We start from the raw sequence: 71,927 nt of genomic DNA, 5'->3' as shown, positions 1-71,927 counted from the left end.
ATTCTGACTGCCCTTACCTTTGGAACTAGAAATCAGCATATAAAGGAACGCTTTGAGAGCTAGATCTCAGGTGTATTAGGAGGTGTGAAAATGGTTAAAACAAGGCTGTGAGCCCCTTGCCACCCCATGTCCTCCTCCAATACCTCCATGGACTCTGCTATGGATCCTGTCTGATAGCATGATGGCAACGGGGCAGAGAGCTCATTCATCAAGCCTTCTTCCCATCCCCAGGGAATAGGGAAGCTGAGCAGCTCTGGCAGAAGCCCATAGACAAGATCCATCAGCATGTAGGTTGCTGAGAACTGGGAGGCCCAAGGAACACTTGACCTGTCCTTTCCTCTCTGCCTCCTCAGCAAGGAGCTGTGGTGCCAAAGGTCACCTGAGAAGAAAGCGTCATAGCAACCATCCCAATGTTTAAATACATAGTTGATGTTTGAACAAAATGGGTTTGAACTGTGCAGGGCCATGTATAAGTGAATTTTTTCAATAAATATATTGGAAAAACTTTTTGGAGATTTGTGACAATTTGAGAAAACGTTCTTTTCTCTAGCTTACTTTATTGTAAGAATACATTGTATAATATATGTAACATACAAAATACATGTTAATTGACTGTTTATGTTATTGGTAAGGCTTTTGGTCAACAGTAAGTTAGCAGTAGTTGTTAAGTTCTGGTGAGTTAACACAGTTTCTGACTGTGAGGGTTGGTATCCCTAAACCCAGAGATGCTCAAGCATCAGCTGTAGTCCCTGCTGTGAACTACTTTGGAGCAGAAGCCAGGTAAAGATTAAACTTATGTGTGTGTGTTTCCAGCAAGGGAAGGGGCTTCAGAAAACCACTTTGTAGTGTGGGGACACTTTAGCCCTGAGAAGACAGTTTGTCAGAGAGAGTTAAATTGTCTGAGAGGGTGGACTCAAAGTCACATGGTTGGGAGTAGGAGGGAGAAGAAAATGTGTTTGGGGAAGGATGCATTTCTGTGAGGTTGCAACTGCCTGAGTCCACAGTGACTTCAAATCTCTGGGATCATTCTCTAGGCAGGATGGTAGAGAGAAGAAAGAGCTGTAGTCGGGGGGACAGTGCCCTGGACAGTAGCTGGAAGAGGGGACCTGTCCAGGACCAAGTTCTGGGCCTCTCACCCAGACAAGGTTCCATTTCAGACTGGGCCCCCATCCATGTTTTGAGCCTTGGGCTAGCTTCTCCAAAGGCAGCCCACAAAAGCTCCTGGACAACTTACAGCCTCAGAGGACATTTAATGGGGTGCGGAGGAGGCTGTATGAGACTAGGTTACCTAATCTTTCTGGGCCCAATTTTCATCATTTGTAAAATGGAATAATGATAATAATTTCTAATAATCTGTGGGTGGAAAGGTCAAATAAAATGTGGACAGCATCTAGCACAGTGTCGCACATGTATAAGGGTTCCACAAATGTTGGTTATTATTTCACATGATATTTACATTAGAATTATTTGCTTATATACAAGTTGATATCCCATTTGATTGTAAATCCCTTGGGGGCAGACCGAGCATATTTGTCTTTGTACTCAGAGCTCCTTGAAGACCGGGAATGTTTCTCATTTTCTTAGATATTTCTAACAAAGGGCCTGACATATGTAGAAACTATGTTGAGTGGGTGAATGAATGAATGAAACTCACACTAAAGCAAAGAGAAGGGAAATCTGAGAATAGAGTGTGATTCCCTGTGCCTGTTATTTTTGCTTGAAATTAATTCTCAGATCTTCTCTACTGGGATCTTGGCTGACATAGATTTGCTGGGGTTGACTGGATTATATAATTGCTGTTTTCTATCTCTAACTACTGTGATTATGACTCAAGTAGTGGCTACATTTACAGTGCTATGTAAATAATAATTATTTTAATTATGGTTTGACCTGTACAATATATTCTAACAACGTAGCTGACTGCATTTGTGTATTACATTCTCAAGAGTGGTGGAGAAATCTCCTATTATGAAGGTACAAAGGAATCTACCCTCTATGCACATGGTAATTTTAAAATTATAACATGGAAAAGCACAATACCACTGTAATTATAGCAAGTTTGAAGAAAGAAATGGCTTTGAAATGTATATAATCTAAGTATATTGTATTTAGATAATACAACATTTAATTTTATAGACAGTATGTTACTTTTGGTGCCAGGAAAATTGCATAATGGCAATTTTTCAGTTTTCCTATAAAAGTAGGAAAGTGCCTTGCAGATTTAAGTATGATTTATGCAATATTATTAGTATGACATACTTAGCCATGTGCCTGGCATGTAGTAAGTACTCAGAAAGTATTAGGTATCATAATTTGGCAACAACATATATCTAAGTAAGTACTCAGTGTAAACGATGCATTATGTACGGTAAATGTACTGCAAAATGACCTTCACAAAGAATTCAAATTTCATCGAAGTGATTCCTGACAGTCCCTTATCCATTATGAAAAATGTTGTTCTTTGTACTTGAAATGTACAAGGGACCATTTTGTACACTGGAGGGCGTGGAGAATGGATGGGGCCTATCGGTAGGACACAAAGATGAATACCTTAATACTTGCTTCTAAGGATTTACAATGAAATGAGAGACAAGACACTCATGGAACAATAAAAGAACTCTAACTGATCTCATATGATGTGACAGGCACTGTTCTAAGTGCTTTACTCAGACTAAGTCATTAAGTCGTCACCCAGAAGAGGACACCGAGGCACAGGAAAGTTAAGTAAGGGGTCCCAGATAGCAAGCAGCAGAAGGGAGTTCAATCTGGCTGTGCAATGCCACAGCCCATGCTCCTGACCCCTACATTAAATTGCCCCTACTAAGGTGTGCAAATAGCCGTCATATAAGCATAATCTTCAGAGAGGTAAGAAAACTGCTGTGCAAACATTCCAGCCAAGCGATGGGAAGGCTTCTCCAAGGACTGGCATTTGAGGTGAGTTATGAAAGACTTGGGGAAAGGTATGGCAAGCAGGAGAGAACAGCTTCCTAGAACCTTTGACAGCCTTCCTCTCCACCCTAATTCTGGGGCAAATTCCTTCTTCGAACTCCTACATCAACTACAGTACTCAGTTGTAACTCTTATGCATTTTTTCTGCAACCTCCTGTTTTATCTGTCCCTTCCCCTGTTAAATAAAAGCATTTTGAGGACAGAGACCTGTCTGGAAATCTCTGTATCCTGAGCACCTAGGACATCATCAAGGGCTTACTAATATACAAGTTTTCAAAAATCAGATATTTTATACAACAAAATGATTTAAAATACCATATGTCCAACATAAACACACATTTATATAGTGCTAGGATATGTTGAACATGCAGCTCATTATTTAAAACATTTTGTGGCTAAATCAGTAGGATTATTGGAGCCAAAGTAAACCTTTCAATGCATGTCATGAAGGATGAATGCCTTCCAATTATCTGGAAAGTTTATATAGCATTTTAAATGAAAATGACAATAAATCCTGCTCTTGTTCTCACTTGAATACTCTGCAGTTTTCTATTCTACTCACACACAGAAGATGCTTAACCCCTCTAGTCCAGTAAGAAATATAAGGTAGTAGTTGTCAGACAGGTGCTATTTAATAGAGTAGACAACAGAGGGAAATCAAGTTAGCACAAGAGATGAACATATTTAAGAAATGCACAAAATTATCAACTCATAATAATATACTCTCAAAACTCTAGCCAGGAACACTGTTTTTCACATTATCAGATTCTGTTCCCATTGTTATTGAAATGTTAGAACATTTGAAACATTCTTTCTTACACTAAAGTTACTGGCTTTAGGATCTGAGCCAGCTGATCCTTGGCACTGGCTCTGCTCCCTAGGAACCATTTAAGCCCTTAGAAAAGGGCATTCCCTCTTGGAAGACATTGGGGTGTTTCCTAGAGATATGAGGGGGCCATTTGATTTTTTTAAAAATTCAATTCCTAGAATACCCACACTTTCCCACAGGCTCTAGGTCATTTCCCTTTCTTTAGGAAACCTCTTTGGATTAGCTCCAACTCTGTTTTTTTTCTGGAGTCTCGTTGCTCATGGACAAGCTCTGGGCTGTTGGTCTAAGTGTGGCTGGTTCACCCCTAGGCCCTCTCCAAGTCCATTTCTGGCTGTGTTTTTATTCTATGCACCCAGGCAAAGACTGGATGCCAAAAACGCCACATTCAGGGATGACATTCAACATTACTTTATTCATTGTCTGGAGTAGACTGGATTCATTCATTCATTCATTCGAATAAACATGTGCTGAGTGTCCAGTATATGCCAAGCACTGTCTGCCAGGCACAGGGGCTAGAGTGTTTTTTCAAGCAGACAGGCTACCAGCCTTTGTGGGCTTTACAGTCTAATGGGAATGACACATACACACACACACACACACACACAAAGAAAGAATGAAAGAAAAAAGGAAACATAAATATGTAACAACAAATCAGTGATAAGTGCTTTGTGATTAGCTCTATGACAGGAAGAACGGGAGGGAGTGGTCAGGGGCTTCCTCAGGACAGACCTTAAAGCTGAGGTACGAAGGGTGGGAAGAAAGGCTGTGGAGAGGGTGGGACCGAGTGAAGTTTTCCAGGGTGAGGGAGAGCTGTGTGCAGGTCCAGAGGTGGGAAAGAGCTTGACAGATTTTAAGAAAGAAAAGACTAGTGTAGAAACAGTGATATGGGATGACATTGGCATGCAGGGTATCTCACCTGCGGGTTTTAGCCCCGGGGAAGCTCACTCTGGATTCAGTGATACTGAATAAAGACAATGGAATGCTGGGGGTGAAAAGGGGCTGATATGAAGCTTTGGTCTCACAACCGACCACCTCTGTTTCTGCCTCCAGCTTAGCCTCTGCCCCAGACTCTGCCCTCACTTCCAGCCTCTGCTCTACTCTCTCCTGCTCTCTTGATCTCTTCTCTAAGCTCCGCTCTTACACTGGGGGAGCTCTTTTTACAGCAATACTGGCAGTAATGGCTTATTGCTAACAGGTATGCAAGCATGTGCCTGTGCAGTTGGCTAAGTATTACCTCATTGCATGGATACAATGGGTAGATGAGATTAGGGTCAAGTGAGGATCCTGGCCATGGAACTTCTGTTTTCCCTACACATGGCCACATTTAGGAGTCTGGATTTGGTTCCGAATTCAATGAGAAGCCATTTAAGGCTATTAAGTAGGAAATAACATAGATCAGATTTATGAACAAGCACACTGCCATGAGAATGGCTAAAATTAAAAAGATAGACAAACGTCTAAAGTTGACAAGGATACAAAGTGAATGGAACACTCATACACTGTTCGTGAGAGCATAAGTTGGTACAGCTAATTGGGAAATTGGCAGTATCTACTGATGTATGCACAGCTCATGACCCAGCAGTTCCATTCCTAAGTAATTCCCAATGGAAATGCATACATAGGCTCATCCACACAGGCATGAGAATGTTCATAGCAGTATTATTCTTGATAGCTAAAAACTGGAAACCACTCAAGTGCCCAACAACAGTAGGATGGGTAAATAAATTGTGGTGGATTCATAAAGTGGAATTCTTCCCAGAAACAGGAATAAACAAACTACAACTGTAAGCAACAACATAAGTGGTGTTCATTAGCAAAATGTTCAGTGAAAGCAGCCAGACACAGTAGAGTACACACTGTATGATTCTATTTTTATAAAGTTTTAAAGCAGGCAAAACTAATCTATGGAGTTGGAAGTTAGGAGAGCGGGTACCCTTGGAAGGGGTGTTGTTTGGAAAGGGCAGGAGGGGACGTCTGGGATACTGGTCTTGAGAGTGTTCATTTCATGTAAAATCAATGTTATACATTTTATATAAATCACCGAGTCATACACTATAGTTTGTGTTGTTTTGGTATATATGCTATATTTCAACAGAGCATATTTGATTTGCAGAAAAAATAAGAGTTTACATGTTGAAAACAGCATCCTGACTGCTATAGGCAAGAGTAGGTAGAGAGCAGGAATTGGAAAGTGATTCCTTGTGAGAGGAATCTCTTGGGACTAGATGGATACAGTGGAGATAGAGAGGAATGGAAAGGTTTTAGATACTTTTGGAAGGTAAAGTCAATAATACTCCCTGGTGGCCTGAATATAGGGAGTAAAGCAGAAGGAAGAAAAAAGGTAAATGTCTTGATTTGGGGCTTGGGCAACTGAGAAGATGGTGGTGTCTTTGCTGAGATGGGAAAGGCTAGAGAAGATTCAAGGTTGGGTGAAAATCTTTAAGTTGTGAATCGAGACCTCCTACCACCTCTATTGGTACCAGGCTGATCACAGGGAAGGAGGAGGAGGCCAAAATGATTCCAAACACCTATAGACTTGCCAGCCCTGAAATGGACTCTGGACAGCAAAAGGGGGGACATTCCCATTCAGAATGAGATATTTTCTTAGGATTTTATAGTCTCTCCCCCAATTCCTCCCCACTCCCTTAGCTCTGGATCTAACAAGCAAACTCCTGTCACCAGGAGGGTGGCGAGGATATCCTTACATTTCTCTCTTGGCCAGGAAGTAGAAAATTCCCATCTCTTCCCATAGGTCAAGAGAGTGGCAATTAATGAAAAGACTTTTACTAGGAAAAGAAAGGAAAGAAACCCAAATACCAACTAGAGAACACAAAGGGTGAGGAAAAACAAGGTTGTTTTGGAGCTGTCTGGGTTCTCATGCAAACCACAGGATGCTGGGAAAGCCGCAGTACTGGGGCTGCTGGGCACTGGCAGCCTGGACCCTTTAAGGTGGGCTTTGGAGGCTGTGCCGAGGATTCTGGAACTTGATCTTACAGTCCCTTGGCGACTACTGGAGAGTCCTGAGTGACATTTTAGATGGATCTCCCTGGCAGTGTGGTGAGGAGGGATAAGGGAGGGTGGAGATTGGAGCTGGGAAAAGCAGTTCAGAGGTTGTGATCAGTCTGCAGGAGACATGCTGAGGACTTGAAATGGGGTTCTGGAGGTGAGAAGGAAGGAAAGGAAGAGACGGTGTTAAGAAAGATTTGGGTGGTAAATCTGGAGGTCTCAGGGCCTGATAGATTCATATAGAAAGGAAGAAGGTAATGTAAAGGATAACACCCAGGTTGGAGGGACCTTTGGAATTGTGGTATCAACAAATGAGGGGATACAGGTCAAGGAGCAGGTTTGGAGGAGTGGCTTGGATTGAATCAGTTGAATCCTGACCTGGAGAGAGCCTAAATCCTGCTTCCTGCAAAGTTCCTCATTGTTTAGTCTATCCCCAGGCACCTAAGGACTGACTGCCCATAGGTGTTCATATGTTAACGGTTTGTTTCTTAATGACTAGATTGTTAATTTCTGGGAAATAGCCTTCTATTTCTTGGTAATTTCCCTGGTGGCTCTTCCTGTGCACCTAGCACCTAGCCTTGTACATAGAAGGTATTCAAACTGTCTTTTGAATTTGATGGCATTTATAGCATGTGAATCATATACTATAAAAAAAGCACATGGACACGAAAGTTTATCCTGCTCAGATCAGAGGATAGAAAGTAATTTTACTTCTGAGTTTCTTCTTGATTAGCAGCTCTATTCTCATTATGTCTACATAAACTATTTCTAACTGCAAAGAGCATGACAGTGGCAGTGGGGAGACAATCGCAGAAAGCCAGGAGGGTGCCCATTCTTCCCTTGCCTGAGAAGGATGGCTTGGATAAGTCAGCAACCTCACCTGCTCAGTTCCCGGATCACCAAGTGGTGATGAATAGTTGTGAGGAGCATCAGATAAACTAGTAAATTCAGAAATGCTTTTGGAAGGTATAAAATGGCATGGGCAATTGGGGTCATGTACAGTGAAATAGCAAAACTGAAGTTGCATAAAAGTGACGTGTACTTCCAGTACTTTGTCCCAATTTGAAATCAGGATAATGAAGTATCTGTTTTCATCCATCCTTCATGTAATATGTAGATGCAGTTGGCATTTATCCTCCGGATGGTATGTGTGATTGTGATGTAAGGATGAGCTATTTGTCACATGGCTTGTAGTGAAACTTGTTATGATCATGGGGAGGGCTGTGCATTTTAACCAACCATCTTGGCAAGTCACTGTGCTCAAGAGTATTAAGCAGCACCCATCAGAGAAGCTCTTCCTCTGTCATCCAGGTGGGGTGGGGGCAGGGAATGCTTAAGGGGCCAATTCCACTTTCTTAGGTTTTACTGGTGGCTGGAGGGAAGACAAACAGCACTCAGACAGGCAGATAAGATAACCAGTATCTGAAGTGTGAGCCTGCAGTTTTCAATTGTCTTTTCATTATATTCAACCTCATTGTAAGGCCAGGGCAAAACTTAGGTAGTCAAGCACACAGCTGTAGACAGTTAATTTATTAAATGTGCAGAATAAATATGTAATATGAACTTCTACTTACAACCATAAACTAGTTTAGTAGGCTAGGTATTTGGTTAAACCATATGAATTGCTGATGTGGAACTGGTTTTGGACCTACAGAAACAACAGTTACTTATGTCAGAGTTGTCAAATCTAATCCAGATCCTGTCAAAGGCAAATTCAGGTGACCCACAGGCATTTTTGACACAATTTATTTTAATCATTCCTTACTCTTTGCATGTGTGATAGTCTGGGTTGTCTCTAATTATCTCAAGGATTAAATTTAAATCAAATTTACTTTCATGTGTTTTTATAAGTCGAATCATGCCATTGTACCCTTATTTCATAGAAGATGGGTTACTGGTAGGGAATTAAATACAAAGACTGGAGGTCATTATAATCATGCCTGAATTCCACCAGAATGGAAGTAGGTATTAGATCTGAATTATTCAGATTATTTTTAAAGATGAGTGCATGTGTCAGTCAAGTATTATTTGTATCTGTAGTAAAGTGACTTAACCACAAAAACATGAGTCTTTTAGATAAGTCACTTTGGTTCAATTAGCCTTAATGTTCCCAAGTAGACCTAATGGGGCTCACCACAGTGCAATACCAGGTTGTTCACAGGGCTGCCACACAAAATTATTTGATAAGAAATATTTTGTATGATGCCTTCTGATTTCATAGTGTTATTTCCATGGAAAAACTTCAGAAAGTTAAATCTTTCAGCTCCATAATACAGGAGTCTGTCAAAACACTGTTTTTGTGGTAACAAAGGTGAAACTTGCTATGATATTCCTTATCAGCAGCCAAGGTTTTAGTTCTAATGTTTGAGAATTCCATCAATCAGTGCAGCCTGAACATTATGAGACACTGATATTTGTTACAGGAGCCAATTTTGGACATTTAATTTGAGTTGAACTTCAGTTCAGGTCCCGAATCATCTCTTTGAAGTCCCTGGAGGCCTGTTGGATTTCAGATCTGCTTTTGAGGTGCCTCTGATGGAGCCACTCCCCTCTCCCTGCTCTGGCCTCTGTGCTTTTGCTCCAGCAAACCCCCTGCAAGGAACACACCCATCTCTCATCTTTCATCCCAGTCCCTGTCCCTGCCTGTTTCTACTTATTCTTTAAATCTTAGCTCACACACAACCCCCAGAATACTTCCCCAACCTCTGAGGTTTGGTAAGGCACCCTGCTTCTGAGCTTTTGTGGCTTTATGTTTGTACTTTTTTTTGTTGGAATTACCTGTCTATCTAGCCCAGAGTCAGACAGTTGGCAGGGGATGGAAACTTGCTGTAGTTTGACTTGCATCCTTTGCCCTGCTCCCCTCCCCCTTGCACGGACACACAGACCTTAGTGTCCTCAGGATAACTCCATCAGCCCTTCAAGTGGAACCTCAGGTTTGTTGAAGACTGGACTGGAACTTAACCAGTTTCTAGGGGTGACTGGGGAGTCTTAGAGGAGGGAGAGGCCCTGACCTGGTTTCTCTCCAGAACATTTGGGAAGGCCTGGCTTTATTTCAGGCACCAATTACGGACTCACCCATAGTGGACTTGGATTCTGAGCTGGCCTCTCGCGCCCTCTAGTGTTTAAATCACATTCGGGCAGAGCTAGAACTCAACAGACAAGTCCCGTTTTCTCCAAGCAGGAGTGGGCAATAATCATTTACAATTCTACCACAATCGCTCGGTCATTGACAGCCTGTGAAACATTAGCTCAGGGGGATGACAGCACATGTTCCTCATATCTCCCTAAGACAGCTCCATCCCCAGGATGACAGAAGAAGCTGATTTGGGATGTCACGAGTCTGTTTCATGCAAATTTCATGATAGTCCCATAGGAATGGAATTGTCTCTTTTGAACAAGGACAGTTTCTTAGTTGAATGTGTTCAGTCATTTTGTGATTCAATATTAGAAAATTGCAGTTCCTTTGAGGCACTAAAAACTGTCATTTCCAGAAACCAGAGAGTATATTTTGTTATTTTGTTAACTGACCAAAACATACATTTCTCGTGGGACCTAACCTTCTGCATGACTTAAAAATAATAGCAGAATATGGCTACTTTTGTCAGATTTGCCTGCAGCTTTAAATATCCCCTTCTCAGAGAAGATTCCCAAGGCCCCGGAGCAGCCCTGGCTTCTCCTGATCGCCTCCCACAGCACCAGATGACAGCAGAGCACTTGTCACGCCTGGTTTGTTTACCTTGTGTCTCCCCCACCAGAAGCTGAGCCCCTGAGTGCAGAGCTCTGATTTGTTTGTCTACCATAGCATCCCAGAGTCCAGCACAATGCCTGGCATGAGGGTGCTGAATAAACATTTATCAGCTGACTGACACAATCCAGTGGAGTAAATGCTGAGGAGGCTGGCCACAGAGGAAAGCTGATTTTGATTCCTACTTAGGGCTATGAGGGATCCCTTCACTCAAATTATGAGTAGAAAGGATATGTTCTTAATGCTCATTGATAGCTGGGTTGGAGAGTTGAGATTAGTGCCCAGATGCCAGTGCTCATGTATAGGTACATTAGCACAAGGAGGAGAGAAATTCATTCTCTCATTAAATTCCTGAATCAATCAGGAATCATCAGCTCCTTGCCTCATGGGGCTGCATTTCTCTGCTAAGGGCCTGCTGAGAGTTGGCCTAAACTCTGTGAGTGGTTAACTGCAGGATCGTTTTACTACCTCAAAATATAGGTGTGAAGTTTACCTTTCCGAAGGTATATTTTCAAAGCACTAGATATCAAGTGAGAATGTAAATATTGTTGCAGATCTGGAAGCGGCAAAGAGAGAAGGACAGAAGTGTGCACACTATAAGAACATAATCAAGGGTAAGAACAAGAATATAATGAAGGCTGAAAATATGAGACCAAGAGAAAGGATACGGAAAAGAAAACTAACATGTACTTTCTTTTGTTTCGTTCAGATTTCCTTTTGTGTCACTGACTATTCAAAGAGAAATTAAGTTGAACAAGCAGCATGTCTGAATTGAAGGTTGTAAAACACACACGTGTGTGTACATGCGCACTTGTGCGCGCACACACACACACACACACACACACACACTTAGAATCCCACAGGCACATCGTAAATGTGAGTACACTAGCAGGGAGACATCCAATTTCAGTAGGCTTAATGAGGATGTCACACAGCTGCGTATGTGTTTTCATCCCTCTATCTCCAGACAGTTTTCATTTTTGAGTGAGGGTGGTTGCATTTATAGGTAGAATGAGCAAACCCTTTCTGACTATTAGTTAGGATCAGGCTTGTCTGCAAGAACAAAAAAAATTCAAATAAGAGGCTCAACAAGATAGGATTTTATTTCTCCTACTTTTCCAAGAAGACAGTAGGTAGTTCATCAGTTTGTTTAAAGCTTCACAGAGGTCAGGCATCTTCCATTTTATTGCACCACAGGGCGTGCTTTCCATTTTCAAAGTTGCCTCATAGTCTAAGATGGCTGTTGAAGCTCCAGTCATACATCTGCTTTCCATCCGGCAAAAGACTGAATTGAAAAGAATGTGCCTTTTACTATTAAGGACACGTCTTGGCAGCTGCACCCACAATTTCTGCTTACATCACATTGGCCAGAATTTTTCTTCATGATGATGTCTAGCTGCAAGAGAGACTATGAAAGGAAGATTTTGTTCCAGGAAGTGAAAAAAAACAACAACAAAACCAATCAGAAGTTTAGTTACTGAGATGGAGGGAAGAATGATTACTGGAGGGACAACATGTAGCCTTTGTCACTGAAATCATATGTATTTTTTTGTCCTTGAAAGTGAGCCCTGCCTCAGTCTCTCTAGTGCATGACAAGGACTGGGAGTCAGGGACAGAGAGCTAAAACTGAATACCCTTAGGGCAAGGATCTGGCTTCAGCCCCACTTGAGTCTTTGGTTGAGAGGAAATCCAAATGTGGATACACATGTATATTCAAGAGTATAAATGAAGAAAAAAATAACCTAGTATTGCCAGTCATATAATAATTAAAGCTCTCATGTTTTCCTAGAATGTTCATAATCACTCATTAATAAAAAATCACCTCATCTGTCTGGCTACAATTTATAGTGTTGCACTTAGAGGATACATGCAGTTAACTCTTTAAGTTCAACCAACTCCCATTGTTTGGATTCCTGGCTGTTCTTTCTCAGCATTTTCTCTGCCCACTGAAAATGCTGGAGTTAACTCAAGATTCTGTCCTGAATTTTCTTCTCATTTTAATCCTTTCCTTCCTGAACTTCTTCACATGTATCGTGTTTAAGAGTGGACTCACTATTTGCCTTCTCACACTTGTGATCCTTTTCCCTGACTGAATAACTGTCTACGCCAGGGACTCCACTCCCCCTCACGGCTCACATTCAATCTTGAGTGCTGTGCATTCTACTTCCCTCTCTCTGATTCACCTTCTGCAAACCCTCTTCCATCAGTCTGGAGCCAGGGAAGCATCCACACCTTTAAATTTCAGCAGTAAGCCTCCTTGCTTCCTGGCATCATCCAGGCTGATCTTGCTTAAAATTCAACTGGTTCCAGTCTCTCCCCTCCTTAAATCAATTCTGGTGCTTCCACTAGACTTTAGCCCAGACTTTTAACATGGCTTTGAAGGCCTCTATGATCTGACCTCCTCCTTATTCCTCCACATCTGCCATTCCAAATTTCTTTTACTTCTGCTGACCTCATGCTTTCTCTCACCTGCAAGTCCAGGTACTTGAGATTCCTCCCCAGCTAGATTCTTATTCCTCTTAGGTTCGCAGAGATGTTTTTCCCTCCTAAGAAGTCCTCTCTGACTCTTAAGTTGGGATTAGGCTCCTCTTATGTGCTCTGACATCACTGTCCTCCTCTAACATTTGCTTAGAGAGTCATATTGTAATTGTACAGTTAATTGTCCATGAACGTGTTTATAAATCCCGTGCAGGTAAGGACTGTATCCTTAGCACTTGGCCCAGAGTCTTGGGCATCTTTGCAGTAAGCATTTATTGAATGGAATTGGGTTAAGAGAAGCTCCTCCAGTCTTGGATGGAGCTCCTAGGTGTACATATTGTGGAGAGTTTGGGGAGGATCTGAGACCCATGATTCAAGACTTCTTAGTCTGCCTTCTCTAGCCTTCTTGACAACTGTCTCACAAAGAATGAGTGTTATCCCAATGGGTGCTCTCTCCATACTCAGCAGTAATACTGCAATGGGGGAAATTCCGGGGGCTGGAGCAGAGTATTCTGCCAAATGCCCTGAAGTTAAGGAACATACCCATTCGGCTTACTACTGTATCCCTAATGCCTAGTATAGAGCCAGCACAAGGCACATACTCAATGGATATTTATTGATTGGCACATGCTACACATTTTTGATGAATCAAATAAATGGAAAAGAAACTCTTCCAAAACTGGGTTTAGGGGGAGGTCTGTGTGTGAGATGTGTGAACAGAATAACTCACCCTACCCAGTGCATCCTCTTGAAGTCAGGGTGTTTGGTGCCAACCCCACAGGACACCCATGGGGCTCCCTCACGGTCTGTACTCTAGATTCCGAGCTGAGGCCTCAGTGTTCTCCTTCCTGGCTTCCTTACAAACCCTTCGCTAGTGATGCCAGACTCGTCGTCTCATTTTCAGTTGCTTTTTCTGATCCTTCGTGGATACACCTCCACCTGTCTTCCTGCCCACGGACTGGTTTTTGAGCAGGCCTCAGACATTCAGGAGTAATAGCTGGGAACCAAGGTACTCCCCACCCCACCCTTAATTGGGAAAATGAAATAGAGAACTAGATTAGCCTTCACCTAGCTCTTGGGGTCAATCCAAGCGAACTGGGGATGAGGTAACAGTGCCTAACCTTGCCTGTGGAAAAGCCTGAAGAAGAAAGAGAATGGTAAAATTTATTTTGCTCCTTTCTGGGCTTCATATGCATCAACTCATTTAGTTGTCACAATAATCCAGGGACGTAATGCAGACATTATATTCATTCATACAGATGAGGAAACTGAGGCTAAGGACACAACTTGTCTTGACCATAGCATGCAGTAACGGGAAGCGGGGCATGGTTAAGCAGATCCTGGCACTGCTGTATGCAAATTGCTTAACCCTTCTGACTTTGTTTGCTCATCTATTAAATGGGGGTAATCATGTACAACCCACAGGGTTGTCTTGGGGATTAAGTAATACTCTAACTAATGTAGATCATATTAAAACTTACATACTATAATTAATGTAATTATGGAACCCAGGTTCCACTGGCTTTCCACTTTATACCACCTCCGCTGGAATTTTTTTTCTTTTTCTTTTTAAACATCACAGGGTCTTGCTGTACTCCTGAGACTTCCAGAGGACAAGGCCCTTTCTTCAGTCAGGCTGACCTAAACAGAGCCAGCCCTCCTTCCCCTCCCAAACCACAGCTGTGTGTTGGAAAGCTGGACTCTGAGGCCCCTAATAAAGAGCAGACCTCCCAATCATTCCCTCCCTCTCCCTTCACTTGGGTTTTCAAATTAAAAGTAACTAAAAGCTAAGGTCTAAAGAGGAGGTGGGGGAGTCGGAGGCACAAAAGTAGATTGAGGAAGTGGGGCTCTCTCCCTAAAATAAGGGTATCAAAAAAATCCAGCTCTAGAGGGGGTCCAGTCCTACCATGTTTCCCGACTTTGGGCCATAGGCCCACCTGGTCTGTGTGGGTCACAGACCCTGGTCCGCAGGTCAGTAGGCAGGCTATGGCCTTAGGAGCCCTAGGAGGCGGGCAGCTGTCACCGGCCATCAGCCAAAGAGAACTGTTTTCTACTTCTCTCTGGAGACAAATCTCTGGAGAGAGCGCCCCAAGGAAGCCAGAAGACACCCGGCACACGTAGGCAGCCAGCCACCAGGGAAGGAGTGTGCCAGAAGTCCTGGAGAGAAAACCGTCAGGTCCATTACACTCTCCAGTTCGGACCCCGTTAGAGAACTCTTCCTGCTGCTTTTCCAAGACTCGGGCCTCTGCATTCTGAGCGTAAGCTTCCAAGCCTCAGCTGGGGCAGATCCGAGGCAAGGGCGGAGTCCTCGCTCCTCTCCCGCGAGTCTCCACATCTGGGCGCCACATCCGCACGCCTCCTCCCTCCCCCGAGTCTTTGCGACCACGGTGCCTTCGACGGGCCCAGAGAGGCCGCTCCCCCTGGCGTAGTCAAGAATTGAAGGAGTGGGGGAAGGGGCAGTTGGCGCCGTTTTCTTTTGCAAACCACAAACCGGCCCGTCGTTTTCAAATCCTGAAGCTAGAAATGGGCCTCCACCCTATCCACTTCATTTGGAGAAAAAAAAAAAATCACAAGTTTGTTTAAATGTGATTTTCATCACTAACGGCTTTGATAGCTGCTACAACCGTAGTCTTCTACAGCAAAAGGACCTTCTGAATTCTCCAAGGACAGATTTGTGGGGGCGTGGAGCTGGAGAGCAAAGAGGCAGGGGAGAAGCAAAGAGCCAGCTAAGCCGGACACGCCCTCCAAAGCCGAAGGTGTGAGGCCCAGGGCTGCCGCCGAGGGGGAGAGCGGGCCCGGAGGGCAGGGCCGAGCAGATTGGGGTTTGCTCACACGGAACATTTTGATTTGGTTGTAGGTAAGTTTGAGGGCCTCTTTCTGATGGCTGGTTGTATTTTATCTCTATGCCTTGCACCCAACTTCCTGTCGCCTGCGGGCCTAGATGTGCGAGGCCGTGCCCCAAACACTGCGCTGCAAACCTCTTTCACCGAGCTTGCCCTTCCAGCTCAGCTCCGCAGTTGGGCCTCTTTCCTGAGGGTCAGAGCTGCCTGGACTCCGGTTTGGGGAGAAAATCCTCATTCCTAACCCCATGATGATCCCTCAAAGGAAAAGCACTAAAGGTTGAAAATCAAAGTTCGGGTTCGGCCTGGGACCCTCGCACAGCGGCCAAGGCCGGCAAAGTCCACTCCCGCAGCGCATAGGGTGGCCTGACTCCCCGCGGTGCCCCAGGCAGAAGCCAAGGAAGAGAAAAGACCCCGCAGTCTGCCTTGATCAGGCAGCGCTTCCAGCCTGCTGAGGTTCTAGGACCACCCAGGACCCCGGGCGTCGGGGGAGCAATCTGGAGAGATCTTAGAACAACACGGGAGAAGCGCTGCTGGGCAGGCCCCCGCCCCACACGCCGGCAGGCCGATGCGCGCCGACCAGACCTCTCCCGCAGCTTCTGCGGGGTGGTAGTGGGCGGGGAGCTAGATTCAAACCCGCCTAGGGGAGTGGGCGGGGCGGTGTGGCGGGGGGCTGCGCGGGCAGGGCTTCTTTTAAGGAACCAACCGCCTCTTTCCGAGGGCCTGCAGCCCCGAGGTTGCTCCTGACCACAGGGTTTATTTTGCTTTTGCAAGGAAGGCAGATGTTGACCTCTCTCCATTTTTGTTCGGCCGAACCATTTGCTTCCCTGCGCCACCCCCCACCGGTGCGCTATCCCGGGAGTCAGTTCCCCAGTCCTTTAAACCTTCTGGAATGTCACACATGGAAACCTTTAGCAAATGTTTGTTAATGATCATAACAAAGGCATCTTTCAAATTAGGCAGGTAATTACTACCAGAAGGACAACTGGGCGCTCACTTGCTCATCCATTCTCACTGCTTTAAACCTGCGAGAAGTTACGGCCCGAAGACACTCAGCGTAGCCTGCTTTTCGAGCCCCTTTATGCGTCACTGAAATGAACTGTTAAGTTACCATTTGTGGGCGGGGAGCGCTGGGGCCTTGCTTTCACGAGACCCCAGCGCGACTGGGCTGGCAGTTCCCTGGAAGCAGAGCAAGCCTTCCTGGGTAGGTCCTTGCCTCACCTCCTACTCTCCTGGGTACTTGGTATAAAAACGTAGATCTCAACTTGTTTTCATTAGTTGCAAGACAGCCAGCAAACAGCTTTTTCCTATTATTCCGTACAGATTTATTTGAGGGTCGTCAGGCCCCGTTCATTATCTACAAACATTACGGTATCCTGTTAGTATTTCGAACAAGGGGCTGTTCATAGATTTGCCTTCAGTGATTTCCTGAAGGAACATGTGGAAGTAATACTGAGCAACGCAGTCACCCTGAAGATGCACGAGAGGCGGGCGCGCAGAAGGACTGGTAGAATGGGGCCCCCAGCTCAGCAGGACTGGTAGAATGAGGCCCCCAGCTCAGCCCCAGGAGTCTTCCCGAGGCTGACACTCCCGGAGCCCGTTCCAGTTAAGTACAGCACCCCTTGGAGCACTTTTCTGTGACCCTTTCCTGCCAGCCCTTCCGCCGCCACCCTCCTGAGGAGAGGGAGGTGATGGCTGTCTGACGTTGTTGTCTGACGTTCCAGGCTCATTTTGGCCGTCCGAGCCATTCTGAGTGCGGGGAGATGCGTGTGGGGATAATGAACCCCTCCACCTTGAAAGCGAAATCAAACTTAGAGAAGGCGCGGAAGGGGACGCGTTCCCCTCCCCCACTCTAGCTCGCCGGCCCCTCTCCGCGCAGGTCTGGTTCCTGGAGCGTCAGCGCCCCCTTTCCTTCGCGAGCAAGATCGTTCTCCCCGGGCGCTGTCGCCTCACGCATTGGGCATAGGGTTTGGGGCCCCGCTGTCAACCGCAGGGCATTGGGAAGGTCGGACCCACGCGGCTGGGGGGAACGCGGGAAAGTGAAGTAACGCGGGGGTGGCATGCTTGTTGTGTGGACAATTCCCCAAACGCCCAAGCGTGGGCCTTTCTGTGTGCATGATAGAAACCAGGACAGCCTCGCCCAGATAACCCCGAAAACAAAGGCACGACAAGATAAGTGGCTGCAAAGGAGTAAAGGTCGTTCTGTCGGAGAACGTCTACGCAGACCCTCGATTCTCTGTACCCTCTTACAAACCCTTTTTGAAAGAAAAAATTCCATTATTTTCATATTGGACTCAACAGTTTGCTTTGTCTCATAAAAGGATTAGCAACCACACGACACTTTCCCTGAAAAGAGCCCAGGTTCAAAACAGCGCAACCGCTTGGAGATTTCTATTTGGGTTAGAAATTTGTACAGAAGGGGACCGTCTTGATTCCAGATTTATATCTCTCTGGGCGTGAACAGCAATTTTACGTGTTCTTTTCTTCCTTTCAAAGGGTATTCAAAGCAACACAGTAGTGTAGTTAAATATCCCCCAAATCAGGAGGCAAACTCAGTCTGGAAATGATGGGCAGTTTGTATTTTCACGAACCTCTTCCCGGCAGACCATCAACACCTCCCCTTTCCATCACCCCCACCCCATCTGGTCTGCTTCTCTCCTCCTCCTAGTTGTTGTCGAAGTCTGGGGGTTGGGGCTGGACCCCCTGATTGAGTAAGAGCGGAAAGCGGACGGCGCAATCTGGAGGCTGAGAGATTCAGAGCGCACGGAGTTGTAGGGAAACTTTTATTTTGAAGAGGCCGCGTGGGGGGGGGGGTGTCATTTCCTGACAGCTATTTACTTAGAGCAAATGATTAGTTTTAGAAGGATGGACTATAACATTGAATCAATTACAAAAAGCGGTTTTTGAGCCCATTACAGTTGGAGCTAGAGGGAGAGAAACAGAAGAAAGACTACAGAGAGGACTGGAGGCTGTGGATATACTTTTTGCTCCATATGTAGGATTTTTATTGTGAATTGACATAGGAGGAGAAGGTAAGGGAGGAGGAAAAAATGATTTCTTGTTTCTAAGAGAGGTCCTTGATCGGGCCCTTTGGGCCAGAAGAAATGAAGTAACTTTACTCAAACTTTGGGCGATGAGAAAAAAAGAATTGCAGTTGAATTCCAGTTGTGTCCATAGAGTAATCTATTTTGAATAAACTTAACTTGGAGGAAAGATAACCAGAGTTCCAAAGTCTAGGGATAAAAAAAAACAAAAAACATTTTCCAGGCCTATTTTTAAAAGTGGTGTTTTTCTAACAACTCTATGGCCTCCCAAAGAAATTGTTTAGGCTTACATATTTGAGGTTTCTTTTGGGGTTGGGGGTGGTATTCGAGCACACTGGGACAAGCACCAAGTAATGCTGGAAGCGGGGGCGGAGGTGTTTGCCCTCTCTTGGCAGTGGGTCCTGGAAGGCGACAGGTTTCTAATGAGTATTTTCATTTCTCGCCCGCGGTCTGGCGGGACAGCGCCGCAGCCAGTAGAGCGGAGCGCGGCAGGAGGATCGGGGGAGGTGGGGAGAGAGGAGCGCCGAGTCGGCGGCAGGAGTAGGAGGAGGGGAGGCGTGAAGGGCTCGGCTGGAGAAGGCTGGACTTTGCGTGCTCGCCGGGTGCACATGGCTCCGACCGAGGGCTGGTAATTACTGGCGTTTGGATGGGCGAGTCTCAACACTACGGTAGTGTCTGCAAGACCCGTAGAGCGGGCTCAGAGGGACGAGGGTTTAGGGAGTTCCCCAGCGGTCTGTGGGATCAGTGACGTGCGAGGGAGAGCGGGCACCGGCCCCGCAGTGCGCTCGGATTGCGCTCCCCAGCGCAGGGGCGAAGCGGCGCAGGCAGACGGGCAGGCGGTCTGTAGTAATGACACACCCATTTGGTCCCGAGTGAAGAAGTCGTCGTCGCCTCGCATTCCAACAACTGGGATTTGAGTAATTTCGAACTGTGCTCCAAGGGGCTCACTTTGTGCCGGTGTACCCCCCACCCCGACCCGTCCCTGCGCGCCCCCTTCCTCGGTGGACTTGTTTCTGCAAAGGCGGGGCACTCTGCTGCTGACCAGCCCCGGAGGCAGTAAGGAAAGAAGGAAGGTCGCCAAAAAAGCGGTGAACTTCTCGTGGGGAAGTTAAGGAAAACTCCAAACGGAGAAACTCGGTTCCCAGGTAAGATGCAAAGGCGGGAGGCGAACTGCCTTACTAGCTCCCTCCGGTACCCGAGACCTGAACATTTCCTCCTGTGTCCCTTTCTGCGTTGGGATGTGTGGCACTCGCCGCCTGCACTCGTGCTGCGCTGCTTCAACCTCTCCAGTGGCCTCTGTCTTTATTCCACTCTCTGCCCCGTTCTCCCTGCCCATTTCGGAGTGGTCTCCTCTCGCCTCTCCTTTCTCCACCACCTATCCCCGTGGAAATCGGCTTTTACGAGTGAGATTAACTTCTCCCGGCAGCGCCACTTGGCTCAGTTACTGCTGGGACCAGGGGTTCCGTTCTGACAGGGTCGCGTGGCCCGGCCGCAGTACGGCTGCCCGAGAGGGCCAGGAGCCTGGGTCGCCTGGCCAGGTGTGCGAGAGCTGCCAGTGGCCTGACCCAGCCTCTTAGCCGGGAAGGAAGTGCCAGGCTGTCTGTATATCCTCCGTCCGTCTCTCAGCCAGCAGCGCCCGCCCCACACTTTGCTCCCAAAGCCTTGCTAAGACCGCAGAAAGTGCAGGAGTGCCAGGGAGAACTTGCCACCCACTCCAGCTCGCTGAGAGGCAAACCGGAGTGGGAGAGGGAGCGTGGACAGCCCTTATCACGTCCGGATGCTCCGCTGCCGGCCAAGCCGCCTGGAAAAGCCCCGGGCTGTGCTGTGTGGGAAATGGCTTTTTGGCTCCGCAGCCGAATTGCTCAAGGTTTTGGACCTACTCGCCTCGCCGCGGTCGCTCCCGACCAGAACTGGGCAGCTTTTTAGAGCAAACGCGGCGAGACCATCTGCCGCACAGCTCTCTGGATTAACACCCCAGAGTCCAGCAAGCCCGGGGGCCTCTGGAGAGGAGGACGGGAAGCTCCCGGCGTGCGCACCTCCTCCGCTGCCTCGCCGGCTCTGGTTTTAACACCCCCCGACCCGCCCGATCCCCATCTGACCCACCCGGACCCTGGTGCTGCTTCATGCATTCCTTTCCCCTAGGCTTCCTTCTTTCCAGAGTCCTCAAGATAAAGGGGGTTCTTCCCCACTTTCCAACAGGCCAGGGCCCGACCATCCTCTTTGCTTCCCTAGTCAGCCCTTGCTTCGGGCTCTTCAACAGTCTTGCTTTTTGTTTGAACCAAGTGTAGCTGGACTACGGGATTGGAGTACCGAGAACGCTGTTGTGTGCAGGGAGGACGAAGAGTGGCACCGGGAAGGTAGCTGCCCCTCAGCCCTTGCGTAGATCGAGATGGACCCGAAGCAGAGCCCGGGCTCTCGGCCCCAAGTCGGCTTTCTTTCCCGGGCGCAGACTGAGGAGGGGTGCAAGGGGAGGAGCATTGGGCTGGGCTTTCCAGCTGCAAACGCGTCTGGCGCCGAGGCGGGCCCGTTTTGTGCCTCCTGAGGACCGGCCGTGGGCGGTGCGCAGCTCCAGGACGCGACCTGGGGACGTGGTGGCCAGCGCCTTGCTGCAGACCCCTGAGCTTGGGGAGCCCTGTGGCCTCCGGGATCCGCAACAGGGTTACTTATTGCTGATGGAAAAGCGGCGGTTCTGAGGGGAAAGTTAATAGCTTGCTTCGGTGACCAAAAGGTGCGACACTCAGCGTCCCTCCCTCCGGTCTCGCGGGGTCTGCGCGCAGTATCTGCTGTCGGGGTGTGAGGATGGGGAGGTCCTGAGGGCTTGCTCTTAGCGCGGCATGCAGCGCCGGGGCGACCTGTTTTTCCCCACTGCGCAGTAGTCCGCGCTCTGCCGGTGCTTGTCTTTTGCTGAAGTGGCACAGCGGCATTCCCTTTTGTTTAAAACTGAACAGTGAGACAGGGATCGGTTGGAAACGAGAATCGGAGGGGATAAAGAGGACCTCGGACTTGGGGCACTCCCTTCCCTGCCTACAGTCATCTTCCCCTTCCCGCAAAAGGGAGGCGCAGGCGGGCGCTTGCGGGTGCTGGGCAGCCGCGGCCGAGGCGAGCGTCTGGCTAGTGGGGCGCAGGGGTGGCCGGGTTTTTAGAGCCGATGGGGGCGCAGTCTCGGCGAGCTCGGCCTTCTGGCAGGCAGCTATCCCCGGCCGTGTCGGTTTCGGGCCCACAGGAGGCGCTCGCGCGCCACTGTAACCCTAAACCCCTCGGTCCCTCTCCCTCCACCCCTCCGGGCCCCTCTCCCTCCACCCCGTCCAGCCCCCTTTCAGGTCTCAGGCGAAAACAATGCAAACGCCAAACGTCGAGCCTGGGGCACAGCGTCCGCTGCAGCTCTGAGGCCAGGAGAGCGGCGGAGAGGGGCGCTAAAGCCCGGAGCGGGTGGTCGCCGCCGCCAATCCTGTGGTGACCGAGCAGCCCAGGGCGTGGAGGCGGCGGGAGGGGGAGAGGCCCGCGCCGGTGTCTGTGTGGGTGTGGCGGGTGCGGCGGGGCTGGGGGCTGGAGGCTGGAGGCCGGGCGGTGCCGGCACAGAGCCTCCCCGGCGAAGTGGTCGAGCCGCCGTCCCGGTGAGCTGTCGGGGACCCGGAGCCTGAGCGGCCGGCGGGCAGCTGCCAGGGAGCCGTGCGGGTAAGATTTGCGGGGCTGCTGCGCCCTCTAGCGAGCTTCCCGAGCGCGGTCTCGCTCGCCGCCAGCCTCGGGCGCTCGGCGTCGCAGCCGCGTCGGAGCTCTGTGCGGAGACCCAGGCGGCCCCAGGAAGACTAACCTCGGCCACCTCTCCTCCTTCTGGAGGCTCAGAGAGGCGACCCGCAGGCATTGTGTGGGCCCGGCAGGCGCCGGGTGGGCGAGAGGGGGCGGAGGGCACCGGGTTTGGGAATAGAGTAGGGGTCTCGTTAGAATTAAATGTGGGAGAAACGGAGGACGTAGGCTCTCTCAGGGACTGGTGGGGGTTTGTTGTTTTCAAGCACCTCGCACGCTCTCCGGCCGCGCAGGCGGCCTGTGGCTTGTTTGTGTTACCCTCCTGCGTTGTTGTGCCGCGGGAACAGTCGTTCCCGTTCAGCACTCGACCCCCGGGCCGAGTGGCCGTCGCGGTCCCCGCCGCGTGGGTTTACGAGGGGTGACAGCAGAACAGATTGGGCGGCGCGGGCCGGACAACGGTGTCGCGGACCCCGCCCCGGCGGCCCAGGTGGTCTGCCTGCAGCTAGTGAGTGGACTCCGAGGTGAGGAGCGCGCTGGCTAACAAAACCCCGAACCACCCAACCTCTTCTCGAGGAGCCTTTCCTGCTGTGCCTGCTGAACCTCTGCGGCCGGGCTGGCAGCGCCGCTCCTGGCCCGCGAGACCCCACTGCCGCCGCGGACCTCGCTGGGCCCTGTGCGTCAGGGCATTCCTCTGGGGCCCAGCGGGGAGTTACGCATTTTCGGCAGCAGTTTCCCAGCTCCTGCTTCTGCTCTGTGGGCTTCGAACTGAGGTCACCACGAAACCTGAAAGTATAATTAAAGAAAAGAAGATATTGGAAGTTAAGATCTGGGACATTTTAGTACAGAACTTGATGTACAGTAGCGGCATCTGCGTTCGCGCGAACCCCGAATGCAGGTCCTTGGATCAACACTTCCATCTGCTGGCCATACTTGAGAACTGCAGCTACCGTCTGCGGCAGTGGGCTCCGCGGGAGATTCTTGACATCAGAGGATGCATTTTTTGTTTGGTAGGACCAAGTGGAAGATGGTGATTGGGCTTCTTTTCTTGTAAAGCTGCAAGAATCAATGGCCTGACTACATATACTTTGTAGGCCTTTATGTAGTTTTGCACCTTAATCATTTGCATTTATGTAATGAGCAAAGGGCTGACCTACCATATCTGATTATCAGAGCAGACCCGTGAAGAAGATAGGTTGGGTGTTCGAATTTCCCTTTATGAGTGAAGCTCTAGTGTTTGGGGCCTGGTGATCTTGATCTCAAGTGTACCACAAGCTTCCAAACCCAAGGTTGTTTCATTAGGAGTCACACCAGTTTAGTGACAATCAAAAGGAAGTGCTATCTTAGTCTAACATGACTAAATATCTGGTACAGGGAGAGCAGAAAGTTTGAAGAGCTCAAAATGTCCCATAAAATGCTCCTATGTAAAACTTCTCCAATCCCGCCCATCACTGGAATGTCTAATGGAGCTCAGAGAGATCAAAACAACAAAACAGGATCTGGTGCTGTGCAGATCCTGGTAACACACCCTCTGTGAAGTTGCCGCCAGGGTGGACCATCCTTTAGATTGCCTGGGCTGCAGTTACAAGTCTGAGTAGAACATCTGTCACAGGGAAAAAGCAGGGTATGTAATTTTCACAGTTAGAGTTAACTTAGGAGAGCTGAAATTAACTGAACCTGAGACTCTGAATCTTGAAGTCGTCAGTGGCTCTTGGGACTGTGAGAGAGTCTCCTGTGGCCTTTAATCATGCCAGGGTGGAGTGAAATACAATATGCAGTGGTTCTGCAGTAGGATGCATTGTGCAGTTGGTGATGGGCAAGCTGGCTGGCAGCTTTATGAAAAGAACGCTGTGCTCTTCGGTCTGGAAACAGTGGCCCTGCATTGCTTGCTCTCCATTTCCTCCAGTTTAGCATGGTGTCTTTGCTGATAGTCACACTTAATGGCTCTTTGCATCTGTTGCAGATACAGAGACCGCAACCTGTTAAAGAATAGAGGCTGAAAACTGATGTTTCTCTGCTTCTGTGACTGTATATATTGGCTCGGTCGTCTTGATAGCTACACCAGGCCTTTGCTAAATTTGAGTTCAGATCCACTTGTCTGTGCAGGTGATGTAGGGCAAGTCAGATAGCCTTTGGGTCTGACTTTCTCAGTAAGTAGAAGTTGAAGTAGCCACTCTGATGTCTCTCTCATCTAAAATATTGTAGGAGTTCACAACAAAAGAGTCATTATGAAAACCCATAGCTGCAGTTCCCAAAGCACTTTAGATTAAACGATATAATTTAATCTTTGTAAGTAATGCAGTTAGGGAAGTCAGCAAGCCAGGTGTTACTAGTCTCAGTTTACAGAAAAAGAAACTGATTTCGAGAGATGGACTAAGTGTCAGATATAGGACCACAGCCTAGTCCACTGTGATTGCCACCATCTCTTCTGAGAGGAGGAATGAGAAGGACAAGATAATGGGGATTGGGGGGACAAGAAGTCACTGGCGTGGGTGTGACTATGGCAGAAATCTCTTTTCCCTATTTGTTTCAGTATCTTATGACAATGCATTTTAAGTTATGATCATAAAGGACTGAGACTGAAGTCCAACTTACAGTTGGCATGAGAGAAATTATTGTTTTAAAACAAAAATTTGGATTAAGTCCATTGTTCTTCCTTGCAAAGTGATTTGTTTTTTGCTGACTCATAACGTGCTATGTTTCTCTGAATTTGTAACCTCAGTTACGTACATTTGCACATCTGACTTTTGGATAAGCTCCAGGATAGGGGTTACTGATTAAGGATGAGCATTTACTCCCAGAGTAGAAAAGCACCTGAAACAGCAAGTAGGACTACCCAGCCAGGCAACAGGGAGGGAGGCCTCCATCCTCTCCCCTTGTCTTCCATTAACTCCCTGTTGGGCAAACACTACAATTATTAACGAGTAAATTGTCTGAATTATAGATGAGTAATGACATGACATTTCACAAATACGCCTGCATTTCAGGGAACCACTCTTACTAGAGAAGAGAGTTTGAAATCTTAAGCAACACATGTTGATTTCCAGTGTTCATAGCATTATCGCTTGCTCTGAGGCCCTGTTTTCATTGCCCACTTTGTATGTCAGTAAATAATCCTTTCTGGCAGCCGGTCCAGTGTGTCTGGGCTCACAGAAGGAAATCTGGGGTGAGGGGCTGGGCCCAGGCAAAACGCTCTTCAGAGTCTGCCCTGTAAAAGCAGCGAGCCTTTCCCTTAAGCTTGGGAATGCTTTAAAGATGCATCATTGGCAAGCCCTGCTGAAGAAATACAGGATATAAATGTGATAAAAACCCAAGACATCAAGCTGCTTCTGGAGCGCTGCTTTGAAGTTTGCTAAGTGGATTATCAGTGGGAGGCTGATATTTATATGTGCAAACACACAGGCCTTTACTGCTAATTGTGGTAAATCAGGCTGGCCAGCCTGACTCTGGGGCCCGCTGTGCCCATCACCGCAGCAGCGAGGAAACCCTGCTTCCCCAGGCACATTTCAGGACCCTCAGAAGCCATCAGCCAGCCAGCATTGTGCAAATTGCATTTGGGTTCACAGCACTGCAATTGTGCTTACCTCACTGTGGTGAGCAGAGAAGGAAAGCAGGGCCCGAATTTGCATTAGGAAATAGTTTCAGGGAGGTGGGGGGGGGGGTGTCGAGATACACAAGGCTGAAACATCAGTCTTCCCTTGAAAGACACCATATGGTGGGTTGGAGAGAGTATGGCTTTTGTGTCACACAGTCCTTGTGTTAGAATCCTGGTTTTACCACCAACTGTGTGACTTAGGGTTCTTTGCTAAACCTCTCTGAGTCCCAACTGGCTTCTTAAATCAAATATGTCACAGGGTTATTATTAATAAACATGGTATACACATGAAAACTTTGGTCTAGTAAATATTGGTTTCTCATTCCTGCCTTGGAGAAAACACTCATCATTTTTTCCCATCCAGCCCATCCCCGCTCCCTGTTTCGAGCATTCCATATTTTATGCTGTCTTTCTTCCTCGTCCATTTTGCTGGTAGAATTCAGTGAAGCAGAAATCTGATTTCTGCAAGTAGGCCTCCTTGTCACCTTAAAGCAAAAAGGGGGAGGAAAGCCAAGGGGTAAACACAGGCATGCATTTAATTCCTCATTTTTCTTTTGTTTTTTAGACAAAGTTTGCTTAGCAATCATGTATATGCACCTTAGTTTCCAAAGTCAGTGGGGTAACAGATTAACTCCCGTGAGTGTGTGCCATTGCACGAGTTAGGATTTTGAGCAGTCCCTGCAGGTGACCTCAGTGGGCCTCTTCAGTTGAATCTTGGATGCTCAGCAACCCCAGCACCTGCAAGCCCGTGGTTCCTTTTCACTGACTTCAGTGAGATCACTTTATCAGACTTCATATGGAAAGTGGAGTCAGAGATAAAGTGAGTGGGTGTGTGCATGACAAGAAGAAGAAGATTAAAAAAAGATTTTTTCTCAGAGGGTTGATAAGAACAGACCTTCAGTGATTTTACCTCAGGGCAACTTGGGTTCCTCTTTACTTTTTCCCTCCTTTAATTTTCTTTGATCACCTTTCTTCATGCCCACACTGCTTTCCCCACTCATTTTTTATGGTCATTCAGTTTCAATCTCCACTTCTCTTCTATACATGATTGCTAAGCAAACAGGTTTTGTTGCAGGAAATCAGAGTCAAGAACTTGGTTTCCATGGGTCATGTTACGTCACTGTGAAAACGAATCATTGGTATTAACTGAATTTTATCTAACATCTTACTGCATTCCCTGAAACACAGGAGTTGAGCTACACTTTTCTCTACCGTCTCTTCTCCTTTCTCCACGTTCTTTACCACTTCTCCTTCCAGGCCCACGCCCCAGGCTCCTTGCCCCTCCTTCCATGCCCACGCCCAGGGCTCCTCTCCCCTCTTTCTGGGCCTGCGCCCCAGGCTCCTTGTGCCTTGTTTAGCCGGACCATGAGTGCAGCAGGTCCAAGGAGAGCACCCGCTGGGAACCCAGCCTGAACGTGGCACGGGCCTGTGTATCACACAGTGACATCCTCTAAGTGACATTGGTTAGTGGGACTTTCAAAACTCTAGATCAGAAAGGCTTTTAAATATTAAGATATTTGTTGCAGCCCACGCATCTTTTCTAAAGGTCTTAGAGGATGTGACCTTCATGTACTTTCTGTAGTGAAACATTGAGCAAATGAACCTATTTTGAGAGAAAACAGTTCCATTTTGGAAGTTGAGTAAATACATATGTTTATTTGTTTTCCACATTCTTAATTTAAATGATTTAAAAGGAACAGTTCTCCTGTACTGTTGGACACATTCCAAGACACTAAAGTAAGACTTTTTGGAATTTGAAAGCTGCATGCAATCCAAAAGGATTCCAATTTCACATGGCTCCTGTCGTGACTGGGGGCCCCATCAGGCTTTCTGATTCTTTTGTCTTTGGCATCTTACTGCTTGGACTGTGAAGCTTAAACTGGGATGTTTTTGTTTAGAATAAGGCTGTTAACATTTTCCATAGCACAAAGCACAACAAAAACGAGGCTCCTGGGTTGTTTTTTGGCTAACACTCTGTTTGCCTTTTGCCTTTAGCAGTTTTCCAGAGCCATGGGGACTTCCCATCGGGCCCTCCTGGTCTCAGGCTGTCTGCTCACAGGTATGGAGTCAAGTCCTCTCCGAGTTCCTTGTCGTGGGGAAAGCCTTGTTTTTTGAGTTCTGTGCTCTGAGAGTGCATTCATTACCTGTACTCTGCACACACAGTCTAAGAGAGTCAAAGGCATGGAATGACCACAGACCTTCAGTTCCCTTGGCTGTATTGCACTACTTTCAATTAAGAAAGAATGCCCTCCAGTGGTGATTTAGTGTATCTTAATCCTGGCATTGAATTGTTAGGAATAATAGCACACATTTACCCACTGACATCTTTCTTTTCCTGGGATATGGGTTTCCAGTAGAGGTGGATCAGAGAAACTCAAGAATATTCAAAGGAAATAAATGATAGAAAATTCTTGAGCAGGAAATCATACCTGCTTTAGGTCAGACCTGTCTTAAGTGGAAGATGCTTAAACTGCCTGGAAAATCTGAGAGCCACCTTTTCTCTTGGAATCTAATTGATAGAATATTTGACTCTTGGGGAAGCTGACTAACTCTTTCCCACCAAAAGGATACCATTGGTGCCATTTGTTGAAATATTTCTTGGACTTTCTTAGTTTTCATCCAGACACGTCGTATTACATATGTTTACCATGAAACCAAGGTTTTTTTAGTCTGAGGAGTTAACATAAGACTATTAGTGTCTTTAGGTCTGATCTCTATGGCTATGGTAAAATTGAGCAAGATCAGTGATTGTGTAGTTCTAAACTCCACTAAGTACCCCCAGTCTACAGAATAATAGGTGACCCGGATGTACTTAATGTCTGTCTGAACAAGCTGCAGGAAACATAGTGGGCACACACTGAAGTTGGGTGGGATCCCTACATGGGCCTCAGAGGGAGATTAGAGACCATTGACCATTAATTAAGTCATAGTACCTCTTCTATCAGTTTTATAGACAGGGGAAGCTAGGCTAGAATTTTAAGTTATAAGATGAACACAGACTTTTCACTCTTGGGCTTTAATTATTCTTATTTTTGAATTAAAATGCACATTGCCCTGCTTTGGTTTCTGGAAGTCATTAGGGAGAAGGCATGCCAGAGTGTCATAAGAAATGAAAGATGCATAATTCCTAAGTGCAGATCTGCTTTGTGCTTTGTTCAGCCTCCCCACCCCTGTTCGCATCCCATTTCTTACTAAGGGAAACCTCTGCAGGGAATGTGGACAATAAAGAAACCATATGTGTTTGAGCCTATGCCATCCTGGGATATTTTATGGTCACACATAAGAGTCTAAAATATGGAATTGGAATCAGACGTCCTCTATCCATTTGAGTGTTTGGAGGGGTGAGTCTGGGGGGCTTGGGGGGCCTCTTGAGGCCTCCGGAGCATTTGCTGCTCTCAGCAGATGTGTAGGCTGTTATCACCGGGGGCCTTTCATGGGCATCCAGGCTAACGGGATTTTGTAGAGAAATGGTTCTTGTTCATATAAGCTGCTACTGTTGCTTTTCTTAGTTCTCTGGGTGAGACTGTCCTTTCTGGCTGCATCCTATTCAGAGCATGTTTCCTGTTACAGGGCTGAGCCTAATCCTCTGCCAGCTTTCATTGCCCTCTATCCTTCCAAATGAAAATGAAAAGGTTGTGCGGCTGAATTCATCCTTTTCTCTGAGCTGCTTTGGGGAGAGTGAAGTGAGCTGGCAGTACCCCATGTCTGAAGAAGAGAACCCCAATGTGGAAATCAGAAATGAGGAGAACAACAGTGGCCTTTTTGTGACAGTGCTGGCAGTGGTCAATGCCTCCGCAGCCCACACGGGATTGTACACTTGCTATTACAACCACACTCAGACAGAGGAAAATGAGATTGAAGGCAGACGAATCTACATCTATGTACCAGGTGAGCTGAATGGGTGCCCGGGATCAAACTCCTTATTGTCCTGTCTCACCTGTTAACTGTATTTGAGTTTAAAAAATATAGTAATAATAAATGTTTTTTGGAGAAAATTTGAAAAATACAGAACACAAATCAAGATCATTTGTAATATCACTGTATAGAAATAGTCATTGTTAACATTTTGTAACTGTATTAAGTTATGAAAATAATGTTCATTATAGCATGTCTTTCATTGGCATTGTGCAAAAAATCTCAAATGTACCATTTCTATTCAATTCAGTCAAGTTCAGCAAATATTTTCTCTGTGTTTACTGTGTTTCAGAAACTGAAACAAAAGTTAATTAGGTAGGCCCTATCTTGGGAGTTGCATATAGTTAATTAAAATAGCTTCCAGACAGCAGCACTATTTTTCAGATTCAATAAAACATGTATTTACTCTTGACGAGTTAGAAGGAGTTTTTTCTTTCTAATTAAAATTTAAGGGCAAATGGCATACTAATGATTTTGTCTCGTGTCCTCTGAGAAGCAGATGTGGATAGGAGTGAGATGGGATTAAGCATGCAAACGATTTAGTAGGGGGAGGCCAATGAGAGGGTTCTGGGAGGGACCAGCAGAGGCTGGGAGAGCTACCACCTGCACTGGAAGTGAGGTGAGAAGGGAGGAAGGTGGGGTAGTCCAAACCTCTGTAAAGGAGGCCCCGGGTGCTCCTGCCAAAGGAACCCTAGTTCCACACAGTCATTGGCTGGAAGCATCTCTGGGGGGCACAGCCTTGGGTTGTGATGGATTTTAGAGCCAGCCTCTGTAGGGGGGAATGTGTTTTGTTTTCTCACAGTGGCCACCCTAATCAACCGCTCTTAGCTATGAGCTTGATATGCATTTGGTCTCCCACCCAGCTAGCTTTTTCTGTGCACTTCCTTATAATAATCTAGATCCATATCTGTACCTATATTTATATCTGTACATGTATCTGTATCTACTTACAACTGTTTCTATATCTGTATTGGTGTTTATATCCTTATCTGTACCTGTCTATCTGTTCCTCTGTATCTGAATCTCTGTCTATACCTATATCTATATTTATACTCATATCTGCATCCCTATCTATATATATTCACTTGTACCAAGGGCAAGCTATTAAAAGGACCATGACATTATTTAAACAATGCACAGATGGTACATGATGGCAGGAAAACCTGCATTTTACAGGAAGCCCTGGCTGATGTGTTATGGATACCAAACTGTGAATTTTAACCTGAAATTTAACAGCTTTGTTTGCTGGAATCTTTGCTAACAGTTTGGATTACAATTTGGAACTCTAAATGCAAATTCAAGTAATGACAATGTCAAAATGTAAATTCAAGGGGGCTATAGCTGGAGTGCTTAGTTTAAAACAAACAAACACATACAAACCACTTACAACTCTTGCCATCCTTGTTGTTTGGCAGAGGTAAGGTAAGGGGCTTCTGAAGTATAGGTTCCTACCTTTCTGCCTTTTCTTTTTAAGTTTTTTAAATTGGCTCCTCTTCCTGCCTCAGTTACTGTGGGCACCCCATAGATCTAGACCCTCTTCACTTCTTTCATGATCCTGTTATCTATAAGAACCTTCCTTCCTAACAATAAAAAAATGTTTCAACAAAAGTAGGTGTTTAGAATGTCACTCCAACTTCATTCACACATAAATGTCCGCTGCTATGAAAGAATGGTGGGAACGTGGGTTTGCTAAACATATATAAAATCTTGGAGTTCTGATCACCTAAGATCATCCAAAAATTCTTGTTCCTGCCTCCCTTCAGCCCAAACATCACCCAAGTGGGCCCTGCCTTATTGTCAATTAGAGATGTTTTTATTTTTAGTTATGGAGAGTACAGAGCCCTTTCTGAAACTGATGCTTGAGAGTCTCAGTATTTCTTACCACAGTAGTTTAAGCAGCTGTTTTTCTTTCTTTTTTTCTTTTTTATTAAGGTATTAATAAGGTATTAATACACACCCTTAGGAAAGTTTCACATGAAAAACATTGTGGTTACTACATTCACCCATATTTTCAAGTCCCCTCCCATACCCCATTGCAGTCACTGTCCATCAGTGTAGTAAGATGCTACAGAGTCATACTGTGCTACACTGTCTTCCCCATAACCCCCCACACCATGTGTACTAATCATAATGCCCCTCAATCCCCTTCTCCCTCCTCCCCACCCGCCCTCCCTCACCTGTCCCCTTTGGTAACTGCTAGTCCCTTCTTGGGGACTGTGAGTCTGCTAAGCAGCTGGTTTTCTTTTGAAAAGGAAATTCTCAGACTATGAAATTATAAATTGTACTTATTATTTGACAGATTATTTTTTAATAGATAGGCTTCTATACTACTTTTCAATAATACTGTCTGTGGGTTGTAGGAATTTTAAAAAACATTTCAATATTTAAAAAGGATGAAAATTTTTTCTTGTTTGGAATAGAGTCAATTATTGTCCATTTCTTGTTTTGAATGGCTGTTTAAATTTTGATTTCAATTCCTGGATAATATTTATATTATAATCAGTAATTTTTATTAGGGTTTAGGCAATTTGGTATTGCTCATCCTTTAAAATCACCTTCTAGCTGTTAGCATGATCACTGTCAATGGGGTGACACTTTGGGCTATATATGTGAAGGCATAATTTGTACCTAATATGGCTAATGCTAGTGGGATAATTTTTCTGCATGTAGGTGTAAAGGTGAAATTAGTACCTAAGATGTTTTTCTTCCTTTTTTAAATCACAGACCCAGATGTAGCCTTTGTACCTCTAGGAATGACAGATTATTTAGTCATTGTGGAGGATGATGATTCTGCCATCATACCTTGTCGCACAACTGATCCTGAGACCCCGGTGACCTTACTCAGCAGTGACGGGGTAGTGACGGCCTCCTATGACAGCAGACAGGGCTTTAACGGAACCTTCGGTGTTGGGCCCTATATCTGTGAGGCTACTGTCAGAGGGAAGAAGTTCCAGACCATCCCATTTAATGTGTATGCTTTAAAAGGTACTTGTACACCCCCCCCCCCTTTAAATAAGAGTTACAGGCAAAATAATCAGATGCATGTAGGATTAAAAAAAAATCATAGTCCCTGCTGACAGAGACTGTGAATCTTTGGGATTTTAGGACCTCACCTTTACCATACAATATTAAGCTGACCTCTATGGTTATAATAATACTAAGCTTAGCATTACTAAAGGCAAAAGCTTTCTTACCCCTGTAAGATTTCATGTTTCATCAGTTGATTGAAAAAACTGTAAGGAATTCTTTTCTTTCATAAGCCTCTTACTCACATTCCTGACTACAGAGGCCCTAAAAACAAACACACACCTGTGGGGGTTAGATTAGATTAATTTTAGTAACTTAAGTAAAGTGATTTCAATTTTGAGAAAAGCTTGTAGTTGTAGTCATCCCTTTGATGTGAGTGATTCATGTGAATGGGAAAGTGTAATACATAGTTGAGTCAATAGACTTATTGAACACTCCCATGTAGGTATGGCAGCGGTTGAGTTTGCTATTTAACTCTTACAAGGGGCTTAATTTAAGCCATGCACTGTGCTAGGTTCTAGAAAAGTGCAAAGAATAACTGCGTAGAGGAGTGGCAGAGAATAGGAGAGTAAATGATGGGGATGGAGGCAAAGTGCCTTGAGGCTTGTTGCTTGCAAAGGGTTGGTTGCTTAAGTGGGTAAACACATCAGGAAAGGTGATTGCGGAGGAGGACAGCCCTAATTAACCCAAATGCTCAGGAATGAGGTGTTCTTTTTGATTGAAATTTATTTTTACTATTGTTTTTTTGTGTGTATGTATTACTTTGTATTCTAGGTAAATACCAAATCGCATATGCCAACACAAAATCAAAGCTTCTGAGATTTTCAAAATTTTTCTTGATCAAAGTGGTTTTGCAAATTATTTCAGGGTTTTCTTAAAAATAAAAAACAAAAAACAAACTTTATAAGATCCTAACTATACTGTGGATATTTGGGTCATCATGTTTGTTCTTTTTTTTTAAAACAGCAACATCAGAACTTGATCTAGAAATGGAAGCTCTTAAAACTGTATATAAGTCGGGGGACACGATTGTGGTCACCTGCGCCGTCTTTAACAACGAGGTGGTTGACCTTCAGTGGACTTACCCTGGAGAAGTGGTAGGTACTTTCACGGCTCCTGGTGGCATGAGTGGGGCACAGCAGGGCTTAAAAGACCTGTCAGTGACAGGGCATGACACCAGGCTTTTAGAGAGCTCAGCTTCCATCTGTACCATGAGCACATTTGACTAGATGACTTTCTAGTTTTTTGAGCCATGGGAGAGTTTGAGATGACAGTAGCTGGACTAGGACCTTCAACATGCATAGAGATTTTACACTGAGCCTTCTTTTTCTTAAGTCCGAAAGAAATAGGAAGATTCTATGGCTACAAGATAACAGCCAAAAAATTAGAAAAGCAAAAAAACAAATGGATTTTTAAAATATGGTGATTGCTGAGTCATTAATTTTCATTTTCTTGGCTTCCATGCTTTGAACTTGAGGCATTTGATAATGTTGATTGCCTGGGCCTCTTCCATTTATGTTTTGTTGCCACCCAGGACTCTGTTCTGCCTCCAACCTTCCAGATCTTTCTTGGCATGGCTTACCTTCAATGAATAGGCATCACTTGAATCATTCAGCAGAGATTTAGTGATGTTTGCTAAATCCCAAGCACTTTGCTAGAGCTGGGAGAAGGGAGAAATGGAGATGGAATTGGGGAAGGGAAGCCGTATGCCATCTCTAGGTTACTGGTGATGTGTGCACAGGGTCTCGTTCATGCCAATGCAGTGCAGTGAGTGTACAGGAAAGGCCGTGATAGTCCAATGCAGAAATGATGAACTGTTTAATACATCAGCCTTATGGAAAACAAAAACCAACATACATATATTTTTTTTCTTTCATTTTCTAATTTTTGAAATTCTGTTCCCTGCTCTCGGTAACCTCTGTCCTTTTATCCATTTCTCTCTCCAGAGCAGCTGATTGGAAGTTGGGCTTTTTCATATATTGCCTTATAAACCTCTTGCTTTGAAGAAACATTCATAGTCCAGTATGTGTAACTCTTCCTTGAAATATGAAACCATTTGATTTTTCTGTTCATACTTGATTGCCTTTAATCCCTAAAACATAAACATTTCATTTATTGCAGGTAGACATTTTTTCCCCCAAAATCAAAGTACATGCTATTTGACCAAAAAATATATAATCAAAGTATTGTTTTATAAAACATGTTTTTGTTAGATAGTAAAAATAATTCAGGTTTATTGCTGAAATTTTATTGAATGTAGAGAAACAGAAGGAAAACCCCTTCCCAGAATATCACTGTTAATATTCTAGGGAGTTAAGTCCTTTAAATACTTTGTATACATAGATAAATATAATAATTAATAGGTGTTATACTTTAAATAGTACTCTGTTCTATCCTTTTTCCTTTGGCAGTATATCACAAACACCCAAGTATTTCATTAAATATTCTTTAAAAACATGACCTTCTAAGGAGCCAGCTTTAAAAAAAAATTATTATACTTTATTTTTTTGGATTCACAACACAACTGAGTGGAAGGCACAGAATTTCTCATATACCTCCTGTTCCCACACATGCACAGCCTCCTCCATTATCGCCATCCCCATGTGGTGGTACATTCATTACAATGGAGGAACCTTCTCTGGTGCATGATTATCATCCACAGTCCATAGTGTGCACAGGGGCCTACTCTTTGGAGTAGCTTTTTACAGTCGTTTTTCCTCCCCTTTTGCTGTAGAAAGGTAAAGGCCGGACAACGCTCGAGGAAATCAAGGTCCCATCCATCAAACTGGTGTACACTCTGACAGTCCCTGAGGCCACAGTGAAAGACAGCGGAGATTACGAATGTGCTGCACGCCAGGCCACCAAGGAGGTCAAAGAAATGAAGAAAGTCACCATCTCTGTCCATGGTACATTCTGCTTACTAAAATGTCAGTCATCCATGCTGCTTGGGATCCACTGTGTGGGAATCCTTATTTAATGGAAATTCTTCCCTGTACAGAGAAAGGGTTCATTGAAATCAAACCCAACTTTAGCCAGTTGGAAGCTGTGGACCTGCATGAAGTCAAACATTTTGTGGTGGACGTGGAGGCCTATCCCCCTCCCAGGATATCCTGGCTGAAGGACAACCTGACTCTGATTGAAAATCTCACTGAGATCACCACTGACATAGAAAAGATTCAGGAAATAAGGTAAAGAAATGCCCTTCCCAAGGATGCCGTTTCTTTTCCTTGTCTATCCCCAGGTAGACTGAGGTTTGCACATGTCTAATAACCCCAACCAAGAGTCAAACTAGAAGACTCAGCAATCTGAGACAGGAGGTACTTGAAATCAGCTACCTTCATTTAATGAGGGTACTGGTATGCTGGTAAGTATCTAATGGTAAAATGAGAAGAGAGAACTGAAAAGCTCTGCTCCCAGTGAAGGAGAGGTTCCCGGGTGCAGCCAGGGGTGGAGGAAAGAAAGTAAAATTGGCCCCTCTTGAATTGAATATATTCCTTGATACTCATTATCTGTGCTGCAAGTAGACATGTATGATGTTTCTAGTTGCGAGGCAATTACCACATAAACCACATGAAACAAAACATTATTGGTTTAATTTGAAATGCATTTGTCCCAGTGAGGCCACCACAAGAAATGTAGCATCTGGTTAAATTTGATTAGGAGAAAACATACAATGAATATTTTGGAACCCTGCCCTCGTGAGATGGTAGAATGCTATCATTTCTTAACTAGTGGTGAAGCATTGCGTAAGTCACCCCTCAGCCTCAGTTTCCTCATGTGTAACATATGGTTAATAGTAACTAGGTCCTTCAAGGCAAGGAAATGGATCACATGACATTTTGAGGTGTCTTTCAATTTTGAGCTCTGATTAGAATCCAGGAGCAGAAGCTGCATCTTGAAGGGCCCTGCCAGTCGAGCCTTGTGCCCTTGTCAGAAACTATCAGAGGCTAACAACAACCCTCTATTTCAAGCCTTCAGGGAAGAGGAGACGGAGCCACTCGCCTCAGTTCGCTTAACCTCAGGATTTGCTGTCCTCTTTCTGAACTAGATGCCATGTGTAATTGAGAAGTGGCATCTGAGAAAATGGAATGTTACAAGCTCTGAACAGTGATGGCGAAAGAAGTGGAGCGCTGAGTCAGGGAGGCTTTCTGATGATGTGAAGTGGAGGTGTGGGAGGAGGTGGGCGGTGCCAAACTTCCCACCAGGCTGTGAGGTTGGAGTGCAGTGAGGTGACCCTGCATGGCTGGCAGGTGTGGAGAATTCCAGGAACACCCCAGGTCTCCCACTCAGTGGCCAGTGCTGTTCTCTGTTCCAGTTGCTTTTCCACACTGTGATGTTTTATAAAGAAGGACCACCAAATGGGCAAACACTTTATTGATGCACATACACACACTCACACACACCACACATGGCCAAATGTCAGTATAATACATGTAAGAAATGATTTTGGGGAAGCTTCCCTTTAATAAAGTGTGAAGCAATATGTTTTTCTTACTTTTTAAATTGATGAAGGAATCCTGTTTTTTAAAAATATTCAGACATAAAGAAGTTGCACTTTAAGAAGCCTCACTCCACTCCTGCCCATCTGCCCAGGGCCTTCCTCCTCCCTACTCACAGAGAAATATTTTTATTAGTTTCATTAGGTTCTCTTGAAACCTCCCAGAGTTTCCTTAAACAAATGTAAGCATGTGGGAATGTTATCCTGGTGACTTCTCCATATCAGTATGTAGGCAATGTCCTCCTTTCTCCCAGTGGTGGTCCGGTGTTTGGCTGAACTACCTAAATGATGGATATTTAGGGGAAGCAAGTATTTTTTTAAAAGGTGAAAATCAAGGGCTTCAGGAAAAAAAAGGAAAGTTGGTGGGATGTGTTTATTTTCATTCAGAAGTCAAACCTTACCAGAGCCAATTTCTCTTGTAGCCACATAAGCCATTGCTTATCTCAAAATGTCTGGTCCTCTTTTTAAGAATTAAGTGTCTACAACTCAGAACTTCAATATATAGAAAGTGTATTGAAAATCCTAGGAAGTAATGATAAGGACAAGAAAAAAAGATGTTTTTACTTCTTACAAAAATAAAATTTGCCTTGGACATGGTAATCACTTAAGCAATTATAATTTATTTGGCTGCTACTTACTAAAACAAAGTCCTTTTCTTTTAAGGTATCGAAGCAAATTAAAGCTGATCCGTGCTAAGGAAGAAGACAGTGGCCATTATACTATTGTAGTTCAAAACGAAGATGACGTGAAGAGCTATACTTTCGAACTGTTAACTCAGGGTATGTAAGGGCAGTCTGAAGATAATGCTAGCTCAGTGAATGAGTGCCTCCCAGGGAGAGCCTGGCACTTTCTCCCAGGTCATGGAGATAAAAGTCACACTTTTAGGGGAGAAGTAGGCTCTGTAGACATTGCAGTCAGGGATGGCTTTGTTGGACTTATGAACTCACACAATTCTTTAGAAGGTTCCAGGCTACTCTGGAAGTTTGATTGGGGAGTCCTAGCCTCCAGCAGCTTCCTTACCACCTGCTTGTCAATCTGGCACCTCTAATTTTGGAAAGAATGAAGTGATGCTTTTTGGTCCAGATGACCTTAGATTGTTCCAGAGAGTTTTGCCTTTTTGCTTAGCTTCTCTTGTAGCATTGGACAGTGACCCCCGCCAGAAGGGAGTGCCCAGGTATGTTCCTGTTTAGGCCTAACACCTGTTTGCTGAGTACCTACCATATGCCAGGTACTGCCTTAAGTGGGTTCATTTGGCCCTCATAGTAAATCTGTGATATAGATATTATTAGCATGTTTCTAACTTATTTGATCATAGATTTTAAAAAAAATGTTTAAAACCTAATCATATCCCACAGATGCACTTTGGTAAATACTGCTTTAGATTATTCTTTACCTGAATCCGGTAGTTGAATCCCAAGGTATAATATGCTTTTAAGACCCTCCTTGCCCTTCAAGTCAGATAACCACAGGGGCTTTTTGCTTTCTTCACTCCAGATTTAAAACACCTCAGTGCACATATTCCAAAACCCTGAAACTGGAAATGCTCTTAACCAAGTAGGTCTGTCTAAACTAGAGAGTTATTATGTACACAACTGGTTTCTGCCCCCTCTCAGTCATTACTTGATTTGTTCAAATGCCATGAGAATTCCTGGGACATGAACCATTCAATTCTGATTTCTTTCCACATCTTGCAGTTCCCTCATCTATTCTGGACTTAGTGGATGACCACCATGGTTCTACCGGGGGACAGACCGTGAGATGCACAGCTGAAGGGACACCTCTTCCTGATATTGAGTGGATGATTTGCAAGGATATCAAGAAGTATGGACACCAGATGTTCCTATTCATTTGTGGTCAGAATGTATTCTCCTTTAATGCAAAGGACCTCAAATGCATTTTATTTCTTTTGCTGGCCCTTTTTTGTATTTGTGATTCTTACTCAGCCTAAGCCTCATAAACTATTAGGGTTCTGAACATGGACCTCTGTGAGTGTGTGTGTGCACATATGCATGCATGCACTTGTGTGTTTGTGAACATCCACTTGCTTTTATCAGATTCTCAAAGTGTTGCTAATCTGAAAAGATGAATGTAAAGAAATTGTACTTAAGATGATTTTTACCACTCTGGTCCACATTTTCACTTCACGTTTCTTATATGGTGAACTTCATTTGGGAGCTGGAGGGGCATGTGAACATAAATGAAATACTGCCCATGTGACCACTCACAACCTTGTTCGCCTCCTGCTGTTTGGTGGGAATTAACTCACCAGCTCCTTCTTCATCCCCCATTCCTTAGCTCCTCAAATGGACACAGGAGTGCCATGTCTGCACCTCCATCCATGGAGACTGGCTGTGTTCAGAAGCCTTGATTGCTTCTCCTGAAGGCTGAGACTCTTAGATCATCCCCTATTAGTCTTGGATCTTGACTGGAGCTGGAATCCAGGTTTCCTAACTCAGCCAGGGGCTTGCTCCAACCCTAGTGACCCTTAGGGGCTCTTCACAGTGTGGGTGAAGGGGTGGGAGGGCACCAGGCCTTTCTGAAGGGGGGGTGGAAATTGGGATGTTTAAACATTCTTGAAGTCAGACTGTTCTTATGAGTTCAAGACTTTGGATTGGTAGTTATGTTTGTTGAACTTCCTTATATCTGCTGTGTTTTCATAAATAGTTAACTTTCAACTACCCATATGTAGGCTATTCTTTCTCGGGGGCATTTAATGTTAACATGCATGTAAGATAAGAAAGCCAACCTGTAGCAGCCCCAAGTGCAGGCAGTCAGACTGCTTGCCGTCTAAGCGATTCTCACTGCTCCATTCACCTCCTTGACTCCTGATAATTGGCTCTATATCTGTGTCCTTTTTCTCTCTAGATGTAATAATGAAACCTCGTGGATGATTTTGGCCAACAACATCTCAAACATCATCACAGAGGTCCACCCGCGAGACAGGAGTACGGTGGAGGGCAGAGTGACTTTCGCCAAAGTGGAGGAGACCATTGCGGTTCGATGTCTGGCAAAGAATCTCCTTGGGGCTGAGAATCGAGAGCTGAAGCTGGTGGCTCCCAGTGAGTTGCTTGTCAGTCAGGACAGTGCTAAGTGGTCAGCCAAGCCCTTTGTCCCTCAGGTGGAACTTCAAATCCCAGATGGGATCCTGTAGGAGTGAAGGTCCCAAGGCAGAATTTCAGCTCCAAATGCTCTTGAAAGGCTTTCTCTGGGCATCAGTGTGGGAGCCTTTCTTTCAGATTCAGATCTGGCAAGACAGCCTCAACGCTCTGCTTGTCTCACCAGATAGCTACCCACTGTCTGCAGTCTGAGTGTGAGGGTGGCGGACGAAGAAGGAGGATCTTCTATCTTGTTGTTGCTCCTTACAACAGCTGAGACAGGTTGAAGTCTTTAAAAAATCATTAATGAAGCTAAAAGCAATATAAACAAAATGAAACCTTTCAAAATTAAGTTTCTGAACTTACAGTGGCTCTCAATCTCATTTATCGGTTTTTACATTCCGATTCCTGTTCTGCCCAGAAAGTTAACATTGGAGCACCTTTGGAGAAAATAATTGCATTCTTCTGATTGAATTTTGTCCCTCTCTCTTCCAAGGGAAGAGGTGGAGAAGTTTCGTGTGTGTAGATGTTTGAGAGACAGCATTGCCCATCCCTAAAGCGAGCCAGGGAGCCCTCATGCTTGTCCACCAGCAGTGGCAGATTTCTGGTCCAGACGCAGCCACACCACTGTCCTGTCCTTCTGCATGTTCACACATTGTTCCTCGCCCCTCTCCCTCCTCTAGCTCTGCGTTCTGAACTCACGGTGGCGGCCGCAGTCCTGGTGCTGTTGGTGATTGTCATCATCTCACTTATTGTTCTGGTTGTCATTTGGAAGCAGGTAAGTATTTTTCTCAAAGGTCTTAAAATCTTGTAAGCTGATAAGAACAAGAAGAAGAGTAATGGAGTTCAGTGCTTGGCACAGAGAAGGAGCTCAGTAATTATGTGCTGACTGCAGGTGTCAAATCGCACAGTGTCTGGCTGCTTTGATGCTGCGGTTAAGCTTTGGTGCATTCGGACTTCAGTAACTCACCAGCTTCCTGTCCTGGTCATTTATAGAAACCGAGGTATGAAATTCGTTGGAGGGTCATTGAATCAATCAGCCCTGATGGACACGAATATATTTATGTGGATCCGATGCAGCTGCCTTATGACTCAAGATGGGAGTTTCCGAGAGATGGACTAGTGCTTGGTAAGCTCCTACCAGGATGGTCTCCTGAGACTCCCCTTTGAATTGCACATGACTCTACTCCTTGCAGATCTGTGGAGGAGTAAGGCATCTGAGCTTGTGCTTAGTAAAAGCCAGGCAATAGAAATTGGCTTTCAGAAATATTTTTCTGTCTTGAAAATGAGTTCATTGGATCACTGAAATGATTTTTTAAATCTTCTTCCATAGCAAATTATGGTTAAAGAAAATTTCACAAAAGGGAAGTGAATATGAGGCATACCAAAGATACCCATTGAAGGGGCTTTGCTTGGAAATGACACAAATTTTTGAAAATGAGATTAATTTATGTGACTAAAAAGGAAAAGATGAGACATGAACGAAGACAACCACAAAATATATTTTGATCCAGTACATTCTGAGGATGTATTGGACACTTCTTTAGAATGTATATTTAGAACAGAGAATATAAAAATATAGGTACATTTTAAAGCAAAACATGTAAAAATAATCAAGCTAACTTATCACAAATTTCAAATATTTTAATCTTGGGCCGAGACCAAGTACATGAAGCTTAGTGCAAAGGAATTTTTTTTTATTACATTCTGAATGAATGAAAACAGGACAAAGACAAATGAAAGTTAGAGCTAGAGGTTGTGTCACCATAGATATTCAAATGGTATGTACTTTGGAGCATGCCAAAGGCGGTTTTGATTACCCAGTTGCCTTATTTTAAAATAGAGCAAGGAAAGAGAGTTACTTTCCTTTGAGTTAGTTAACCTGAAATCAAACAAGACACCCTAGCTACTCCCAATTTCAAAGACTTACCGTTGGGGAAATAAGCTTTCTTTATTATATTCCTTCCCCCCACCCCCTATTTTACCCTTTTACAAAAAGGGATAAGGAGCTTAGGGAAGGTTAAAAAGTAATAAAGTATGTGGGAAAAGGACAATGTCCCTAATATGCTAAGAGGCATTTCTGTGTCTTTCTGCTCCTGTATAAGCCCATGTTGCTGAGGAAGCAATCCCTTTCCAGGTACAGTTTCCACAGTGCAAACACAGTCAGAGTCAAGGCCAGCTGGTAGTGCCTGCCCTCTGTGAGTTGAGTCTTCCCCTGGCTTTGCTGCACATGGTGAGACTGGCCACTCCAGCAAGGTCCCTTGTAGTCTGAGCTCTTTGAGACAGGGCTGACTGCTCCCACTTCACTTTGTATCTCTCATATGGCGTTGTGCTCCAGGAGCATGATTACCTCTGCTGTTCCCATCTCCTGACACACAGGCAGCAAGGAGACCAGCCTGAAGTTTCCTTCATCCCTCCTTGGAATCAGGGGCATCTTGAATACTGAAGTAGTTCCAATGGATAAGGACTTACTGATGCAAAAGATGCCTGTTTTCTGATACATGCAAAAACAGAAGGGAAGAGAACCAGGAGGTTTGAGTGAGAGCCACAGAAGACAAGTGCAATGGAGTCCACGGTCTGGCCTAGTGCTGAGCTGGTGGACAGAGTGCTCATGCCAGGGAGGGCTGCACCCTCCTTTCTCCCGGCTGTTTTCCTTTCCCTTGCAAATGATATTTGGCAAAAGCAATTATACTAATTTCCTTCCCTGTGGGCTCCATTCTGTTTTGACATGATGAGTTGGAGGAATCATTATGCTTACTCCATACAGGAAAAACACCACCCAGCTGTGCACCCACGAGTGCTGGCCATGGTAAATACAGCAGAGGGGATGCTGCCTGACAGCTGCATGTGCTCATGGTTCTGGTTGCCCGTAGGTCGTATCCTGGGATCTGGTGCATTTGGGAAAGTGGTTGAAGGAACTGCCTATGGATTAAGCCGGTCCCAGCCTGTCATGAAAGTAGCAGTGAAGATGCTAAAACGTAAGTGCCCCTTCCTGGGTGGGATTTTTTGAACGTGGAGCTATTAAGTGAATTGCTCACACATAGCCAGGAAATGCCAACTTTAGGACTAGATCTTGAGTCTTTTAGCTCTAGGTATTTTGTATATTTAGACTCCTTTGTCATTGGTCTAGACTGTTCTTGTTGCCCGTATGTTGGAAAATCAAGAGTTGTTATTTTTAGTGACTTCTTTTTACCCTGACGACTAGGAATTAATTAATAGAGCCTAGACCAAGGCACTGTTTCTCTTTTAGTAAATAAATGATATCCAATCACAGGATTAGCCATGTTATTGGCTTTTTCTGGGAAGAAGGTATAGCTCAGTTGAACTTATACGTGATTTATTTTTTCAACAGCCACAGCCAGATCTAGTGAAAAACAAGCTCTCATGTCTGAACTGAAGATAATGACTCACCTGGGGCCGCATTTAAATATTGTAAACTTGCTGGGAGCCTGTACCAAGTCAGGTAGGCTTACTGACCTGGGAGTGAGGATTTTCATAGAACACCTGTGGTGGTGAGGACTGCCCAGGGTTTTTAAACCCGCACTCTCTACCTCCACACATACCAGCGAATGTAAGTCCCTTGAATGGAATTGATTGTATTTCATTTACTTGATGGAAGTTTGTTGTTTTTGAGCAATGTCTTTTGGCAGTGCCACCATAGCAATTCATGGCTTTTCTGTTTTTCATATTTATAACCCATCTTTGGTTTTGGACCCCACAGGCCCCATTTACATCATCACCGAGTACTGCTTCTATGGGGATTTGGTCAACTATTTGCATAAGAATAGGGACAGCTTCCTGAGCCGCCACCCAGAGAAGCCAAAGAAAGAGCTGGACATCTTTGGATTGAACCCTGCTGATGAGAGCACACGGAGGTGAGAGAGACATTGCTGGGAATCATTGTCTTACAAGCCTCACCCATGGGGAGACCAGTGTATCCTGATAGTCCATGCCTGGAGACTGTGTCCAGCAACCTGCGAGAGTTGGAATCATTCTGGGAGCCATTTTGCTGTTCAAATGTGGCCAACTGAAGATACATAAATTGCTGTGCTGGCCAGGGATGCCTCAGGGCTAGTACCTCATGAGAAATGTTAAAGATCTCCAAGTTTGAGATACTGATCTTTCCTGAACCTGGGCCTATAAATCAAGCCAGTGATAGTGATCCCCACTGCAGGAATCTACAAATAGCTGTAAAAATCTCTGTAGATTTGAAGTTCTGTAAGATCAGAAAGTGCAATGAGTTTACTTTGTATTAAGTTATCCGATGGACACCAAATTGGTGCTAAATTTATTGAATAGCAGGAGACGCCTGCCCATACCACATGGTCATATGACCCAGATTCGTGGTATGTGAGTTGAAAAACAGAAAGAGTAGAGTCAGGTACATGAGCTGAAAGGACCCATGTATTTGTGTGGTTCACTGATTAATGCACACCCCCTGCCTAGAGCACCCATGTGAAGGGTGCAGACTGGTCTTGCTCTTGCTCACTCCTCTCTGCCACCCGCGTGCCCACCACACTCCCATGCACACTGCTGGCACCTGCTCATCACCTTTGTAGTATTGAATGACCACTTCTGGGGGCACCCTGGGTAAAGTTTCTTTTTCTGTTTCTACAGTTACGTTATTTTATCTTTTGAAAACAATGGTGACTATATGGACATGAAGCAAGCTGATACCACACAGTATGTCCCAATGCTGGAAAGGAAAGAGGTTTCTAAATATTCGGACATCCAGAGATCACTGTATGATCGCCCAGCCTCGTATAAGAAGAAATCCATGTTAGGTGAAAACGTCTGTGCTTACTCTTTGAGTGTTGTGATCATCCAGTGGTTTAACATGATACAGATTTCCCCTGCTATCTGGAAGTTCACTTTCCACCACTTCACTTTTATGAAAGACCTACATTAGTACCTATTTTCGATAATGCAAAGAAATATAGAGTATCTTTGCTTTTACGAAATGGTGATTGCTTCTTTGCTTTATACCATTTTCGTGCGTGAAAGAGTTCACAGGGGTACTCTACTTCCAGCTAGTGGGGGACCCACACTTAAAGTACTCAGAGGATGCTAAGCAGGCATGGTGAGTAGACTTGCGAAGATGTGGTCCCTAAATACAGGATCACACAACTTGGTCTGTGACATGTTTTCAGAAGTTGAAATGAAATTGAAATGAAGAAGAAGAATAAAGACAGATTTAATGTGATAGATTTTTTAAACTTTAAGTGTTAACCATTTAAAACAATTGTTTATTCTGATAAAACCATTTTCCTTTTTTGGTGTTATTATATCTTTTTTTTTTTTTTAATGGGAAGCATGGTGATGATTGATGTTTTTTCTCAATGCCCTTACGTGGCAAAATTAAAAGTTGGCATCTTATATTGGTTCCTAATATTATTTTTTAAAAAGTAATCATATAAGTCTGTCTATGAGTTGTCTATGAGTTCAATAACTCTTGCTTTTAGTTTTACTAATACCCAATCTGTGATAGAAACTGGAAAGTGGACAATATAAGGCTATGTTTTCTGACAAGGGTGTTGTATGTTGTACTGAATGTTATTTGAAGGAAGATCCATGTGTTTTCAAGCAGATAAGCATGTGGCAAGGCTGAATTGACTTGTTGACTCCAAGGAGCCTAGCCAAGGCCCATACCAGATGGGCCACCTCACAGCTGCTGGGAGGTGGCCAGCAGCGTTCTAGTTTAATCACAGGCTTGGAGTGGGGATGAGGTTACTCGATGGGCCTGACATTGACTTCTTCTATGATCGTGTGTTATTGGGTCTAAGCCCTCCCATTGGTCAATGCAAAAAAGTGTTGAGCTACCATGGAAACTGTTTTGAAAATCACTAATATGCCCTGAATGCTTTCAGGGTTCTTGAGTGAAAGGTATAATCCATTAAAAAAGAATGTGCTTGTTTTGTGAAGCTCAGTACACAAGAATATTTTCCATTGCTGCAGTTCCAAGTTCATTCACTTCTCATTGCCAAATGGGTAAATTTCCAAGCCCTTTTTAAAGACTAGCCAATGAGAGTTGTCAGAATCAGTGCTTCCTCTCCCCTCCCGTAGTGTTAAAAATAGTTTACATTGCTTCCCAGGCTGGACCTGGCTCCAGATGTCAAGGGAACCTGATTCATGCTCAGCCCAGGCCCTGCTGGCAGGCAGACCACTGCTTTCTGGCCTTCTTGTAGCTGCCTGGTAAAATGTGAATGGCTCTAGTTACTCTTGAAATCAGCCACTTGCCTGAAATTTTTCAAAAAGTACTGAGAACTGCTGGCCTAGAGTGCCTCCTTCCTCGAAAACTTTGGGATCCTTCCAGATGGGACTAATTGGGGAAAGTGGACAAGTTATAAACAAAGGGAACTAAATGCAAAGTCATTGGCACTGAGGTTTAAGATTGTTACCATGAGTCTGACTGGTGGTTGATTTTATTTGTAGAGTAACCCAAATACTATGAAAATGACTTTAAAAAGAAAAAAAGCAATTCCTAGTAGCTGCTTTTTCAAAGGGCCCACTTGCATATTCATCATGGATGGTTTGTGTGTGTGTGTGTGTGTGTGTGTGTGTGTGTGTGTGTGTGTTTTAAAGGTGCTGAGGTGATTTGCTAACTACGGTTGAAGAAAGATTTGAGAGGCAAACAACAAAGTACATGTGAGAACCCATAAGACTGGTCCTTAAGGAGATAGATCTATGTATCTATTAGCTATACATATGTTCCTAGGGATACTTCTTTTTAATGATAGAACTTTTGCATAGTTTATATACCCACCTGTAAGGTCTAGAAACTCTTCAAGAAAATAATTTTAGATAAGCTCTTTGGACAAATCTCTGCAGCCTGAGAAGTGGCCCAGCCCTGTGGGAGTGTCACAGTGAGTGATGTGTCATGCTGTCTGCCAGCACCAACACTTAATTCCTTGTCTGCAGACTCAGAGATCAAAAACCTCCTTTCGGATGATAACTCAGAAGGCCTTACTTTGTTGGATTTGTTAAGCTTTACTTACCAAGTTGCCCGAGGCATGGAGTTCTTGGCTTCAAAAAATGTAAGTATATTTAAGGAACAGAGACCTCTTTAGACCCGGTTGACCGGAGTGGGCTGAGCCTGGAGGAGAGACCTTGGAGAAGCCAGTAGCACAGCTGCTTCTCTCTTCCTCCTCTTCCCCAAAGCAGAGTAGGGAGTCTGGCATCATCAGGGGTCTACTTTTCTGCATCCAGAGCTTGCTCCCTCTTGGAGTGGGTGGGAGGAGAGACTGGGGGAGGTGAGCTCTTTATGCCAGGACAGCTTCCCCAAGGTGCACCTGCAGCTCCAAGAGCCACCATCAAGTGGCCAGTCTTGCAGGGGTCATGCTGTCTGGCAGCAGATGGATTGACCCTGATGTGGTTTCTTCCCTGTCTCTACAGTGTGTCCACCGGGACCTGGCTGCTCGCAATGTCCTCCTGGCACAAGGGAAAATTGTGAAGATCTGTGACTTTGGCCTGGCCAGAGACATCATGCACGACTCGAACTACGTGTCAAAAGGCAGTGTATGTGCTCTTTCCCCTCACCTGGCATGCTCATCCTCCGTCACTTGAATCTCTGAAATCAGGTCTTTCTTCTAGCCCTGTGGTCCCATACTTTTAACGTGGAGTCATGGGACTCATGAAGGGGCTCTAGGGGGTCAGTATGAAAAGCACAGACTCTGCAGCCAGGCTGCGTGCATGCAAGTCCGGTTCCAGCACTTAACAGTGTGGGGGTTTGGGGCAAGTGACTAGAACGTGGTGCACCTCGGTTTCCTTATCTGTATCAGTAAAGTGGTAATATTAGTACTTATCTCCTGGGTTGCTATGGGGGACTAAATTGGTGAATTCATGTAAAATGCTTCAGATAGTACCTGGCACATACAAGCACCCAGTGAGTGTTAGCTTTTACTATGTAAACAGCACAGATGTGTGTACATGCCTGCATCTCCAAGGAGCACATCTCTAACTTTTAGCAAATTTTCACATGGTGTCTATGATACGTAAAATGTTAAAACCATTTGAGTTAATATAGCTTAGAGGAACAATTTCTTTCATTCTGTCTTACACTTGAACCTGTCTCCCTACCCCTTCCACCTTGAAGTAGATGAAGTAGCTTGGGGTACATCTGCCCCCTGTAGGTACAATTCCAGATCACCCCGCTGTGCTGGTTGTTAGGCAGCCCCGGGGTTGCTGCATCGCCTGCAGAGGGACATTCATGGGCTCTGTCCATGCTCGAGGTGCTCATGTACTGTGTGGTCACGACCAAATCAATGGACTTTGGTGGAAACAGTTTCTCACCTGTTCAGAAAAGTTATGAATCTCTGTTATCTCCCTGGCAACCTTAAAGGGCTAAAGGATGCTAATGTGGTTTCTTTATGTGTTTGCTTCAGCTAAGCATTTCCACTGAAGTTTGGACCACCCTCACAAGAGAGGCTGCAAAATTATCTTAATATTATACTCTTTGTAGCAGTAGGAAATAACTATTTTTTAAAGTGCAGAAATGTAACTGGTTTTCATATCACTGGATCTATTTTTAATTTTGTTCCTAGGAACACCTGAAAATAGAGGACTGGTCCATTCAAAGCTCATCCTTTTTGGGAAAAATTTCAGGATTAAGTAATTTTGGATATTACTCCTTGAGAGGGCATAAGAGGTGACACTGACCATCCACCATTCATCAAATATTTGTTGTGCACCACTAGGTGCTAGCACTCTTCAGGGTGCTGAGACTATAGCTGTGAACAGAGCCCACAAGAGACACATCCACATGGGGCAAGGTTTATTCATGAAAGTTATTTTTAATCCAAAGAGACCCTTTCTATTTCTGCTGCTGTAGATCATCGGTGCACATGCTGGGTTTAACTGCCCCCCTCCTTCCCTGCAGACTTTTCTCCCAGTGAAGTGGATGGCTCCGGAGAGCATCTTTGACAACCTGTACACTACACTGAGTGACGTCTGGTCTTACGGCATTCTCCTCTGGGAGATCTTTTCCCTCGGTATGGGCCTGACATCTCTGCTTGTTTGGGTTGTTGGGAATCAGCACTGGAAGTGCTATGTTTTTCCAAGATCCAGTATGTAAACAATCTTAAGATACGTGGTGTCAGTCAAGCGTGCTGCCACTGATTTACATCGCGCACTGTGCACTTGATGTTGTCTGGTGGGATGGGGTTCTGAGGGGCTGGCCCTCACTTCTGGCCTTTGCCCCTCCTCTCCCTTGGGCTATGCCAGAGTGACTTTCTCCAAAGGAAATGTTCTGCTGACATCCATTCACCAGCTGCTTTTTTACCTTGGATTTTGGGTTAAGTGGTTTCATGAGTGGAGAGTTGACCTTCCTGGGGATTGAAGCTCAGATGAAGAGTAGCATGGTGAGGAAAAGGGAATGACTTCTCTCACTGGTCATCATTCTGGATGAGAGAAACCCAGTCATTCAGCCAATCAGTCACCAGGTACTGAACAACACAGGTGCCCTGTGCTTCCAGGTGAGGACCCTAAAGAGAGGGGTGATTCACCACCTGGACCTCTGGACAGTTCATCTGGGGAGATGAGGTTTACACACTAATGGTAAACTGTGTGGTGATGATTTGATATTGTAATGGAAGTCCAGAGAAAGGAGAAAGGAGTCCTGGAATGGTTTGGAAGGCTTCAGAGAGGAAACAAAACTTGATCTGGCCTTGGCCATAAAAATGTGAAAGGGTTCATGAACGTATGGTCACCCTGAGGTGATGGTAAAGGTGTCTTCCCCGCCTGTTCTTTTCCTGTCCTAGTCCTCCCTGCTTGGATGTCACTGTGGATCATCCCATTGTGCAGCTTAACCAAGTCTCGTACTTTGTTAAAAACAGGATTATCTAGCTATTTCAAGGCCCAACTTTGAGTTCTGCTCTAATTATTTGAATATTTCTGGTGAAAATGGCCTTTTTGGCTTTGATGATTCAGGATTTCTCTTGCTTTTCTATTTTGTTTTGTATATATAGATACAGTAGTCAGAAAACATTGAAAAACCACTTTTGCACTTTTTCTAAAGATGTAGAATTTTTGCTTAAGGTATCTGGGCTTGACCAACCTAGAAGTCCTGGTTAAATGTAAGATTTGAACAGACCTGTGAAGTCAAGGAGATGATACCACTCAATTTCCTTGAAAGAACCATACTTCAAGTTGGGGATCCCCAGATATTTTCTAAAGGTGCTCTATCATGCCAAGCATTTCAACACTGTACCCCACACTGTTAATCTTGGCGTTTTTCTCTTTGGTTCTCAGGTGGCACCCCCTACCCCGGCATGATGGTGGATTCTACCTTCTACAATAAGATCAAGAGTGGGTACCGGATGGCCAAGCCTGACCATGCTACCAGTGAAGTGTGAGCCCCTCGCCCATCCTATGGGCCTTGTGTTCATGCCCTGAGGGTCTGTGGGGTGGGAGATGCCCTGGAATGCCTCCCTGAACCCACTCTGAGTCCTGTGTCTCTCCAGCTATGAGATCATGGTGAAGTGCTGGAACAGTGAGCCAGAGAAGAGACCCTCCTTTTACCACCTGAGTGAGATTGTGGAGAATCTTCTGCCTGGACAATACAAAAAGGTCTGTCTGCACCTCTGAAGATGAGTGGAAAGGAATGGGCAAAGGGAGAAGACAATAGCTGGTAGTTGTGCAAGTGAGTGAAAGGAACATTTTCAAAGGAGGAAAAAGATGGTATGATCCAGTAGCCAGGGCTTCATGGAGTGCTCCCTGGGCCCCTGGCAGAAATGAGGAATGAAAACCCTTCCCTTCCAGCAGAGCTTCCCTTTCATCTTAAGTGTGCAACACCTGTGAGCACTTTATACTCCAGATGTTTAAGTATCTGAAGCTACTGTGCAGTTGGAAGTCTCAGGGCATCCAGAGCCATTAAATCGCTAATTTGAATGCACTTAAATCCACGTGAAATTGGCTTTTACAGCTGACTGATGGAACAACTTCAGCTGTTATCTGTGGCTCCAGCTGGTTTTTGTGGAGTGGGAAGCATTGTTCAAAGGAACAAATGTAATTTCATGGAACCAAGCAGGATATGTTAATAAATGAAACAGCTTTCTGCAAGAGGCTAAGAAGGAAATCCTGACACACTTGTATAATAAACTCAATTTCTTAAAATCAGATGAGTCACTGTATAGATGATTTAAACTTGCTGTTTCCCTTCCTTCCAAGGGGGAGCAGACTTGGGAGAATGAATGCCTGCTTGGGAGTTAACTACTTTTGTCTATTGATATCTCACTTCTCATTACAACCCCTGTAAGTGAGGCAGTGAGGAGGCAGAAAGAAATTAGATCAGTCAACCCGCTCTGGTTGGTGAAGGTGTGTTGGTGGGAAGAGATCGGAACTATTATTGAAATTGAGGTCTTTTTATTAGAGAAAAGGTTTGTTAGTTTTGAGTTCGGTTTCTCCAATGTTTAGGATCAGGAAGGCTTTGGGTGTGGCGCTCCCGGTGGAAGTTCTCATCACCTCTTACTGGGGCCCATCCAAGCTCTGGACAGATTATGTGATGGGGGCCATAAGGTCCATGCTAGTCCCAGAGAAGGGAGTATGTGTGTGTGCTGGGGGTGGAGCAGGGCGCACAGTGATAGCTACTGACTCCGAGAAGGGGTTCTTGGTATTTTAAGATCGATCAGCAGATCTCTGCCATCCATGGCTCTTTCTTCATGTTCCACCTCTCTGGGGACAGCTGACATCTGACTCTCAGTCTCTGTGAAGAGACTTGTAACACAGTTAAATAATAGCAAGTTCTGAGCATCTGTACTCCTTTGTGCAGTTTGGTCAAAAACACTTGGTTAACCTGAGAAATGGTATTTGCAGAGCTATGAAAAGATTCACCTGGACTTCCTGAAGAGCGACCACCCCGCCGTGGCACGCATGCGCGTGGACTCGGACAACGCCTACATTGGCGTCACCTACAAGAACGAGGAAGACAAGCTGAAGGAGTGGGAGGGCAGCCTGGACGAGCAGAGGCTGAGCGCGGACAGCGGCTACATCATCCCTCTGCCCGACATAGACCCTGTACCGGAGGAAGAAGACCTGGGCAAGAGGAACAGACACAGGTAGCCGTGGGCACGCCCCAGCACCCCACAGAGCTTGGCGCTACCAGCACCCTGGACGGGATGCCCTCTGTTCCAGGGGAGCAGCTTGCAGAATCCCCATGGGGCCTGTTCAGTTTTGGAAACACTTCCCTATAATCCCAATATGTGCCCCCCTGGGGCTGGGAAGGTGCTTCCCTGGTGAAGAATCCTTGACTTAAGTCATCAGGTAATTTGATCAAACTAACAGCAACTGTGATTATTGAGATAATATAAGTCCCTCTTGCTGTTTTCTTAATTAATCCCTGAACGGAGGATAACGTGTGAAAGAGGCAGGCCTGGCCTATTTGATGCTACATCAGCAGTTCTTGCTGCTGCTAGCTGCAAGTTGGGTTCACCTGGGGAGACCCGGAACAACAGATGAGACCCTCTGGGAGTGGGGCCCAGGTGCTTCCTGGCTGATTGAGTTCTTTAACTTTGTATTGTGGCAGATTTCTAACGTGAAGGCTGACAAGCAGCAAGGGTGATCAAGTGCTGCGTCTGCATGGAAATTACTCCCTGTGCCTACACCCTTGCCTTCCGTCAGTGTGCTGGACTATGCCAGGGCCAGGCTGGGGGGACTGACTCCACTGTGGCACTCAGCTGTAGAACTTTCCCCCAAAGAGGGGCCAACAGTCCACATCACAGCATCTGAGGAAGTGTCATAAATGCAGATCCTAGCTGGGTTGGGGTCAGTATCCAAAGGGCTGTCTCAGGCCTCCAGCCACAGGCCAGGGCCCCAGGGAGAGGGGCTCTCAGGGATTACATGCTTATCAAGCCCAGCCAAGTGGACTGGGGTTCACAGTGAGGCTCTTGGGAGCAGGGTAATTTGAGGGAGGAGGTGGGGCACAAATCAGGAAGTGAGGCCAAAGCTCAGTCATGGAAGGGCCCAGTCCACAGGGTTGTGAAGAAAAACCTCATTCCATTGCCCCATAGGTTCTGAGAACTCTCTCGGGCACCTTGGCATAGTTGGCAGAAAGCTGTTTCCTAGTCTACTCCTTGGCCAGGCTTAGTTCTCTGCTTGGACACTGATATGGAGAGGAGGGGAGAGAGGCTGAGGAGTCAGGCCTGGCCTGACAGGCAGGAAACTGTTGGAAGGGTCCCTGTGGGGTGCCTGTCTGTGAGACCCCTTCTTCTGGCTGGCCAGCCAACAGCATGGGTTTATGCTCCATATAAGCACAGTGTCACAGCCTCGGGGGCAGGAGAAGGGACCATGGTACTGCCTGTCAGCAGATGATAACCTGCTTGGAGCACAAAGATACACATGAAAATTGAGCAATCCAAGGCAGGATAATAAGACATTAAGAGTTCAGAGAAGGGAGGACAGATGGAGAATATTGATGGGCCAGAGACTTTAGGGGAGATAATGTTCCCAGAATTTTTTGTGAAACATTTTAAATGTCCAGAAGAATTGAAAGAATACATTTACTACTTAGATTTATTAGTTAATGTTTTGACACATTTGCTTTTTTAGCTATATGTATGTAGTAGGTATTGTGTCTATCTCACTCATCCACAGACTTTTTTTTAAAATTAAAACGTTTTAAACTAAATCATTTGAAACTCTACCACACATGTCCTAAGAATAAATAAGGATGGCTTCCTACATAAGCACAGTAGCATGATCACATATAAGAAAACAAGTATTCCTTCATCTCATCTAACATCCAGGCTTCATTCAGGTAAAAGCTTGAGTAATAACAGTAATAATAACAGCTAACCTTTATTAAGTGCTGGCTGTGTTCAGTGTGCTATGCTCAGTGCTTTATGGTTGGGGTTAGGATTAATCACCCTGACAAACAGGAATATTGTCTGGCACTATGTAATCCCACTTTACATGCAAGGGAACACATTGCAGATATGTGACTTGTGTGAAGTCCCAGTGCCACTAAGTGGTAGACCGTACTAGACCTGAGGCTTTCTGGCCCTTGAATGCCCTCCCTCAGCCACTACTCTGGTAAGTAAAGAGCGTTCACGACTCAGGGAGGAGTAGAGGCACTCCAGCAGAGGGGCGGGACATCCTGAGAGCATAGTCTGGACACAGGAGGTTTCAGGGGGAGCAGGTGACTGGCCTGGCTGCAGTATGCCACTGATTCTATCCCTCTGCTTTTTCTTCCCCTGCTTTTTGTTCAGGCATTGCCCATTTTCTCTTCCCCTGGGATCAAGTAGGGAAAGTAGAAATTGTTGCAACTTGTTAGCAACTCTGATGAAAGATTTGACAGAAGAGAAGGAAAGCTGAAGTGTGAAGCTGACCTGTGGATCTTGTTTTCCCCCTGGCCCACTGCAGGGTGATGCATGATGAGCAGCTGTCTGGCTTGGTGGCAGAATCTTGCCAAACTGGGTAGCCCAAATTTGAATGCCAAAGAATCTTGCAGAAAGAGCTCCTTTGCCTTTGGGGGGCCACCCTGGAAATTCAACCACCATGTGTGGTTGGTCTGTATGTGGGCTGTAAGCTTTCTTGTTCTTACCCTCTTGCAGCTCGCAGACCTCTGAAGAGAGTGCCATCGAGACAGGTTCCAGCAGTTCTACATTCATCAAGAGAGAGGATGAGACCATTGAGGACATCGACATGATGGATGACATTGGCATAGACTCCTCAGACCTGGTAGAGGACAGCTTCCTGTAACTGGCAGATTCAGGGGGTACCTTCTACTCCTGGAGCCACCTGGGATCTCTTTTAAGAAAACCACTTTATTGCAGTGCCAAGTTTGGGAGGAGAACCTGGAGGATTGTAAAGAGAAGTTCTCAGCCAAGGGCCTCAGGGAGCCCTCTGACTATGACTGACTGGAATATTTTGAAGTGAATGTGCTCAGTGTTGCCTCTTACAGTGCTGCAGTAGCATCTCAACGGTGTGTGAAGTTTGGAGGGAGATGGACAACGAAATAATAGGCTACGGAAGGTGAACTTTGTGTTTCAAGGGCATTGGTGAGTTTCCAACATAGATGATTCTTAATGCAAGAAAGCTCCAGCATTGTAATTATGTAAATAACTCTAGTCAAGGATATGTTTAGATCTGTGTGAACTATCTCCTCTGGACTTTGGAAGAGACCACTCAACCCATCGTGTACTTCCCGCTTGAAACCAGGTATCAGCTGCTGTTGAACTTTCCTATGAAGTACATGCAAAACCACTTTTGAACCTTAAAAGGTACTGGTACTATAGCATTTTACTTTTTTTATTTTTAGTGTTAAAGAGAAAGAAGATAATAATTAACCAATCTTGTTTAATAGATCTGGGTCACTTAGAAGCCTAGCCACTCATTTTCATATTGTAACCTATGTTTATAATACTACTACTGTTTGTCATAAAGCTCAGTGTGTAATATGTAACACATTTTCCCTACAGAGAAAGCACAATTTTTAAAAAGTCCTTACTAAGTAGGTGACAAGTTTGACAGTTTTTGACATTTATATCAAATAACATATGATTCCCTATAAAATATGGTCATAGCTTTAGTAGATTAAATTTAGTTGAATATAGAGAACAAAGTAAAAGTAGTGTCTTCCAGGAAGTCAGTGTATTTAACTGTGTACTAAATAGGATCCTTAATCTGTTGTACTAAAAACAATTAGCTGCCCTCTGAAGTAATGGGATTCAAAACAAAACACCTAAATCCTAAATGTTCTCAATATAAAAGCATAAGCCTATACCTAGCACGACTTCTCATGTTATTAACCAGTGGGTAGTATAATCTTCATCAAAGATGAAGAGTTTGCAGAGTTTTTAAAATTGTTTTTCATGCCTGGTGATTACTTTGGTGGATTTCAACATATACATTTTTAAAATTCTACAAACCCTAAAAGAATCATAAGGATGCCCTGTACATCAGGCCCCCCTGCTTCGTCTCTTACCACAAGGACAAATAGTATGAAACTGAAAACATAAAGGCATTGTTTAGTGAAAGCTGTGTGTGCGTTAGCCTGGACCCATGGATTACAAATGTAATTGGTAACCAGGATCCACATTGTAGGTCTTCACCCCAGAGTTTCTGAATTAAGTCCGGGGTGGGTTGAGGGGAGGAGTAGGAACCTGTATTTTTATAAACTCCCTGACTGTTCTGATCAGCCAAGTCTGTGAAACACCAACTTAGTTTACAGGAAGTTGCCACAGGGGAAAAATAACTTGAAATTTGGAAGCTGGGCTACAAGTCAATCACGCAGGAAGCCATTATTTAAATCCTTGGGTCTGTGACATTGAATGATATATATTCAGTTATTGCTACCCTTAATTTAAATTTCTGGTCTTAGCTGAGGCTGAGAAAACTGAATCTTGGTTTGGCAGGTCTTCCAAAAGTGAAGACACTGGCTCTCCCTGCATGGGGGAACTGAGCTGGCCACTATCCCCATCCCCAAAAGGGAACTGAACCCCCCCTCTCCCTCCCCCAAAAGGCATGTACAAAAATGGCGCAATTCAGTGTGCCAAGTCGCTGTATAACCAGGTCAATATTTTGGAGAAAAAACTTAAAAAAACTTTTACTGAAATTTTAGGATTAGATGGCAGGACAGATTGTCATATCTGTTCAAACTGTCAAACTGATTGGTGTGGGTTCCTTGGCATTCTTTGCAATACCCTTAAATGCTACCAGGCTATGCATGAAACATGGGCTATGATGACTGCAATCGCTGTGTGCTCCTGCCAGGTGATGCTGTGGCAGATGCAGGAGCAATAACAAGGTACTTGACTACCTACTGGAATAATCTCAGTGCAGGCCCCAACTTCCTTAGCCATCCTTTGCACCTTAAGTGTGAAGACTGAGCCAGATTGGCCAATTAGAAAAGAAAACCTGATTAACTTCTGTAGAGCCAATTAGACTTGAAATACATTTGTGTTTCTAGAATCACAGCTCAAGCATTCTGTTTATCGCTCACTCTCCCTTGTACAGCCTTTTCTTGTCAGCGCTTTGCATTTTGGTCTTCCTTTGAGTCTTGCATGACATCATGAGGCTGGATGAAAATTCTCGGACAAGCAGGTTCCATTCGTAACAAATGTTCCCACCTGAGTTCGTGTGTGGCTGCATTTTTCTTTTTTCTTAAACAGTGTATCAGATTTGTTTCCTTTTTGGCCTCCTGCAGAGTTCCCAAATGAAAATTTGCCAATCTTTCCTGCTTTCTATTTTTATGAAGACAATCAAGGCTGGCCAGAGAAACACAATTTGTGATTTTTTAAAATGATCAATGGTATCCTTAAAATGTGGTCTGCCAATCTGTACAAATGGTCCTATTTTTGTGAAGAGGGACATAAGATAAAATGATGTTATACATCAATATGTATATATGTATTTCTATGTAGACTTGGAGAAACAGCCAAAACGTATATGACAAGCTGTATCACTGCCTTTGTTTATATTTTTTAACTGTGATATTCCCCACAGGCACATTAACTGTTGCACTTTTGAATGTCCAAAATTTATATTTTAGAAATAATAAAGAGAAAAATACATATGTATTCCCAAAACAGTGGTGTGGTGAGTATGTGAGAACTAACTCAATAGGAAGGGTCTCCCGAAACAAAACGTATTACAAAATGCCCCTATTCATGTTTTTGTTTTAAAACGTGTAAATGAAGATCTTTATATTTCAATAAATGATATATATAATTTAAAGTTATGCTAAGGTTCCAGCATTTTTGTTTTTAGTTTAATCATATGAATCAGTCCTTTTCATTTACTTTCTTAGCAACATTTTAAGTAGGACTTTATTATGCTTTATATGAAACTAATGGCAATTTTAAGATTTAAACATTATTTCAGCTGTTAGTTCTCAGAGCATTTGACTTAAAGATGACTGGAAGATGGCTTATCTTTGGTCCTATTGTTTGTTTATTGTAATAGCATTTTATAGCGTGATGTTTTTCTCCCCTGCATAAGGAGTATAGGACTGTATTTTACCATGTACAATATTCAAACATCACAGAAGTGTGTAATATACAAGGTTAAACTCTTTTTTCACTGTATCTTCTTCCCTGTCCCTAGCTTGTTCCCCAGAGGCAGAATTGCATCTTTTATATTTTCAGTCCCATTTCTGTGCAGCTGCTGATACATATATATGTCTCTATTTTGCTTCATATTTACCTAAATGGGATTTATTTTCTGTAAGCTTTATAGTGTGCATTTCTTCTTGTTAATAATAGACTTTGTTTCTTGAAGCAGTTTTAGGTTCACAGAAAAATTGAGGGGAAGGTACAGTGATTTCCCATGTACCCATGCCATGCACAGCCTCCCCCATTATCACCATCCCCCACAGAGCAGTACATTTGTTACAGTTGATGAACCTATATCCCAACACATCATTATCACCCCGAGTTAAAAGGCTTTTTTCTTTTAATGCTATGTTTTAGAGATTTCTGTGAGAAGTTGTATAGATAGACCTGCCTCACTTTTTATCAGCTATATAGTTTCCCATTATGTAAATGTACCATAATTTATGCTATCATGTTCCTTTAGTTTTATTGTAGTTTCCAATTCTTTGCTATTAAAATTACTTTAGGAACATCCTTGCATGTACAGTCTTGTGCACACATAGTAGTGTTACGACAGGCTCCTAGAAATAAAATTGCTAGGCCAAAGGGTGTGCAGAAATAAATTGATGTTGTGCCCAAATCTTCAGATATGATTCTTAGAGGAAATTTTTGAACGTGAATCACCTGCTTTGCAGATTATTTGCAGTTTTCAGGGTTTCCTCTGCCTCACATTACTCACTGTGATGTGATGTGTGTGAGGATGTGGTATGTTCTGAAGCATGCTGAATCAAATGACTTTAGGAATTTTTAAGAAATAACTCATCTTATTTTCAATTCATAAATAATGGAAATTGGTTAATAACTGGAATGTAACTCCTATTTCAACATAACTCCTTATTAACCAAATTCAAATAGCCTGCAGATCAAAGTACCGGCTTGGAGGTAAAGCTGGAAGGAGCTGCCTTTAGTTTGGGTAAAGGCTCTGCCTCTGTTCCAGCTCCAGGAAGGAAATAGATCATTGGGGACAATCCTGCTGATTAAACAATAGTGGCCTAAGCCAGCAGCAACACAATTCTTCAAGCCTGTGCAGAGATCATTCTGTTCTTTTTAATGTATAATTCTACCTCTTAATATAATGCAGATGATTCTGCCTACTTCATAATAAAAAAATGACTTTTACTATTGGAGGGTTTTAAAACTTTTTCAAAGATCCTTTTCACATTTTCTCCTTTTGATTCCTACAATTGCACTTTGAGGCAGGGAAGACATTTCATAGATGTGGAAAGCAAGTGATTTCTAAAAAGCACACAATCGAGTAATGAGAATCCTGGGATTAGAAATTCCAACTACACCAATTCATGTTGTTTACACTGCAACAACCCATGGGAAAGCAAGAGATACTGAGAAATGTCAGTTCAGAAGTAGGCTGCTTTGCCTTTTGAGGTTCTTCAAAAGGCAAGTGATGGACTACAACCATTTTACACATTTGTAGTAAGAGAAATATCTTTTCAGGCTATACTGTAACAGTTCTAATAATGGATATTATGATTTTTATAATTATGTGTTTCAAAAAATGCAGCTCAGGAAAAAGGCTTAGAATATCTGCATCCATCATGAACCAGGCAGTTTTCCCTGGGATAACATGGGAGTAGAAATGTTTCATTATCTTTGACTTCAAATATATGTAAGGATTAAACCCAATCACATCATTACAGCCAAATTAATATATTATGTTTGTAATAGACACAGTTGTTTACCCCTGCAATTAAAATATATGTGGTCTTAATTAGGTTATAACATTCTGTTCTACACAGTTACATAAATAGTACCCATGTCCTAAAGAAAATGAATGCATCCTCCAAGATGTATTCATATATGGGTGATGTTCCCATCACCCACATTTTAGTCTATACATAAAGCAATGGAGACATTAAGGACACAGGGTCTCGCATTACAGTGGGAGCATATTGCTCCCAGTTTCTGGTTTACGGGCTAATCGGAATTTTAAAAAGATTTGCCACATTATTGTGACAGATGGCATTTTGCTTTATCATTATTCATGGGTATTAATGACTTCCCTCTGGAGCATGTGTATCCTGTCTATTTTGAATTTCATTACATTTCATGCTGAGTGTTCCAAACAGAGTCGGATCCAGTATTTTCTGTGTGGTGCTTAAGCTGCAGATCATTTGGCTGGTCAAAGTTTTAGACTTGTTTAGGAAATAAGTAACTCTTTGAAGAAAACCTTTTTCTTCTCTGTCCTGAGTATTTCATTACATTTCTATTTTACTGAGCTTGCTAAAGGAGTTGCGTGTAGTAGTATCTGGTGTATAAGAAGACAGTTCCAGGGTGAATGCATCTTTCATTAACCTGAGATTCCTAGACATCCTTTCTCCCTAGAAAGGTTGGTGTTTGGTTTTCGAAATGGAAAAATGCACGAGAACATAATGCAGTGAACTGGCCACAGAAAGTCATTTTAAAATTAATTCCTTCAACAAATATTTATTAGAGAACAGCCTCTTCTTTGTTTAGTTGATCTCTAGAATGCTTAAGCCTAAACGAGGCAGCTGGCAGAGTTGATTCCAACCGGCTAATTACCTGAGGGGAGCATTACGTCACAGCAGAGTAGTACAGAGCAGACAATCATGGGAGGTGGAGGCCACAGTCCTTACCAGGGAGTAACAAAAAGCCAGAAGAGTAGGGAGGGTATAGAGTATAGCTTATTGGAGTTTTCTGATAAAGTGAAAGCTTTTCTGTAGCCAGAGGACACGGTGTTGGAACATTAAGAATGGGGAGCTAAGTCTGGGGCAGCCAGACCCAGTGGCACCCATTTGCATCCATCCAAGGCCACCTTTCTATCCATCCTTCCAAACTTCCATCCCTGTAATTTTCAGTGTTACTGAGCTAGGTATTTTGTTAAGCCCTGGAATTCAGAAATTAATACAACAGACAAGATCTCTTTATCATGGATAGAGATAGCCTCTCTCTCTAGACCAGATTTGTTTGATGGTCAGTATAATAAAGACAATGTCTTTTTCTGGGAGAAAGGTAGGTCAGATTTGCTTGAAGCCCATTATGAAAGATAGGTTTCCTAAGTTTAGGGTTCTTTAGCTGTGACACAAACCCATTGCCTGGGTAGCATCTACCTAACACGTTGCATTGCCCCCAAAGGGCTTGGGAGACAGGGAAAACTGACGTACAGTTCATGCTGCGAGCAGTAAAGTCCTTTGTTTCTGACCCAGGAGACTTGTGTCTTCTGGTACCACCTATGAAACTGCACAGGCTAACTTGTTCACTGGCAATAGGATAAAATCTCAGACCCTTTACAATTCTTGATACTAACTCAACATAGTACCAGCCAATTAAGATCTCTCTGATCTTCTTACTTCTTCCCCAGATGATACCCCCTTAACCACAGAGGAACTGGGAGCAACAAAGTGAGTAGGGAAGGAATAAAAAATCTCTAGTTGGGGAAAATTGAGAAAAAATTAACCATATTCATCTCCATCACTGCAGCCTTTCCTTCTTCAGAAGGTCCAAGGTGGGGAAATTCAGAGTTTATGGTTACTATACTAGAGGAAGTAAAGAACATTTTATTATCTAAGTATGACAAGAAATGTCTATGGGTTGATTTTTAAGTTCATCCTAAGGGACAGGAAGAATATGTGTTTAGGGGAAGTCACAGGGTAATAATCGATCAAGGTTATTACCTTATATGTGTTCAACACTACCATTACACCTCAACTCTATAGAAAACAAAGAAAAAATGGCAGTTTCTCACTCTTAGCAAGAATACCTGTGAGTATTTTGGCAGTGACTTCAGCTCCTATAATAAATCCTTTGGCAACTACAGTGAGACTATAGTGATGTAGATAGACTCTAAGAGATGTGGGTGGTGAGGGTAAGGTTGGACACTGTAGTTATGATTCTGGAAATAAGGATCTTTTCAAATTGAAAAAGAGTTATTCTGGCACACTTTTCTAAAAAGACATTTAGTCAACATTTAGCAACCATTTCCCACGTATTATACTAAGTCCTAGGGATATGAATATCACTAATGTCCAGTGAACATTGTGGTAAATTGAATCATGCTTTGGAACTGTATTTCTCCCCTTCATCTTCATAGGAGTAGTAGATATTCTCACTTCATTGATATTGGACTTGGCCATACAACTCTTTTTGACTAACAAGATACAGGCAGGCATGACACTGGATACCTGAAGTTGTGTTGAAGGATGTATGCACTTGACATCTTAACAATATTGAGTTTTCCAATACATGAACATAGTATATCTCTCTATTTACTTTGGCCTTCTTTATTTTATGTCAGTAATGTTTTGTGGTTTTTTGAGTATTTACATATATTTTGTTAATTTATTTCTAAATATTTCATTTTTTGCTGTTATTGTAAATGGCAATTTTTCTATTTCTATTTGTAGCTAGTACATAGAAATGCAATTGACCTTATATTTTGCAACCCTGTAAATTTCTAAGCATTTTTTTTTTACACAGATGATATTAACTGTAAGTAAAGATGATTTTACTTCTTCCTTCCCAATTTGGATGTCTTTTGTTTATTTTTTCTGCCTTATTGCACTGGCTAGGAATTTCGTACAAAGTTGAATGGGAATTTTGAAAAACGATCAGAAGGTTTTTTTCTGCATCCCTCAAGATTATGATACAGTTTTTCTTTTCTCACTTGTTGATATGGTGAGTTATATTGACTGATTTCCCAAAGCTAAGCAATCTTGCATTCTTGGATTAACATCCTCTTAATTATGATTTATTATCTATTTCATAATTGCTGGATTCAACTTAAAAATTTTTTGTTATGAATTTAAAAATCTATGTTTATGATGGATATTCACCTGTAGTTTTCTATTCTTGTTATGTCTTCGTCTTGGTTTGGTACCCAGGTAAAAATGGCCTCATATAATAAGTTGTATTATTTTCTTCCTCCTCTATATTCTGAAAGAGTTAGTGTAGAAATATTTTTTCCTGAATGTTTGATGTAATTTGTTACTGAAGCCATCTGGTCCTGAAAATTTCTCTGTTGGAAGGTTGTAAATTATGAATTAATTTTCCTTAATAGATATAAGGTTATTCAGGTTGTCTATTTATTCTTGAGCAAAGCATAAGTAACTTTATGTTTTTGGAGGAATTTGTCCATATCAATTATGAATTTATTAGCATAAAATTAATACCTTTACTAGCATGAAGTTGTTGATAATATTATTATTCTTTAGTACTATAAGATTTGTGATGTCTCATTCACTCATGATATTGATAATCTGTGTTCTTTTTTTTTTTATTGATGATATTGACTAGATACCTATCCATTTTAGTGATAGTTTCAAAGAACCAAGTTTTGGTGTCATCTTTTGTTTATACTCTATTGTTTATCCCATCTCTTCATAATTGACTTCTATTCTTATCTTTATTACCTCTTTCCTTCTACCTATTAAGGTTTAACTTGTTTATTTTCTAGTTTTTTAAGGTAGAAACTTAGATAATTTATTTGAGACCATAATACATCCTAATTTAAGGATGTCATGCTATGTTTTCCTCTAAGCATTATTTCAGATGTGTCCTACAAATCTTGATAAAATACAGTATGACATATAATTCAAAGTATTATCAGAATACAGAGAATAAAGCTTTTACCGAAGCTAGAGGATGCAGCAGAGAAGCATTTGAGCTGGTCTTAGAAAGTTTTTGTTTCTATTTTTTTCTAGGCAAAGAGGAAGGTATGAATATTTTAAGCCAAAAGAACAATAAGCCAGATTCATGAATTGACCTTTCCTTTATATAGTATGCTCATGTATATGTAATAACTATAGTCTACAGCTAGAGCATTTCTTTGAAATGCAGAAATGGAGCCAGTCTTTCCCATAAACAGAAGTGATGATGGGGCTCAAAGTTGGTTTGGCTCTTGAAGTCATCATCTGAGCTGATACCATTTCAAATGAGATTGGTATTGGTTGAGTAGAGTGAAAAAAAGGACTTTTATGTGTTAAATTCTTGGGTATTGATCAGAATAAAGTCAAAATGAAATACAAATGGAAGCAATAGGGTAGTGGTCTGGTTACAACTCTTAGATATGACTACAAAGTCATTAAGATACAGTCATTTACATTGAGATATTACTTGGAATCTCCAACTTCTCATCTACTTCTATAACCACACAATCTTCATCTCTGAAAAATTTCTTAACCTTCTGCAGAAGATATAATAGCTTGACTCACTCAATATCCTTTCTGTATAATGCTTTTATTGCTTTATTCTAATACAAATGTTGGAAAGAAAAATACCCAAGTTCCTTCGCAGCTAGAATTTGATCATGTGACATGAGTCTAGCCAATAAGATATAAGTGTAATATCTAGGGAGGACCTCCCTATTACATTAAAAAGGCAAAGACTTGAGAAAAAGTTTTTGTATTTCTCACTTTGTCCTTCCCATTTCTTCCTGCCTGGAACTTGAAAACACTGCCTGGAGGTGCAGCAGCCATCTTTTCACCATTAAATTAAAAACCACACACTAAACACAGCAGTTCAGGAGACAAAGACTCCTTGATAAAATTCTTGCACAGGTGCATTGACCTTAACCTACCTACATCTAGATCCTCTTTTCACATGAAAAAATACTTTAAGTGACTATTTTCACATTTTTCATCACTTGCAAGAAATACATTCAGAAGTGATACAACCTTTTTTGTAACAAATGAAAAAGTTGTATGTTGATGTCTGTAATTCCAATTTTAATATGCTTTCTTCACTGGGCTTGTAAGACACCAACTGTTCTTGGTTTTCCTCCTGCACTACTGGTTGCTTTTTCTCAGAAGACCCAGATCCTTCTCTTCTCCTGGTCTCTATTTATGTTGAAGTGCCCCAGGGTAGGTCTTTGAACCTCATCTTTATTTGGTCTCTCTTAACTTCATGGCTTCAAATACCATCAATATGCTGGCAACTCCTCAGTGTGTATTTCCAAACCAGGCCTCTCTCCTCAACTGCAGATTCATGTGTCCAACTGCCTAATCAGTATATTCATTTGAATGTCAAATAATTGACTTCTTAACTTCAAAACTTGACTCCTACTTCTTCCTTCAAGCTTGATCCATCCTCAGTCTCCCTCATCTCAGTTGATGGCCACTCTAATCTTCCAATTGCTTATGCCCCCAAGTCTTGAACTCATCCTTGAAAATTCACTTTCTCTTTCTCACACAGTGCATCTAATCTGTCAAAATTTTGGTTCTACTTCAAGCATATCCAAAATGTCACTACCTCTATTGCTACAACCCTGGGCCATGTCACTATCACCTTTCAACCTGTATTACTGTAGTAGCTTCCTAAGAAGTCTACCTTGCTTTGCTCTTTCCCCTCCCACAACAGATTATTTTTAGTGTAGAAGAAGCTAGAGTGATACTTTTAAAATGAAGTCAGATCACAGTCACACCTTTGCTCAAAAGCCTGCAGTGACTCTCCATTATAGTCAGAGTAAACACAAAGTGTTTAAAATAACTTTCAAGGCTCATTAAGAGCTGACCTTTACTACTTCTCCAACTTCTTCTCTCATTCTCCCCTTTGCTCACTCCCTTCTGACCTCACTGGCCTCATTGCTATTTCTAGAACACAAGGACACACCTATGTTATGGACTTTGAACTTGGTCATTCCTCCCTTTGCCTGGAATGTTCTTTTAGCTATGTTTGGTTACTTCCCTCATTCCCTTCACATGTCTGCTCAATTTCACCTTTCCATGAGGCTGCCTGACTGCCCTATTTAATATTGATATCAGTGCCATCTGCCACCCTGCACCCACACTACCCCTTGTCCCCAGCACTTCCTTTCCCACTTACCCTGCTCTATTTTCTCTTCCAGGCTTCCACTTATAACCTAATTTACTGTGTAGTTTATCAGTGTGCTCATTGTTATTTTCTGTCTCCTCTGCTAGAAATGTAAGCTACACAATGACAGGAGTTCTGTGTGTTTTCTTCTGATATATCTCTGGTTCCTAGAACAGTGCCTGGTCCAGAGTAAGTGCTTAGTGCTCTGAGGACTAAATGAATTGCCCATCCACAGAAGGAAGAGTTACAGGAGACTTCAGGGCAGCAGGGTAATTAAGAAAGCAACACTCAAGTGTCTGGAACTGTGGAGGCCAAATACAATGTTGACCCCAAAGCTCCTGCCCATGAACACCAACCCAAAATGTCTACCACATAATGGTTGTATTCTTCTCTAGTGAAAAAAAAAGGACAATTATGATAGTGAATGTATGGATGTTTTTAATATGGACACATCTGAAAAGTACCAAGAAGTGTTTAAATAGAGCTGCTTTTGAATGCAGAAAAATCAAACCCTCCATTGTATGCTCTCATTGGCCATCATAACATCCCTTTCAGACTTACAGGGAGGGTTGTATTCCTTACTTTAAATAAAACCCAGAATTCAAAAAATTTTTAATCAAAGTACTGCTGACCCTTGAACAATGCAGGAAGTAGGGTGGCTGAACACCCCTGCAATAGAAAATCTGTGTATAACTTTTCACTCTACAAAAATTTAGCTATTATCCTACTATTGATTGGAAGCCTTACCAATAACATTGTCAATTAACATATATTTTGTATATATATTCTATATTGTATTCTTACAGTGAAGTAAGCTAGAGGAAATGTTTTTTCATATTATTGCACATCTCCAAAATTTTTCCCAATGGATTTATTGAAAAAAATCCATACATAAGTAGACCCATTTAATTTAAACCCATGTTGTTCAAGTGTCAACTGTATAATTGACATAATACTTCCAAGTGTAAAATATAGTGATTCAACCTTTGTATACATTGTGAAATTATCAGCTCAGTAAGTTTGATTACCATCTATCACCTTACAAAATTAATATTATTGACTACATTCACCGTGCTATACATTATATCCCCCTGACTTATTTATTTTATAACTGGAGGTTTTTATTTCTTGATCCCCTTCACCCATTTTGTCTACCACCAACCCCTCTCCCCTCTGGTAACCACCAATGTTTTCTGTATCTATGAGTCTGGGGTTTCTTTTGTTTGTCTTGTTTTTTAGATTCTACGTGTAAGTGAAATCATTTGGTGTTTGTCTTTCTCTGTCTGATTTACTTTACTTAGCATAATATTCTCAGGGTCCATCCATGTTGTTGCAAATGGCAAAATTTTCATTCTTTTTTATGGCTGAGTAGTATTCCATCATATGTATATATGATGGAATATATGTGTATAATTATGTATATATATATATATATCACATCTTTATCAATTCATCCATCAATTTCATCCATCAGTAGACACTTAGGTTGTTTCCATATCTAAGCTATTGTAAATCATGTTGCAATGAACATAAGGATGCCTATAATTTTTCAAATTAGTGTTTTCATTTTCTTTGGATAGGTACCCAGAAGTGGAATTGCTGGATCATATGGCAGTTCTATTTTTAATTTTTTGAGGAATTTCCATGTTGTTTTCCATAGTGACTGCACCAATTTACATTCCTACTAACAATGCACAAGGGTTCCCTTATCTCTGCATCTTTACTAACATTTGTTCTTCCTTTCTTTTTGGTAATAGTATTTCTGACAGGTGTAATATTATATACATGGTTTTGATTTGCATTTCCCTGATGGTCAATGATGTTGAGCATCTTTTCATGTGCCTGTTGGCCATCTGAAAGTCTTCTTTGGAAAAAATGTCTTTTCAGATCCCCTGCCCATTTTTTAATCATATTTTGTTATTGTTGTTATTGAGTTGTGTAAATTCTTTATATATTTTGGGTACTAACTCCTTATTGGATATATGATGTGCAAATATTTTCTCCCATTCAGTAGTTTGCCTTTTCATTTTGTTGGTGGTGTCCTTTGCTGCACAGAAGCTTTTAGTTTGATGTCATCCCATTTGTTTATATTTGCTTTTGTTTCCCTTGCCTTTGGAGTAAAATGAAAAATCACTAATAATGACGTCAAGGAGCTTAGTGCCTGTATTTTCTTCTTTTCAAGCCTGGAGTGAGGCAAAAGGGAGAAGAGCCAGAGGCAGGGGAACTTCTGATCCTAAGCACTATTGGAATTAAGTTCGTGGTTTCGTCTTGGGTGGTGACTGTTTTTTTAAGAAATACACAAGTGTATTTGTAGAACTTGAGGTGAATTTCTCAGAAACACTGACTTTTACCTCACTAAAATGGAAAATTGTTCCACTTTTGGTATGAATAAGCAAACACTGTTTAGTCTCAATTCCTCTTCAAATTTAGGACTCTGGTTAGGTTTTGATGGGGGCTACTTGGCAAAGAACCCAGTCTATCCATAGAGGCATGCTTCAGCATGGAGTACGATGCACAATAGTCTGCATTATGATTATGCTGCAGCTGAGGGCTAGCCACTTGATAGAGCTCCTCTATGCTCATGAATGGAAAATTCTTTGTATTTGTAGCTGTACTGTAGGGTGGAAACCAGCCACAGAGTCTGGAATCACAAGTGCGTCCTTAAATTTTGCAACCTAAGCATTTTATTTGCCTCACTTTAGTCATGGTCCTGCTGTAATCTCTTCTCATTTTGAACCAAGTGGAGTTAGCATTAAATACTCCAGGAAATCTAGAATTTCCTTGCTGAATTCCTTTAAATAGAGTCACCATCTTGATTCTGATACTCTCTGATTCATCTTGGACAAGCCTTTCCTTGTTAGCATCTTGAAACTATGGGGGGGCTTTGTGTGGAAATTTTGTTGGAATAACAATAATACTATTTCACTTCTGGAAAATTCATGGAATAACAACGATACCATTTTGCTTCTGGAAAATTCTTGGAATAACAATAATACCATTTTGCTTCTGGAGAAGGTCATTTTCCTTTTATTTCCCTCCTTTCCCGGACAGATTTTCCTCCTTTCCCCAAATATCATTTATTCCATTTTTGTTACCAGATCAATGTGTTTAGAACAATAGTAATTAAGAATATGGTGGGAAGCTTTTATAAAACTAGCAATTGGGTTTAAACAAAAGCTTAATGGGCAAGTTCTGTTTAGTTAGACTCCTGAAAAGTTCTAACTAGAATGGTCATAAGTCCAGCCATTTTTTATACACTAGGGGAGTCCTTTTTATTGATTTTTCTTTTTTAAATGCAGACCTTTGTATATGATCCTTCGTTATTAAAGACAAACCAATCCAACTCCTTGTAGCTCTCTGTCTGGTCAGATCACATGAATTTACCTGGGTTATGATAAGATATCTTGCACCTGGATGTGGATGGCACTTCATGAATATGATTCTCTGAGGATCTTGTCAGGAAAAAAAGTCAGAGAAGCTGGTTTTTGCCTGGAAAAGACACTAGCAGATTAGACTCTTGAGGGATAATTATAATACTAAGCATGTTTATAATGTGCAAAGATTGCCATCATATCTTAAATAAGCCTCATGACAATCACATGAAATAACTTGTTATTATCGTTATATTTCAGATGAACAAAAGAAAGTTTGAGAAAGTAGTAACATGTCTAGAATTACAGAGAAAGAGGTATTTGTGTTCAGGTCTTAATTTATAAAGGAGACTAAGTGATGACGTGGAGAGGTTTAATCGAAAGATTTTTTATGACTTAGATTTCTTGAGAGGAGGGGTCACATACCACACCATGCAGGGCCACAAGGGGGAGCACCAGTGTCAGTCAGGAGGCAGAAAGTAAAGGGAAAAATGTAGTGTAGGTATAGCCTTATTAGGATTTTTTCCAGAAAGGCAAGACAGGGCAGGGTAAACATCATAGGACTGGCTAGTTTGAATAATTCAAGCAGGCTTTGGGGCTTAGAGGCTTTGGGGCTTTCCTGGTGTCTGGTCCTGGGTCGATTCAGGACAGAGAAAACACTGATGTATGTGAGTTAGATAAAGGAAGGGCTGGGGGCATGAACTTGGGAGTGGCTGGAGGGCTTAAACTGTGATTTTTGTGTACCTCTGAAAGCTGGATTGCAGGGGAGAAGTAAGCAACTTGGCCATTAGTTTGGCCCTGTGATTAATGAATGCCAAATAGACAAATACAGTGCAGGAAAATACAGTTAGAACAAAGTGGCATCAGGGCACAGGAGTCAGTGATTCCAGATGCAAAGCTCTTTTCATGAAACTGCTCATCAAATTCTCCTTCATCCTGTCTCTACATCCTGTACCCTACTCCAAACCTCCTAAATTTGCAACATCAGTTAATGACTAGCAGCAACTTGGTTGCTTCAGTTAGAAAGTTGAGCCATCTTCTATGGCCTTCAATTCTAGTCTTGGTATCTCTTCAACTTGGCCTCTTCTTTCCTTATACCTACTATTCTTGCCTTGGGTCAGACTCTTTTGACTTCTTAATCTCCTAACCCATTGTTCTCCCCTATATCCACACTTAATCCAGCTCCACCCTTTTCTAGAATGAGCATTTGTAAGTGACAGATTCGATTGCATCACTGCCGTGCTTAAATCGTACTCTTTCACATTTCATCCTATCTCTCTCATGTTTCTTAGCAGAGTATAGAGGGTCTTCCATGATTTGACCCTTGTCCATCTCCTAGTCATCTGTCTTACAAAACTATGATATTTTGTTCATCTATTTACCGAACCCCAATCTTAGGGTTGGTACACAGTAGGATCTTATTTAATGTTAAAGAATGTAGAGAGATGATAGAGATAGAGAAAGAGATGGAGAGATTCTTAATTGAATCAGCTCTCTTACAGAATTGAGTTTCCCTGGTATGCAGTCAATAAACTTGTTGCTAGTTTTATTCTGGTTACTGTTAACTTCTTCCTCCAAGATCTGTAAGATTCTTGTGCCTAGGACAGTGATTCTAATGCATACAAGTATTGGTTTCTCAGTTGTGCAGAGAGGGGCTTGGACCAGAGGCACTGAACTGCACATTGTTTTAAGGACCACAAGAGGTTGCTAGAGAGCAACAAAAGTTCTAAAGAAACTTGAAAAAAATTTCCCCTTTTGGCCACATCCTCATTACCTTTGTCTCAGTAGGAAGTAAGATGTTTTCTTCCTTTTGGGCTTATGTTCATTTAGTGGATATGGCTTTGCTGTGGGTTACCCCTATTTGTCTGCATGTAATTACCAGTTCTCTTATGACCATCTCTCCAAGTGCTTCATCTGTCTTCCCTGCTA

At 43.4% G+C, this 71,927-nt stretch overlaps 1 protein-coding gene across 6 annotated transcripts; it reads left to right on the top strand.

Moving 5' to 3' along the window:
- The first annotated feature begins 15,695 nt into the window (after positions 1-15,695).
- PDGFRA (platelet derived growth factor receptor alpha) lies at positions 15,696-58,433 on the top strand. 6 transcript variants are annotated; one of them, XM_073237604.1, is made up of 23 exons: positions 15,696-15,864; positions 28,223-28,286; positions 29,798-30,115; positions 32,867-33,127; positions 34,136-34,266; positions 35,904-36,075; positions 36,168-36,357; positions 38,331-38,446; positions 39,362-39,488; positions 40,533-40,726; positions 41,446-41,540; positions 41,759-41,891; positions 43,636-43,740; positions 44,115-44,225; positions 44,484-44,637; positions 45,380-45,546; positions 47,681-47,796; positions 48,155-48,277; positions 49,638-49,749; positions 51,008-51,107; positions 51,220-51,325; positions 52,571-52,812; positions 55,306-58,433. In XM_073237604.1, the coding sequence occupies exons 2-23, from the start codon at positions 28,238-28,240 to the stop codon at positions 55,451-55,453; spliced, it is 3,270 nt and encodes a 1,089-aa protein (XP_073093705.1). In that variant the 5' UTR covers positions 15,696-15,864; positions 28,223-28,237; the 3' UTR covers positions 55,454-58,433. The 6 variants fall into 6 exon arrangements, with proteins under 6 accessions (XP_073093705.1, XP_073093706.1, XP_073093700.1 ...); XM_073237605.1 differs by lacking the exon at positions 15,696-15,864 and adding an exon at positions 17,430-17,452; XM_073237599.1 differs by lacking the exon at positions 15,696-15,864 and adding an exon at positions 18,710-18,879.
- Positions 58,434-71,927: the final 13,494 nt, after the last annotated feature.

Source organism: Manis javanica, chromosome 5 (genome assembly GCF_040802235.1).
Source record: "Manis javanica isolate MJ-LG chromosome 5, MJ_LKY, whole genome shotgun sequence".
Taxonomy (NCBI): Eukaryota; Metazoa; Chordata; class Mammalia; order Pholidota; family Manidae; genus Manis; species Manis javanica.
The sequence above is the reverse complement of the archived record's forward strand: the minus strand, read 5'-3'. Positions and strand labels throughout refer to the sequence as shown.

Excerpts from the sequence above, each read along its gene's own strand:
- PDGFRA (XM_073237604.1), top strand. The coding sequence starts at position 28,238 with ATGGGGACTTCCCATCGGGCCCTCCTGGTCTCAGGCTGTCTGCTCACA. Across the intron at positions 33,128-34,135 it reads TAATGTGTATGCTTTAAAAG|CAACATCAGAACTTGATCTA; the intron begins GTACTTGTACAC and ends TTTTTAAAACAG. Across the intron at positions 34,267-35,903 it reads GGACTTACCCTGGAGAAGTG|AAAGGTAAAGGCCGGACAAC; the intron begins GTAGGTACTTTC and ends CTTTTGCTGTAG.